Consider the following 72,089-nt stretch of genomic DNA (forward strand, 5'->3'; position numbering starts at 1 on the left):
TCTCCTTTGTTTACACGAGGCGAATCTGTGCAATGGCGGACCTAGCCAAAAATATTGCTGTTAATAAGTGTGCTAATAGGGCTTATAACAATGTCAGAATGCAAAACTACGCGGGTCACTGCTTATGACAAGATGTTGTTAGCCTTCCAGAACCGATAATTACCTTTTTTCCAGGCTTCTGATTGGCCAACATGGCTTTAAGGTTAGGGTTATATCGCCATCTGTTGGTTTGGCATGCTCTTGACAGCGCTTGTTTTTGCATTTTCATGTGAACATAGATTTTTTTTTAAACATACTTGCGTTGACACAATATTTTTATAAAAACACACATATACGTGTGGAGTAGTCCTAAGTATTGATTCCACACTTTATCAGTACAACTTCTCAGAACTGGTTTACTACAACTCTAATAAGCAGAACATTCTTGTTTGTCTTGCTGGAGGACGTTTTTCTGTGTGCGTGTGGAAAAAGATTGTGATCTGAATTGAAACTTAATCAACCCCAGATAACCTCTTTCTTTTTTTACATGAAAATAATTAGAATACCCTTTCTAAAGATCTAAAGCAAAACGTAAATGTGTAAATAAAATGTGTACATTTATGGTTGGTTAGTTAACAGTCTAAACCCAGATAGCAAGCAACCATCATATGCTGTGAGAAATCGTACTCGGTTACTAACGTAACCTCGGTTCTCTCTAGAAGAGGGAACGAGTACTTGCGTAAGAAAATCTTACGCTAGGGGAAAACCTCTTTTCCTCGAGATATTGAAGCCAAAAATTATCCTTAATTTTGCAATAATGTAAAACGCATTGCAGCAGCATGCAGACATGGGCGAGACAGCTCGCGCACCCATTGGCTGCTCTGCGGCAACTGCACCAGCCTATCGATAGAGGCTCCTCATGACGTCAGAACCAATGAGGGCGCTTCGCGCCCATTACGTCATGTCCCGCCGAAGTCGGGTGGGGCCAGGGCTATAAATACGGCCCAGAGAGGCTGGTTTGGTCAGTTTTTCATCGCTGAAGCGAATCAGAACATGACGCATGCACGGCAAGATACGCAAGTACTCGTTCCCTCTTCTAGAGAGAACCGAGGTTACGTTAGTAACCGAGTACGTTCTCTTACGAGAGGTCTCTCGTACTTGCGTAAGAAAATCTTACGCTAGGGGAACACAATGTAAAACGCCGTGCGTGCTTGAGACATAGCACTAAAGTCCCAGGGGCAGGTGCCCAGGGCTCATACAGTGCCTAATCACAAGGGACTCACAGGGAATCCGGGAAGAGGGGCTAGAATAGCATCATTCCTGTAATATAAAACTCTGATAAGAGCATATTATATCAAGTGTTCCACACAGCCAGGGCGAACTTGGCCTGGACTGATAAATAAGGGGGACTTACACACTGCCCACAGAAGTATATAGGCGATCAGTGATCGACGCTCTAGCAGTTTCAGCATCCCGAGTCGATAGCATCGGGCGGGCAGTACTGAAAAATTAAACCGAGAGCAACTTAGCTTGTAAAGCGGGAACCTCGAGGTTATAAAACCTTATAAATGTAGACGGGGAGGCCCAGCCTGCCGCCATACAGATATCTTGCAAGGCAATCCCACTGGACCAAGCCCACGACGAGGCCATGCCTCTTGTGGAGTGCGCTTTGACACCTATCGGGCATTGCAGGCCCCTGGATGTGTAAGCTAGCGCAATAGCATCCACTATCCATCTGGATAGACTCTGTTTTGACGCAGCTAGTCCCTTAGAACGTCAGCTGAACAAAACGAAGAGCTGCTCCGTCTGTCTGAAAACAGATGAGCGAGACACATATGCCCTTAACGCCCTGACCGGGCAAAGGAAGCCTGCGTCACCTTCCTCTTCAGATACCGGCAGGGCCGACAGGGAGATAACCTGTGCCCTAAACGGTGTATTGAGGGATTTTGGAACGTATCCGTGCTTTGGTTTGAGTATGACTCTCGAGTCATTAGGTCCAAACTCCATACACGTCGCGCTCACTGAGAGCGCTTGCAGATCCCCTATGCGCTTCACTGAAGCGAGAGCCAGAAGAAACACTGTTTTGAAAGACAAGAGTTTCAGGTCTATTGACTGTATTGGCTCAAATGGGGCACCTTTCATGGCTTCCAGAACCGTGGAGAGGTCCCAAACGGGAACTGAGGGAGGTCTGGGAGGGTTCAGCCTCTTAGCTCCTCTAAGGAAGCGAATTACCAGATCGTTACTTCCTAGTGACTGGCCGAGCGGTGGTTCAGCGAACGCTGCTATGGCCGCCACATAAACTTTGAGCGTGGATGGGGTTCTACCCTTATCCAGCAGCTCTTGTAAAAAAGAGAGGATCTCCGTCACCCCACAGCATGAGGGCGGAGTACCACTCGCTGCACACCAGCTAGTGAACACAGACCATTTTGAGGCATAGAGCCGCCTAGTGGATGGGGCTCTAGCCTGTGTGATCGTGTTTAACACTCCCGCTGGGAGGTTAACGGGTACCCGTTGATGGCCCACACGTGCAGGGACCAACGCTCCGGGTAAGGATGCAAGATCGAGCCGTTCGCCTGTGTGAGGAGATCCCTCCTCACCGGTATCGGCCACGGGGCGGTACTCGTCAGCTGCATCAGGACTGGAAACCAGGCTTGGTTTGTCCAGAATGGGGCGACGAGCAGCACTGGGCATCCGCTCTCCCTGATTCGCTCTAACACCTGGGGTAGGAGCGTGACAGGGGGAAACGCATAGAGCGGGCAGCGGGGCCAGACGTGAGCCAGCGCGTCCCTGCTCTTGGAGAAAAATTCTTGGCAATGAGCGTTCTCTTGAGACGCAAATAGGTCTATTTTCGCTCTGCCAAACGTCTTCCACAGCAGTTCGACTGTCTGCGGGTGCAAAGACCATTCTCCTGCCGGAATATTGTTTCTGGACAGTCTGTCTGGCCCCACATTCAGAAGGCCGGGCACATGCGCTGCCCTGAGCGAGCGCAGATTGTGCTGAGCCCAGATCAGGAGGCGTTCCGTCAGCCTGTGAAGGATTCTGGATCTGATACCTCCCTGGTGATTTATGTAAGCCACCACTGACATGTTGTCCGAACGGACCAAGATGTGGTGTCTTTTTATATGGGGACAAAAACGCCTCAGCGCGTTGTCGACTGCCATCATTTCCAGGCAGTTTATATGCAGAAGCTTTTCCCGTTCCGACCACTGGCCGAATAACGGTCTGCCCTCGAGCAGCGCTCCCCATCCCGAGGTTGAGGCGTCCGTAGACACCACCTTCACACTCGAGGAAGTCCCCAGGCTTACACCTAACCGGTACCAGTCGGTCACTGTCCAAGGTTTCAGAGCTGCAACGCATTTCTGATCGACCTTGAGGAGCGCGAGACCGGAGGTCCAAGCTCTGCGCGGCGCGCGCGCTTTCAGCCAGTACTGCAGCGGGCGCATGCGAAGCAGACCCAGCTGAAGCACTGAGGATGCTGAAGCCATGAGACCCAGCATCCTCTGAAACTTTTTGAGCGGGACCAAAGCGTTGTGGCGAAAAATCTCTGTCATGCGCTGAATACTTAGTCTGCGCTGCGGCGACAGCTGTGCTGTCATAGACAGCGAGTCCAAATCTGTGCCCAGAAAGGATATTTTCTGACTGGGAGACAGCGAACTCTTCGTCCAATTGACTGTGAGACCCAAATTCTCGAGGTGATCGAGTAATACGGTCCTGTGTTCTATGAGCTCCGACTGTGATCGAGCTAGAACCAGCCAATCGTCCAGATAATTCAGCACTCGTATGCCTCGCAGCCTGAGGGGTGCGAGCGCTGCATCCATGCACATCGTGAATACGCGAGGTGCCAGGGATAGGCCAAATGGCAGGACTGTGTACTGATATGCCTGACCCTCGAAGGCGAATCTCAAAAATCGCCTGTGACGTGACGCTACTTGTATTTGGAAATAAGCGTCTTTCAGATCTATCGACATGAACCAGTCCCCTTGGCAAATTTGCGAGAGGATTTTCTTGGTCGTGAGCATTCTGAACCGTCGTTTCAGAAGTGCTTTGTTTAGCCGTCTTAGATCTAGAATGGGTCTGAGACCCCCGTCTTTCTTGGGTACCAGAAAATATCTGCTGTACATGCCCCCTTCGCTCTGAGCTTGTGATAAGGGTTCTATAGCCCCTTTGCTCAGTAGCTTCGCTATTTCGGCTCGAAGTAGGTGTGCTACTTCCTTTTTCACCGTAGTTTCGATTTGCGCCGCTTTGCGTTGCGGGCGTCGACCGAACTGTAGCGAATAGCCTCTTTCTATAATGTTCAGCACCCACTCTGAGACCCCGGGGAGCTCTGCCCACGCTTTCGCGTGAGTGGCTAGGGGTGGAATGATATCTGGCGAATCTGTCTGCGAAATCCTTGACAGAAGATCCGAAGAGGCCAGCGGGGGAGACGGGGGCGTCGAGAAAAGCAGAGCGCTCCGAATCCGACATCTCCGAGAGCGTTAGCCAGAGGTGTCTCTCAGCAACGGTGAGAGACGCCATGTTCCGCCCCATGGCCTGCGCGGCGGATTTAGTGGCGCGAAGGGCGAGATCCGTCGCGCTCCTCAAATCCGTGAGATTCACAGCTTCCGGTCCTTCCTCGTCCAATTTGCGGAGAAGGTTGGCTTGGAAGATCTGGAGCACGGCCATTGAATGAAGCGCCGAGACAGCCTGTCCGGCGGCGGTGTAAGCGCGACCGTGCAGGGCTGAGGTAGTACGGCAGGCTTTAGATGGCAGTGCCGTCTTAGCGCGCCGTCCAGCAGAGGGCGGGCAAAGATGGGCGGCTACCGCTTCCTCGACGGGAGGAAGAGAGTGGTACCCTTTGTCCTTAGCACCGTCGACTACGGAGAATGCTGCGGACACGGGAGCACGCACTCTGGCTGAAAAGGGGGCGCTCCAAGACTTAGCTACCTCTTCGTGAAGCTCAGGAAGGAAGGGAGCTGGTCTTGAAGGATTTGAAGTACGTTCCCTTTGTAGAAAACAGCCGTCCAGGCGGTTGAGTGCAGGCTGTTGGGGCGTCGACCACTCAAGGCCGAGGCTCTCGACGGCCTGCTCGAGCAGACGCATCAGCTCCGCCTCGATGCTAGCTCTTTTCCCAGAGGGCCGGTGAGAGGGTGGTGCGAGGTCCGCGGAGCTCGACCAGTCCTCACTGCCCGACGCCAGGATAGAGCAACTGTCGTCCTCCACTCGTAAAACTTCCTCATAGTTCTCAATGGCGGACGCGGCGGCAGACGGCGGCCGCTGACCGGCGGTGAGAGACTCGGGTGAAGCAGGCGGCGAAGCTGGCGGGCGCACCGGCGAGCTTTCGCGGGATGGAGGAGGTTCAGGGACCCGCTGAGCGCGGCGCTTTTTACCGCGCGGCAGCTCGGCGGGCGAAGGCGCGGGCGCAGCTTCGCGGAAGAATGCTCGGCGAGTCCGCAGAGTCACCATAGGCATTAATTCGCAGTGAGGGCAGCCGCCCTCGTCGAGCGCGATAGCTGCGTGATCCTCACCCAGGCAGGAAACACAGATGACGTGGTGGTCCCCGTCGCTGAGTGGAGCTCGGCAAGAGCCGCAGGAAGAACGAGGCATCTTGAAAAAGACGCTCGTGCTCTTTTAGAAGGAGAATGTGCGTGTCGCAGCGGTGAACACACACACACAGCAATGAAAAGGATATAGTACGCCGGAAAGCGTCAGCAGAAACGGCGACTGAAGGCGGCGAGATGTCGACCAGCTGCTTCAGATGCACTAATCCCGCTGGGTGCTTGGCTCAGACGGCGTGGCTTCCTCTCGGGATCCAGCGATGCGAAGTCCGCTGAAGAGATGAAAAACTGACCAAACCAGCCTCTCTGGGCCGTATTTATAGCCCTGGCCCCACCCGACTTCGGCGGGACATGACGTAATGGGCGCGAAGCGCCCTCATTGGTTCTGACGTCATGAGGAGCCTCTATCGATAGGCTGGTGCAGTTGCCGCAGAGCAGCCAATGGGCGCGCGAGCTGTCTCGCCCATGTCTGCATGCTGCTGCAATGCGTTTTACATTATTGCAAAATTAAGGATAATTTTTGGCTTCAATATCTCGAGGAAAAGAGGTTTTCCCCTAGCGTAAGATTTTCTTACGCAAGTACGAGAGACCTCTCGTAAGAGAACCCACAATATATTTAAAATCAAAGTTCAGAATGTCTGGGATAAGATTAGTGGGATTATTCTACTTTATGATGCTGAAAACTATATCTCCTGATCATCTTTGTTTCTGGTATTCTTAACAACAAATATGTGTGTTATGTGTGTGTTACAAAGACCACAAATGTATACAAAAAGTCAAGCCAACTAAAGGAAACACTCAATTTTCACTTAATTTTTGAATAAAATATAAACATCTAAACCTCTGTTGATTGTCAAAAAGAACTTCTGCTAAGTTCATGAAAAAAAAAAAAAAAAAGTGATGTTGGTTCAATGCGCTTAACATTGAAACATTAATATTGATTCAACATCGTTTCGATGGTGGATTGCTATCTGGGAATCTAGATGCACAATGTGTTTGTAGTAAACTTTTGTGGGACTTTCTCTGGATATGTATTTCCTCATTGCACATATACATAGACATATAGTCATATAGGCCTATATGCAAATGTGCTGCTCTCCTTAAATACATAAAACTGAAAAATTGAACAGAAGCATTTTAATGATTTAAAGCAGTTTAAGAAATCTGCATTGTCAAATCTACATGAGCAATGTAAAATGCAGACAATGCAAATAAATAAATAAATAAATAAATACACCAACATCTGTTAGTACAACTTAAACTAAATATAAACTAAAGCACTTATTTATACATCTTACACTGTAAAATCCAACAGTGATTATAATTAACACTTTTAGTTAACTTCACTTAATGTCTTAACTTAATTGTAAAACTCTAGTAATCTGTACTATTCACATACTATGCTTTGTTTTCTCAGAAAACCCAAGTTAAGATTCATTGATTGGTTTGCATGCTTTTTTTAAGTTAGTCTAACTAATTATATTTTACAGATTTATTTCTGATGTGGTTTTATGACAAAGAATAATAGTGAATCTCACTGACAATGCATCTCACATTTACATTTCATTTAACAAAAATAATGAGAGAGTTTATAAGGAAATGGCATACCTGTATGTCGAGGCTCATTATGGCTATGTTTCTTTTTTGCAAGTATAAAAAAGTACTTGGGTGGAGTCAGTCACCTTAGAAAGGTAAAACGCTGCTTCTGTCTGTCCAGTCTGACAGGAAGTGCATGTACAAGTTCAAGCAGTTTCACAGTTCCTGTAAAAACGAGACATACATATGAATAAATGACAAAGACAACAGCAGAAGACCATAAATACTTTCAACAACAAAAAATAAATACAGAGTAAATTAGTAAAATCTGTTTCTAGTCAAGTCACCTTTATTTATATAGTGTGTTATACAATACAGATCATTTCAAAGCAGCTTTACGGAGATAACAGGAAAATAATCTGTACAGCAGATCTAGAAGAAAATAGTATAATTTTTCAGCTGAAGTCAGTTCAGTTTTGATTCAGTTCCAGTGTAAAGATCATCAATTAATTATTAAATTAGTTAATTTCATCTCTAAAGCAGCTCTGCAGAAAAACAGTGATATAATAGGGAGATATTGTCTTTTAAAGAAAGGGTTAAAGGTGTAAGAAAAAAAAAGACACACCCACGAAAATTATTTAAAGGGGTCATATGATTATTCCTGAAACGAACATTATTTTGTGTATTTAATGCAAGTTGTATTGCAGTATTTTACACATACCATACATTATTGTTGCTCCATGTGCCCTGTCTTTCTGAAACGCGTTGATTTTTACAAAGCTCATGGTTCTGAAAAGCGCGGTGCGCTCTGATTGGCCAGTGATCCAGTGCATTGTGATTGGCCCAAAAACCTTACGCTCGTCAAATGTCACGCCCGTTACCATATTTGGAACATCCGCTCTCAAAGCAATAATGACAGGTGATAATGTCGGTACTGCCTTATTAATTCAAGCCCCAATCAGATCCGGATAAAATATTTCTTAAAAGTTGTTCTGATCAAAAGAAAATGACTTTATTTAGACACACTGACATCAATAATCAGCCGGTGAATCTCAACAATGGTGACAATAATAAAGCATGTTGCAGTGCATTCTGGGTGCCACCAATCAAAACTCATTCATGGCTACCATCATGCATTGCGGTATGAATAAATGATGATCTGAATTGTCTTAGTATTTCCTTTCCCTAATTGAATATTTTGTTTGTCACCATTGTTGAGATTCATAATCTTAATCTTGATGTCTGTGTCCCTAAACGAAAGATTGTTTTATCAGAACAACTTTTAAGAAATCCTTTAGATTATTAAAAAAATTCTGCCAAACTAAAAAGTTACTGTCATCTGTGAAATGTACTAGTTCAAATAGTAATTTGAATAATTATATTATATTTGTGAATTGCATGCTACCCAAGACACTCTCTCTCTTGCCCCAGTTTCTCTAACCGGAAACCCCCACCACCATTTCTACTAGTGCTTAACCAAACCCTCTGAGCGTCCCATACGCTCGTATATTAACTTTAATTAAGTCATTTAAGTTTGTTAGTTTAATTATTTATTTTTTTAAAGTCGCTTTAATTAAAATATTGTATTTTCAGCAGCCAAATTCCTCGAACACGCCCACACACACCATCACATTACGATGTAGCCTAAGAAAGATCCATATTGCGTCTACATTATCTGCGATCCACTCTTAATCGCAATAACAACTGCCACATTACGGTGACAATTTTAAAATAAAGAAAGCATATGTCAAGATATGCTTACTCGACTCATTATTTGCAGTACATAACGTCTCATATGTAATAATCCAAACGTGGCGCTCCTTTTGTTCTCTTCTTGTTTGGGCAGCTTCAGTTTCCTCACGCATCGCGATTACAGAAACATAACAGCGAGTTAATAGTGAAGTAGTGCTAGTGCATCATCGTGACGTAGTATTTCTGACGCATGTGCATTAAACAAAAAGTTAATAAATGTCATGCATGGTTAAATGTTATTTCAGCCTTTTCATTTCTGTTCAAGTTTAAGTTGTTCTAACTCATGTGTTGTTAGACTCTGTAAGTTCACAAAACTTGACTCATTCACCTAAATAAAAGTCAATCATTTTACGGTGTAGTGTGTCTGATTAAAATTAAAAGTATTTTAACTGAATTTAAATGCAAATTAATTTTGTTTAGATTTGTTTAACTTTTGCTCGCAATTAAATGTGAAAATGTATGACAGCATAATGATACTGAAAGTATTCTGTACACAGATGTCGTCACATATTCTACGCCTGCTGTTTCCATTCATTCACCACCAGAGGTCGCCTGTTCACCATTTAAGACTTTTTCACTGCACACTAAGTTACAGGTTACCCTGGACTACATTTCCCATGTTCCATGGCTTAAATTATTTCCACACCTGTAGTCAATCACACTGACTACAAAACACAGGGTGCTTCTCAATTCTTATTTGTGCATCCTCGTTTCCTTTCCTCGCTTCCTTTCCTCGCGTCTCAGCTCCACCCCCTGTAGGATGCGAGGAAAGGCTGCAAGGAAAAGACGCGAAGACGGAGGGATCGAATGAAAGCTTTTTTTATACAATGGAATACTTGATCATTCGAGCGCCACTTCACAGCGTCATCAGCAGCGCTCAGAGGATCTGCCCTTATGTTGTTGAAGTTTGTTTATTTAAGAAATTCATAATAAATATTAATAAAGCAAGATACCCTGTTGAAATATGTGAGATGTGTGGTTTATATAAACTGCAAAGGTAAAGTATAAATCAAAATTATTGTGACCAATGTGAAGGGGGAGGAGAATTTATATGTGCGTCACGTTTTAGTCGATAAAACTCTTCCGCATAGGATACACCTGTGTATCCTCGCTCATGACTCCTCAGGAAGCCTCCTAACTCCTCGATCCTCGACTCCTTGCGGTGCAATTAGAGAATTGAGATGTCCTTCAAGATGGCTGTGCTCGATCGGTTTCCGGGTCATAGGATGGAGGACGGAGGAGAGAGGAGACGAGGAGGGATATTGAGAAGCACCCACTGATGCACAAGCTCACCGATTGCTGAGTATTGTTAGCTTATACTGCTGTCTAGCTGATAGCATCTTTATGGAGCCATATCCTAGTGTTCCTAGTCTTACTCTTGCTTGTTTGCCCTGTGTTTTGATCCTAGTCTGGTTTCCCATGTTCTGCCTTCTCTCTGCCTGCTCTGGACTCTTGCTCACCTTGGATTACCTCTTTAGTCTTGCCCTGTTTGGATATTGTTTGCCTGACACCTGGGGCCTCATTTATAAAACTTTGTGTAGGATTTGCCTCAGAAGTGGCGTACCGATGAAACATAGGACGTGCGTACGCACAGAAATATTCAGATTTATAAAACCGTGCACACGCACATCCTATGCAGTTTTCCCTTAATAAATCACACAGCTTTTGCGGCTTCATGTCACGCCCATAGTTGCCCATAAATAGTTTGTGAACTACGCATTGCGATGGCATCATGGCATTTTATTACCATCCATTTTATTGCATCCGACAAGCTACAGATGTGTTATGAGGATGAATTGCATAACATGCCAATATTATTGCAGAACATATTTCACTTTTCTTTTTGCAAATATGTGTTAATTTGCATTTCTGTTGTAATCTTCGTTTGATTTTATTTGTTAAACACTGCAGATCGATCAAACGGGTGTTTGTGTAGGCTGTTAATTGTAAGACTTGCTTTGTGAAGTCTTCATGTTATTTATGAGAGGCAGTATTGCCATTTCTTTTACACAACGGTCTACAGTTTCACACACTTTCACGTGTTTCTTCCATCTGCCGACGGTGTCGCCTTTTCTCATTTCACCCGTTTTTGTGCGTAAGCCTGGGTCAGAGTTTGCGTGAAGGACTGCACATTTTCCCGTCAAGTTTGCTTTTTATAAATACCAATTATTGCGTAGAGATCGGCGTACGCCTTCTTTTGTGCGTACGCAACGTTTATAAATGAGGCCCCAGGACTTTAGCCTGGTTAGCTGGTTTATCCTCTTGCCTTGTCCACTGGATTACGGTCTTTGTTTGTTTACCCTCGCCTGTCCCTGGAATGCTCATTGTCTTGTCCATATCATACCTGTTTGCCTTTGTTTGGGCCCCTGCCTGTTCTAAACACATCTCTTGTAAATAAAAGGCTTTGCATAAGGATCCACACGCCTCTTGTCTCCGTTCTACTGTAACAGATGTAAAGTACAATACATTACTACTACTACTACATTAAGTACTCCTCTCATAAAGAACATTTTATTTCAAATATTATGTAGAAAACTGACACTTGTAGTTGAGTTCATAGAGCAGGAGCTGGTGATAAAAATTTCAACCACAAGTTGTACTGGAGTATACTATTGCAGTTTAGAGGGAAAATAAATGTTTAAGTGCATTAATGCACACATATATATTTTAGACTAAACACATTTAAATACATTAACAAATTAATTTTGGACAACACACTTGAGTTGAAATTAAAATGTTCCATTAAAAGTCTTATTTTTTTATAGTATATTAAAGCTGCAGTAGGTAACTTTTGTAAAAATGTATTTTTTACATATTTGTTAAAACTGTCATTATGTCCTGACAGTAGAATATGAGACAGATGATCTGTGAAAAAATCAAGCTCCCCAGGCTCCTCCCAGTGGTCCTATTGCCATTTGCAGAAATGCACCGCTCCCGGTAAGAAACAACCAATCAGAGCCAGGAGGAGTGTCTTAGCAGTGTCAATCATGCTTGTGTACGCGCTGATCACACCCCTCTCTCGCACAGCGCTTACAGTCGTTCAAAATCAAGATTGCCGGTGTGCCGCAGCTGTGCTAATGAGGGACAAACAACCAAAACTGCCAATTTCTCGAGTGGCACCTGCTCATACAACAAAGACAGGTAAACGGAAAAAGACCGATGACGATAAACAAGCCCGTCGGAGCCCATTGACAAAACTCTAGCCGCATAACATACAGATAAAATGCCACACACTGTGCAAAGCAACAATTGAAACCTGCTTATTCATTGTCATGTTGCTGAAATAATGTACTAGCAAACCTTATTTAGCATTACACATCGCTAGAATAATTGCTTACATACTGTAACGTTACCATTATATTATCTTGCTAGCTATTTATAACTTATAGAAAGAGTGCAACGTTATGAAGTTACATTACATGTATTGCAAAATACGTAATGATTGGAGGACCAAGTTTTAAGTGAAAGTATGGGCAGGCCATAGTCAATATAAAGCATATTGTTGATGTTTCGTCCCTACCAGTGAATGTGCGATAACTGTTTATCCGTCATCGGTGGTCCTGTTTACTAGCCTGCACGTTCACGGCAGGCTCCATTGTGGTGGGGGAGGAGCTGTGGAGGGAGGGCTGTAGCGCAGCAGAGAGCGAGGGGGAGTGACCTGTTAGCTGTGCTTGTTAAAATTTTCAGGCTAAGTCAACGTTTTCTAAAAGTTCCCTACTGCAGCTTTAATCAATACATCAACATAAGTGTACTTATTTAAAACCCTATAAAATCATAATTATTTAAAATGTATGTTTAAGTAAAACTTAAGTAGACATTATTACATAGAGCATTTAAAAAAAGTGCACTAAAGTGTGTTTAGAAATATTGTCATGAAAGTGTAGTTTCTTTAAGTAAAACTTAATTATCAAGTCAAGTCACCTTTATTTACATAGCACAATACAGATTGTTTCAAAGCAGCTTTACAGAGATAACAGCAACAAAGTTTGTATCTGCTGTACAGCCGATCTGTAAGAAAATAATGTCATAGTCCAGCTTAATTAAATTCAGTGATGGTTAATTTTTGTTTAAAAAAAGTTATTAATTTAGTTAATTTATATATATATATATATATATATATATATATATATATATATATAAAAATTAACTAAATTAATATATATATATATATATATATATATATATATATATAGCTGCTCTGGAGAAAACCGTGATGTCATTGTCCAACTCAGTTCAGTTCTCATACAATGGTGTCAATGCAGGCAGATCAATTTTGTTGAATATAAAGTGTCTCCAACTAAGCAAGCCAAAAGCCAAGGCAACAGTGGCAAGGAACCAAAACTCCATCAGGTGACAGAATGGAGACGAAAACCTTTGGAGAAACCAAGCTCAGTCGCTCAGTTCTCCTCTGGCCAATGAACGCACAGTGTCAAGTCAAGTCAAGTTTATTTGTATAGCGCTTTTCACAATACAGATTGTATCAAAGCAGCTTCACAGTATTAAATTAAAATAATACAACAAAGTTTGTTTCAAGAGGAATTTATTGATTGATAAAATTAAATTAAATGAAGTGTATGATTATGCTTCAGGCAGCGTTACAGGTCAGAAGTCAGGTTGGATCATAACATACAGAATATTTTTCCAGTTCTATTTAATGTCCAATTATCAGACATATAAGCATAAAAATAATCTGTATCATTATTAAGAAAATTAATATCGGTCTATCTCTATTATTTATGCAAACATGCTAAATCTCAAGAGGTCAAATCCTAAAAACAACAATAAAAACTGCTCTTTTCTCACATTTCACATATTATGAGAGCATGTACAGCAAAACTGTTCTCTTCATCAAAGAACCCTGAGAATTACTGTTCATACAATCTCTAGGAAGCAAGGTAGAGGGAGAATGTGCAAGGAATGAAGGAGAATGTGAGAGAAAGGGAAAATAAGAGGAGGCTGGGTATGCTTCCGAAGTTGGAGTTAGATGTTGGCTTTTCAGTGGATGTTGGCTTTTCAGTGGATGTTGACTTTTCAGTGGATGTTGGCTTTTCAGTGGATGTTGGCTTTCCAGTGTTGAATTCAACAAATCCAGGTGGGTTGCTGCTCATGTAAGACTTGATCCAGTCCTGGTACTGAGAAACTCGGGAGTACACACTAGGATATTTGGGTTCAGCACATCCGATACCAAAACTCACAATGCCGGACTGAATCCACAGGGAGCCTTTCCTACTGGCCATTGGACCTCCAGAGTCTCCCTGTATTGACAAACATTCTGCATTTATATCTCTGACAATATACAGTGAACAACTGTTACAGACATAAGTATGCAATAGTTAAGACATGTTGAGACAAGTATGCAATAGTTGAGACATTTTGATAACTTAAGAACTAGTTTGACTTAAGGCAAGCTCACACAACACAAATTTTGCTTGAATTTTGCTGTCTGCAGACAGATTTCCAAATTCTGTGACAAAAAGCCAGGAACGACAAATTGTTGCTCATAACGGTCAGCGATGCTTGTTCAGTATGGGCAAGTCAGTGATGTGATCTGAGCCTGTCTCCAGCAGTCACAGACGCTGCCATATTGGGGCAGTTCTGGCCTAATGGTTAGAGCAGGGGTCGGCAACACATGCCAGCACTGGCACGCTAAGGGTTAATCACTGGCACTTGAGCAAAAGTGAGAGAGATGTATGTATTTCATTCAGATAAAATACCTTGTACTTGCATTCAGATCTGAATTTTGAGGTAATCATTCCTCGTAGTAACACAACTTTTTATATTAAGGTAGGAGTTAGCCTATACATATTATTAAAGTGTGAGAATTGAACTGCGCAACCCACATAGCAACATTGTTTCGGCCCAGATCCGGTCCACATCTGGCACATGTGGAATGATGATCTGGCCCACATGCAGCGTGGAATGACGGCACTTGGGCGGACAGCTCCTGTTGGCCAGATCTGGGCCACAAGCAGGCCATAGCAATGCCACATGTCAGCCAAGAGCAAAGAAATAAACCAGAACTAGACCTTATCTGAGCCACAAAGTCTGTGTATTTTAAATATGGGGTCATATCAGCCTTAAGCCCTATTCGCGCGGGATAAGTATTACCTGGTGACCAATAGTCATTTGTAATAATTGCGGTGGTTGCCTGTGATCTTAATCCCATGCGAATCAGCCCTGTCTGTAATTTGTAGAGTAAAAATTCCCCCGCAAATGACCTACCATATTTCGCCGAACATCGAGGTCCTGTGATAATATTAGTCCCATCTTTGTGATTTGGCAGGGTCATTTATATATTTTTTCAAGGTTTTTGTTTCCTGTGCGCCTTTTTGTCCATCTTTCGCAACGAATGGAGGCTGCGTTGGAGTGTTTTGATAGTATTTTGGGTGCTGGGTCATATCGCTATACACCATACAATACAACTATACAATTTGCAGAAAGAGAAAGCTGAAAACCATCAGAAGAGCGGAAACAAAAATAATGATTAGATGGAGATGAATGACATGTATAGCAGCATGCGGTAAGGAACAATATTCTGTTTATGATATATCATACAGCTAGACCTATAATAACGACAAGACATTTTCAAGCAATAGCCTATTGACATCATATCTGGGAGATAAGTCAGTGAATTTGAGTAAAATCTCTGGCATCGCGTGCGAATGCGCCACTCAAAATTCAGATGTGGGGGTGTAATTTCTAAATCACACGAGGTCCCCAGATAATACTATAGTGCGAATAGGGGTTTAGTAAGCCTGTTAACAAGCAGAATCAAAGAAGGAAATAAGAGAACAGAAAAAGAGACACAAGAACTACAACTGACTTCAGACACAGTCTTAGATGAAATCAACTGAAGATAAATGAAGACATTAAATCTGTGAAGATCTCAGCAGAGGAGGATTAAACAACTCCACAAACAGCATTACCAGCTTCACTTATTACTAACCAGACTGACTTTATTTCTGTCAGACGTCTACAGAAGTTCTTATTCAGAATTAACAGAGGTTTAACTCTAATGTGTTTCATTTGAAGTCACCATAACAGTGATTAGTGTTTCCATTAGTTGGGCTCTTAAAAGGATGGTTTGGAGTAAAATCAACCTAGGGTCCTTTGCACCATGACCTTGAGCCAAACGAATTATTATTATTATTATATAACCCTTTAACTCTTATTATAGCTTTTGTTGGCTGCTTTGTCATTCCTATTTTGCACCTGACGCACAGCAGACTTTTCCCTCCACAGACGCACGTCGGTAAACTAGGAAATGAACTTGCGTTCCCGGGTTGGTGCAGCGAAAAGAGGAGGCTTGTTCCGGCGCAAACGTTCCCTAGTGCTATTTTGCAGGTTTAGAAAACAATTGTGGCGAATTGCGCATGTTATTCATATGCTATTTTAAGGGCGCATGCTTGGCCATAATCAATGTAGATGCTTATCTCATCTACACACAGACGCAGCAGTTCTCATTTTTAGAACACCATACATTATTACAAGGAAAAATATTAACACACGAGGGAAATCATTGTTGTGTCCATGAAGATGTGAAAAAATAAATCTAGCTTACACATTTACCCAAATTATTATACGCCTGTTTAACCAAAGTGAACCGCTCCTAGCGTGCGCCTGGCAAACCCGCCGTTATAATAGCAATCCGCCATCGAACAAGTTCGCCTGCTCTTAAGGCGAGACACGGCAGGCAAAAACATCGTCTTTTTTTTACTGGTCAATTTTGAGATTTTTGGCTATTTGTCTTCAATAGCATGTCTTCTTTCAGACTGTGGTGAAAAATAGTCCGAAATACACATTTAGGTCTTTATTTTACTACACTTTGTCTGTTTGCGTCTGTAGATTTCTCATAAATTCGCCGATTCGCGATCTCTGTCTGCTCTCTGTCATCACATGCACCGCTGGATAGCTCTCTCTTCACTGTACAATGCTGTCGGATCCAAATATGGTAATTTCCTTTTTATCAGCAACCAATCGTGAAAGTAAAAGGGCTGAATGCGCAATCTCATTGGCTGATGATAAATCTTTAAAGCCCGTTTTCTCAAAATGACTTTTCTCTCACACTCCAAGTTCGAAATCACCACTTCAGTAGCACCTATATACACCAAACTTTCCAGTCTTGTACCTAGTTATATTATGAAGACATTTACAGAGGGATTTGTAAATATATTATTCATAGCCTGATATACATAACATTTTATTCCAAAAAACATGGCGAAAATCTTTTTTTTAAGGCTATTGACAGTATTTTCTGATTTACAGGATAACAAAAGTAGATATCCATAAATCTCTCTGTATTTTTCCCCCCCATCTAATATGTGAACACAATGAAAAAATAATTTTTAACCTGGCTTTATCCAATACTCAGATTTCGTTTTTTTAAATATATACAAATTAGCGCATATTTAATTAGATATAGCCTAATTTGCATATTTAAACATTAAATTACAGAAAACTTGCGTCGGGCGCAAGAGTCATTTATCCCGCCGGTATAATAGCAACTGCGCCCAAGACCCGCCCACAAAGTTACTTGCGTTTCGTGCTTGATACTTGCATTTCAGATCGTTAAAATAGGGCCCTATGTTTGTTACACACAATTGCAGCAGCAAAGAAAGCAAAAGTGAAATGAGATCAGGTGATGAAGTGTTTACAGTATCTGTTGAGGGTTTTCATAATTCGATTATGAAATCGCCTGATTCATTGATATTATTTAAAATCTAACAATTAATTATGTTGTTCCATTAATACATTAACATTATAAACCCTGTGTTACTGCAGCAATCATTTAGAATATTTTAACAAACATGAGCACAAATAGTTAATCTATGCTGACACACAAAGATATCAACAATCAGCGTATGAATCTCGACAATTCAAACAGAGTTTTTTTGAGCTGCCAGTCATTCGACCATTTTATCATTTAATTGTTTAATTATAGATTGTATTTGTAATTTTACATACATTTTTATGTAATTTAAGAAAACAGAAATTACTGTATGAAAAATACAGTACATTTTCTGTATAAAAAAATGTCATTGACATATTGTCATTAATGGCACAATACCTAAAATAACAGCTGATTTTTTTAATTTACAGATATTATTAGTAATTTTACAGAGATTTGAGTACAATTTAAAATGAAAGAAAATGAACGTCAAAAAATCAGTTATTTTCTGTAAAATTAGGATTTATTTTACAGTGTGGACAAAATGCATCTGGTTGTTGAAGCCACAAATGTAAATTTTACTCCTCCTAAAATGGTAAAAACTAAACATGCGAGAGCGTTTTATAACGGCTCCGGGTATATGACAGCGCTACTACCACACGCATCGCCGCAGAGGAGTAGATGAGCATCTCTTCAGCAAGCTGACGCGCAAACTGCCGCAAATGAAACAAAGTTCGACGTCTCATCCTAAAGCACACAGATGTCTTCATTAAAAGTAATAAATGACCTTACTAATGCTGATGCCTCTATCTCTCGCTCTCTCTCTCTCTCCAAATGCAGTCTTTGATCTTGATCTTGCTTTTTTTTTTTATGCGAACGCTATTAAATTTGCCTAAAGCGCAGAAATTGAAGATTAGATTTATGTTTGTTTTGTAGAGACACAGTTATAGTTGCCCATTGTAAATAGAACAGTTTTAACAAAACGGATAGCTATCTGATCATTTAAAACGCATGAATGACCAGGTGTTATTCAAAGTCTAATTTAAAACTAAAAACAAATGGAAATGTACGTGGGGGGAGTGAATGAACAGTGCCCATCTCATTACCCACAACTGAGGTGCCCTTGAGCAAGACATCTAACCCCCAATCACTCTCCGGGTGCAGCAGCAAAAACAGCTGCCTGCTGCTGGTGTGTGTGTTTTGTGTGTGTGTGCACTTGGATGGGTGAGAGGTAGAGCACAAATTCCAAATATGGGACACAGTAATTGGCTATACGTCATGTCACTCACTTTAACATTCACTTCATATTATCGCCACATGTTCTTGTAGTGTGAACGATGCAACAACAATAGTGTGAGCACCATGCTGGTTCATGTAGTCTCGTAGTGCTGTAGTGTGAGCTTGCCCTATATAGCAAGTGGGAATCAGTGTTACTTTTCGTAATCAAATAAGACCTATCTATATTTTTACATAACTGACTCTAAAAAGTTATGAACAGTCTTGCAGAAAAATATTAGACAACTAACTTTTAAGACTAGTCCAAGCAATTTATGCAACCGACCACAGGTGTAATATCAAAAAGCAGTCCTAATGTACGAGTTTGTGATCCGTGGAGTAAAGACTGGGATTCTTTGTGCAACTAGGTTGGCAGTGTAAAGTTGGCAGGTTAGTAGTGTTTTGTAAATTGATTTGGATTAAAAAGTGTTAAAATTAACGACTGCTATCTTACCTGACATGGACCCTTTCCTCCCTGATTTAACAATCCAGCACAAATCATGTTGTTTGTGATGTCTATGTTGATCCCTCCATAAGTATTATTACAGACACTGTTGTTCACAATTGGTATCATTACCTCCTGCAGTACATCAGGAATCTGGCCTGTGACACAGATCAGAGGACACATTTTATGGCTTTTAAAAAAAACATTTCAAGGTAAATTGTTGAGGTTTACACAATGTAAAACCTGATAAGTTACGGTAACTCAAACCATTTGAGGGAACCAATTGCCTTAAACCATTTAAGTTTTAAAACCAGTAAGTATGAGTACTACCTAAAAAGCAAGAACGTTCTCCAAATATTCAGTGTTGGTTCTGGGAACGTAAAAAATGTCCAGTTTTCTTGATGTTAGAGGAACGTGTTTTCATAAGTATGATGTTACTCAAACGTTCTTTCAACTTAATTTTGATGAACAATTCCACATTCTAGGAACGTTGATTCCTAACATTCCAAGAACATAAAAATGTCCAGTTTCCTGAATGTTAATAGAATGTTATTTAAAAGTTAGTGTGATGTTCCTGAAACATTCTTTCAATCATCTTTCAAAAGAGTAATAAGAACACAAACTACAACTTTCTTCAGCCACTAGATGAACTGAAGATAAGACGTCAAATCTCTCAAGATCTGATTAAACATTACCAGCTTCACTTATTACTAACCAAACTGACTTTATTTCTGTCACACGTCTACAGCAGTTCTTTTTGAGAATTAACAGAAGTTAAAATGTTAATGAATGATTGAAAATGTTTTGTTTAGGGTCACTATTATGGCGATCAGTGTTTGCTTTAGTTGGACTCTTGACCCTTGGCTTTAGTTAAGTTGGTGCTTTATCAGCAATTGCAGGTGTTTATGGAGAACATTTCTGCATTGATAAAGCAGATCAACATGTAACAGACAAAGGACTTCAAATAAAGTGATTTAAGCAACTGCTTTTACTGTAGTTTTACTCACTTTTGGAATTTGAATATTATTTGAGGAGAAAGTGATGTGATGTGATGATTCATTTGTAACACTGAAGAAATTTGTGTAAGATTGTCAGAAATTACTTAAAAGTTAAAAACGACACACTTAGACATCAACACTCATAATACAAACCTCAACAATGGTGACAATCAAACAATTATGAATCTACATAATTCATTCATGCCACAATGCATGCTGGGAGCCATGAATTTGTTTTGTATGCTGGCATGAAGAATGTCACCATTGTTTCATATGCCAAATGTTGATGTCTGTGAGTGTATAAATGACACAAAACATGTTTTAAAAAAAGTTAACACTCACATAAATCAACATTCATCATCTGTAACACAATAATGTTGTTACAAATGATCTCTTTCACATTTTGTTGAGTTTCATATTTTTCAAAAATGCTTAAATTCCTTAAGTCATCAATTACAAAAACAAAAACAAAAAAACAGTCCTTTGATCTGCTTTATCAATGCAGAAAAATTCTCTGTAAACACCTGCAATTGCTGATAAAGCAAAAGGCAAGGGTTAAGAGTCCAACTAAAGCAAATGCTGATCACCATAATGGTGACCTCAAACGAAACATTTTCAATCATTCATCAACATCTAAAGCTCTGTTAATTCTCAATAAGAACTGCTGTAGACGTCTGACAGAAATAAAGTCAGTCTGGTTAGTAATAAGTGAAGCTGGTAATGTTTAATCAGATCTTGAGAGAGTTAATATATTGTACCTTCAGTTCAGTTGGCTGAATAAAGTTGTAGTTTGTGTTCTTATTTCTCTTTCTTTCAGTGCTTGTTCACAGCAGGTGTTTGAATGATTGAAAGAATGTTTCAGGAACATCATACAAACCTTTAAATAACACTCTATTAACATTCAGGAAACTGGACATTTTTATGTTCTTGGAATGTTACTTATCAACATTTCTAAAATATTTAATTGTTAATCAAAATTAAGTTGAAAGAACGTTTGAGGAACATCTCGTTCCTCTAACATCAAGAAAACTGGAATTTTTTTACGTTCCCAGAACCAACACTGAATATTTGGAGAACGCTCTTATAACAAAAATCTGTTAGCTGGGCTGTAAGCTCATATACATTACTCAAATGAAAGATTTTAAGGTTATTCCACTCATTCAGTTTGAATTCAGGTAACAAATCTTATTAAGTCTTAACAACTTTATAGCTACTTAAATGGTTTGAGGAAACCGATTGCCTTAAATGGTTTAAGTTCATCAAACACAAAGTACCCTGTTAAACCTTGCTGTAAAAAAAGGCCAAATTCTGACAGTATCATACCATTTTCCATTAAAACAGTAATATACCATAGAAAACAATGCATTATATTTGTTGTTTTCGAAAAATAGCCTACAGGAATATACTGTGAATTAACAGCGCTCAAAGTCGACACTCGGAGGCTGTTTTCCAAATCACACCCTATACCCTCATTCACTATCCCCTACATTAGTTCTCTAATGTTGTCCACTTGAATGAAAAGAAGTGAGTGAATTGAGACACTGATGAACACTCGATAAGCAGAATCACTGAAGGACAGAGAAACAAGAAGAGAAAAAAGAGAAACACAAGAACTACAACTGAGTTCCAGCCACACTGAGTGTGAAAACAGTTTACAAACCAGTTTAACATTATTTAATTCACACATGTATAACAGTTCTTGTTGAGAATTAACATATATTTAGTTGTTGATGTTTTATTGAATATAATAAAGTTTGTAGTCACCATGACAGAGAACAGTATTTGCTTTAGTTGGTCTCTTGACTCTTGACTTTTTACCATTAGTTTTTCTCTGGCTGCTGTAACTGTGAGTTTATAAAACACGTGTTGTGGCAAGAAAAAGTGTCTTGTAACTAATTACTGTATCTCATCACTCCTGCGAACAGGAAGGGGGCCAGAGCAAATGTGTTACAATATCACCACTGGGAAACTACTTAGTAGATTGTCCTCACTCAATGGCTGGTTGTCTAAGTGGTGTCCGCAAAATAATATAGAATTCATAGACAATTGGAAAAGTTTTTGGGGCAGACCTGACCTGTTGAAAAGAGATGGTATTCATCCCTCCTGGGATGATGCTGCTCTTCTCTCTAGTAATATGGCACATAGTCTTAGAGCTCAAACATGAATTTTTCAAACATGAACATGACTCAGGTCAGGAAGCAGACAAACTGGCTAACTGACCGTCTGCCAGCTGTCTCACGTCACCAAGGTCAGATAAATCCCATCACATAGAGCCTCTTTCACCTAGATATCATCATATAGAGACTGTGTCTGTTCCCCGAATTAGGACATACAAAAAAAATCCAAACCCATCTAAGGGTAAAAATTCAATTGCTGTTCAACAAATAAAAAAAAACAGATATAATACAAATGAGCAAATGATAAAGCTTGGGTTGCTGAATATTAGATCCCTTATTGTTAATGATATGATTACAGACTATAATCTAGATGTGCTGTGTTTGACAGAAACCTGGCTAAAACCAGACAATTACATTACTTTAAATGAGTCCACCCCGCAAGATTACTGTTATAAACATGAACCTCATCTGAAAGGCAAAGGTGGAGGTGTTGCTGTAATTTATAGTAATATTTTCAGAATTACTAAGAAGTCTAGTTTCAAATATAATTCTTTTGAAGTGTTGGTGCTTAATATAGCAATATATAGTGTAAATGATGGATCACGTTTGAGATTTGTGCTGGCTACTGTATACAGGCCAACAGGGCACCATACAGACTTTATCAAAGAATTTGCTGATTTTCTATCAGAGTTAGTACTAGCTGCAGATAAAGTCCTAATTGTTGGTGATTTTAATATACATGTAGATAACGAAAAAGATGCATTTGGATTGGCATCTAAAGACATTCTTAACTCTATTGGAGTTAGACAACACATGTCAGGACCTACTCATTCTCGTAATCATACTCTAGATCTAATATTATCACACGGAATCAATGTTGATGCTGTTGAAATTCTGCAGCAGAGCGATGACATCTCAGATCATTATATAGTCTCGTGTAAACTTCATTTAGCCAAGGCTGCAAAGCCGACTCCGTGTTATAAATATGTTAGACCTATCACTTCTGCCACTAAAGATTGCTTTATCAATAATCTTCCTAATCAGTTTCATCATCTCAGCATCCCAGATAGCTTAGAAGAACTCGATATTGCGACAGAAACTTTTAACTCTCTCTTTTTTAGCACTTGGGACACAGTTGCTCCGTTGCGCTTAAAGAAGATTAAAGAAAATAGTCCAACGCCGTGGTACAACGAGCACACTCAGGCCCTTAAGAGAGCAGCCAAAAAAATGGAACGCAACTGGAAGAAAACAAAACTAGAGATATTTTGCATTTCATGGAAGGAGAGCTCGATTGCATACAGAGAGGCCTTAAAAGCTGCTAGATCTGCTTATTTTTCAAACCTATTAGAAGAAAATAAACAAAACCCTAGGTATTTATTTGAAACAGTGGCTAAACTAACGAAAAAGAAAGCTTCAAGCCCAGTAGTTTCCAAGCAGCACAGCAGTAATGGCTTTATGAACTTCTTCACTTATAAGATTGATAATATCAGGGAGAAAATTATAACCATGCAACCGTCTACTACAGTATCGCATCAGAGTGTGCATTGTAGCCTCCCTGAGGAACAATTCGATTCATTCATTGCTATAGAAGAGGAAGAATTTGCTAAACTCGTTAAATCATCTAAATCAACAACATTTATGTTAGACCCTATACCGACTAAGCTACTGAAAGAGATGCTTCCAGAAGTCATAGATCCTCTTCTTAATATCATTAATTCATCTTTGTCATTAGGATACGTACCAAAAACTTTTAAGCTGGCTGTGATTAATCCGCTTGTTAAAAAAAACGCAACTTGATCGTACAGAATTAGTCAATTACAGGCCGATCTGGAATCTACCTTTTCTGTCAAAGATACTAGAAAAGGCAGTATCCTCACAACTATGTTCCTTTTTAGAAAGGAATTATATCTGCGAGGATTTTCAGTCAGGATTTAGCCCCTATCATAGTACTGAGACTGCTCTCATTAGAGTTACAAATGATTTGCTCTTATCATCCAATCGTGGTTGTATCTCGCTATTAGTGTTACTCGATCTTAGTGCTGCATTTGATACTATTGACCACAACATTCTTTTAAATAGACTCGAAAAAATTATGTTGGCATTAGTGGAATTGCATTAGCATGGTTTAAATCATACTTATCTGGGCTGGGTTTCCCAATAACGTTGTCTCTTAGCGCGCTACGAAGACTCTTAAAGGACAAGTTCGGTATTTTACACTTAAAGCCCTGTTTTCAGATCGTTTCTGATGAAATACAATGGTTAAGATTGAAATTTGGACAAATGCTGCTGTTCCCGAGAATTTTCGGTTTCTGTGGTAGCACCCCCCCCACCTCCACAATGGTTGCATAGGTGCACTGGAATAATCCTTCCTAAAACGCATTAAACTTTCGTTTACTCACCGAGTGACGTGAAACTCACCGAGTGGTCAGGGGTGTTCACTGATATGCTCACACAAAAAATCGCTGCAAAAGATGCTTTCCAACAGGTTTTATCATAGTTTGTCATCCAATACAAGTCAATGGAGTTGGACAAAAACTACGATAAAACCTGTTGGAAAGCATCTTTTGCAGCGATTTTTGTGTGAGCATATCAGTGAACACCCCTGACCACTCGATGAGTTTCACGTCTTTGTAAACGAAAGTTTAATGCGTTTTAGGAAGGATTATTCCAGTGCACCTATGCAACCATTGTGGAGGTGGGGGGGGGTGCTACCACAGAAACCGAAAATTCTCGGGCCAGCAGCATTTGTCCAAATTTCAATCTTAACCATTGTATTTCATCAGAAACGATCTGAAAACAGGGCTTTAAGTGTAAAATACCGAACTTGTCCTTTAAGGTATAACTTAACTAAAGGTATACCATTTCTAGGCATGTTCCCCGAACCATACCTTAGGAAGCTGCTTAAGATATACCTTCTTACGTGCGACGTTACCCGGTGCTGTCCGTGGCGATGCTGCTGAATCTGCTGATATCGATGGCTCGAGAATCAATTATTCTCTCGTGCAGGGGCTGTTTATGTGAGAAAGCGGTGTTCTTTATAAAAGAAGCACTTCAGAAATAGTTGAAATTGCATTTATTAGGTCTCATGGGATATTATAAAAAAATTATCCAAACTATAATAGCCTATAATAGCCTACATATTTTTAAATTGTATCATATGTTGCTGCCATAATAACCATTTAATTTTTTTATGTGCTTTCTTCTCTTTCCCATTTTTGTTCGCTGAGGTGAGCTGCGTTCTTGGAAATACTTTCCAGCATTTCAAGTCAAGTCAAGTCATCCTCATTTATATAGCGCTTTTAACAATGTAGATTGTTTCAAAGCAGCTTTACAGAGAAAAACTTATAATTTATGGTAACAGAGATTGTTTTGGCTTTATAGCCGTTCTTTAATAAAGTTATTTTCCAGCTAAAGTTATTGTTCATTGATTCGCTTCCGTCGCAACGATCATTTGTTATTAAATTAGGGGCCGCTAAGGCTACACCATTCTCTCTACACAGACTTTAAACGCGAACCTGTGATAAACGCTGATGGCATTCACATGCGCATTAAGAATTGGTTCTATAGTTATGTGCGTTTGAATATACACTGTTGTATTACAAATGTATTAAATGTTTAATTTGGGTTTCAACATTAAAAGTTAAGACTTTGATTTTAGTAGGGTCAGTTTCTATCTAAAGACTCCGGCCAGTTCTGTTTTCTCTATTGTGTTTTAAATGAGTCAGATCACTTGATTCTCACCTTTCGGAGCCCAGACGTTGAATCGTTAGGTTGATTGACTTTCACCTTTTGTCTTTAATGGCTCTGGGATGGCTCTTGGAATTGGAGTTCCTGGCCAGTATCAGCATGTGAATAGTTATGCTGATTCAATGGGACTGGTAGTGCTCTCAGAGTAGGGTGTGTTCCCACTTCATTTGCATGCTTTATTCAGAGTTCCCGCCTCTATGTAATCCCTCCCCCTTGGAATGTATATAGCTACAATGTATAATGTTTTAGTTAGACTTTTGAAGAACTGCAGCCACGTCAACGCGAAGTCCTCAATAAAGAAATAACTTATTGAACGTGATCCCAAAAGTCTCCTGGTCTTCGATTCTGAGTTTACAACAACACTCACCTAAAGGATTATTAGGAACACCTGTTAAATTTCTCATTAATGCAATTATCTAATCAACCAATCACATGGCAGTTGCTTCAATGCATTTAGGGGTGTGGTCCTGGTCAAGACAATCTCCTGAACTCCAAACTGAATGTCAGAATGGGAAAGAAAGGTGATTTAAGCAATTTTGAGCGTGGCATGGTTGTTGGTGCCAGACGGGCCGGTCTGAGTATTTCACAATCTGCTCAGTTACTGGGATTTTCACGCACAACCATTTCTAGGGTTTACAAAGAATGGTGTGAAAAGGGAAAAACATCCAGTATGCGGCAGTCCTGTGGGCGAAAATGCCTTGTTGATGCTAGAGGTCAGAGGAGAATGGGCCGACTGATTCAAGCTGATAGAAGAGCAACTTTGACTGAAATAACCACTCGTTACAACCAAGGTATGCAGCAAAGCATTTGTGAAGCCACAACACGCACAACCTTGAGGCGGATGGGCTACAACAGCAGAAAACCCCACCGGGTACCACTCATCTCCACTACAAATAGGAAAAAGAGGCTACAATTTGCACGAGCTCACCAAAATTGGACAGTTGAAGACTGGAAAAATGTTGCCTGGTCTGATGAGTCTCGATTTCTGTTGAGACATTCAGATGGTAGAGTCAGAATTTGGCGTAAACAGAATGAGAACATGGATCCATCATGCCTTGTTACCACTGTGCAGGCTGGTGGTGGTGGTGTAATGGTGTGGGGGATGTTTTCTTGGCACACTTTAGGCCCCTTAGTGCCAATTGGGCATCGTTTAAATGCCACGGCCTACCTGAGCATTGTTTCTGACCATGTCCATCCCTTTATGACCACCATGTACCCATCCCCTGATGGCTACTTCCAACAGGACAATGCACCATGTCACAAAGCTCGAATCATTTCAAATTGGTTTCTTGAATATGACAATGAGTTCACTGTACTAAAATGGCCCCCACAGTCACCAGATCTCAACCCAATAGAGCATCTTTGGGATGTGGTGGAACGGGAGCTTCGTGCCCTGGATGTGCATCCCACAAATCTCCATCAACTGCAAGATGCTATCCTATCAATATGGGCCAACATTTCTAAAGAATGCTTTCAGCACCTTGTTGAATCAGTGCCACGTAGAATTAAGGCAATTCTGAAGGTGAAAGGGGGTCAAACACAGTATTAGTATGGTGTTCCTAATAATCCTTTAGGTGAGTGTATGTGCACAGGTTTGTAATTCCCTACAAACCAGCCTAAACAAAGTAATGGTGCCTTATAAAATTTTGATACAGAATTTTATTTAATTTTTTTACTTCGGGGTAGGTATGTGAAATAATTAATAAATTAAATTAAATAAATAATTTCAGTAATAAAAGTGTAGCCTACATCTTACGTACGGTGCTCGGCAGTAATCAAAAAGGATTTAAACAGTGGATTTTGAATCTCTTCTTGGAAACTCAGATGTGGATTCATATGGCAATTAAATTACCACACGACCTGTTTGTCAAAAAACAGTAGGTACTAATTTGGCCAGGGATTTTTACGTGGGTTGGGTGAGAAAAAACACTGATATTATGGATTCGGATGGCACTAAAATCACCGACTTACCCCTGTAAATGTTAAAAATACCGTACGAGCCCATGATAAACAATATTAGCATCCGAATAGGACTTAACTGACAGTAGCCTATGCTTTCACTGGCCTTTAAAAGCGCTCTTTAATTAAATTAATAATATTGTATAATACTATAATTAAAAATCTAACAACAATCAAGACAATTTTATTCTTTGCATGAAAACACTTGAATTAGCCTAACTGAATACTGTCTGGGTGTATTAAAACTTCAGAATTATATTCGTATAGACCTGCAACAGTGATAAGGTAAAGCTAAGAGTGGTCCAGACCAACCTTCCGAACGTATGACTTACAGAAGGTATACTTAACTAAGAACGTTTCGGGAAACACGTATTAACGATAAGGTACAGCTTAAGGTGTAACTTAAGAACGACGTAGCGTTAAGAAGGTTTCGGGAAACCCAGCCCAGACCGTTATCAGTTTGTAGCAGTAAATTAAGAGATGTCTTATCGATCACAAGTTCAGTATGGCGTACCACAAGACTCAGTACTAAGACTGTTGCTTTTCACTCTGTACATGCTTCCCTTGGGAGATATCATTAGGAAGCATGGCATTAGTTTTCACTGTTATGCTGATGATAGTCGGCTCTATATTTCTTCACGCCCTGACGAAGCTTACCAATTAAAAAAATTAATGGAATGCATAGCTGATATAAAAAATTGGATGACTAATAATTTCCTACTACTTAACTCTGAAAAAACAGAGATTCTAATTATTGGACAAAAAATGTCCTCACGTAATAACCTAGAATACTGTCTAACACTGATGCTGCTCTGTCAAGATACCAATCTGCTCTGTATCTCTTTGATACCAATCTTTCATTTGAAAGTCACGTGTCTAGTATCTGTAAAACCGTTTTTTTTCCATCTTAAAAATATATCTAAATTACGCCATATGCTCTCATTGAAAAACGTGGAACAATTAGTTAATGCGTTCATGACATCAAGGCTAGATTATTGTAATGCTCTACTGGGTGGTTGCCCTGCACGCTTAATAAACAAATTACAGCTGGTCCAAAACGCAGCAGCTCGAGTTCTTACCAGAACCAGGAAGTATGACGATATTAGCCCGGTTCTGTCAACACTGCACTGGCTCCCTATTAAACATTGTATACATTTTTAAATATTGCTGATTACTTACAAAGCACTAAATGGTTTAGCTCCGCAGTACTTGAGCGAGCTCTTAACGCATTATAGTCCTTCACATCTATTGCGATCTCAAAATTTCGGCCAGTTGATAAGACCTAGAATATCAAAATCGACTGCTGGCGGTAGATCCTTTTCCTATTTAGATTAGGTCAGCTGGAACCGGGAACAATTCCCATAAATCCTGATGTACTCGTTACATCATAAGAAGAATGGTGTCTACGCTAATATTTGTCTCTCTGTTTATCCCGAGGTTTACCACAGACCGCCGGATCCAGGCCGTATCCAGATCTGATGAAGGACCTGCGCCCGGACGCGACGACAACACAGTTCTGAAGTTTCACTAGTCTCTCCCCTGTGAAGGCCTCCCTCCCCTCCCTTTACCTCTCTACAGATAAAGCGTTGTCAGGATAATTCCGGTTCGCGTGGCTACGCGAAAGCGATAAAAATTCTGTATTATACATTTTAAGGCCAGACACCATTTTAACAGAAAACTCTTAAGTTCTTTCTGCGCAAACTTCAAAAACGCGAACCCGTGTGAACGCTGATAGCGTGCACATGCACATTACGAGTTCAGTCTATAGGTATGCGCGTTTGAATATATGTGCGCAGGCGTGTAGTCCTTCCCAACAAACCAACCCTCAACAAACTACTGGTGTCGTATTAGCAGGCCCTAAGTTAATAACTAATGATCGTTGCGACGGAAGTGAATCAATCAAAACTTACTTTAGCTGGACAATAACTTTATTCTAGAATTGCTGTAAAGCCAAAACAATCTCTGTTACTTTAATTTCCTATTATCAATGTAAAGCCGCTTTTGAACAATCTACATTGTTAAAAGCGCTATATAAATGAAGATGACTTGACAGGATTAAACTCTGAATGAGATTAGTGAAAGAACAAGCTATATGGTGATTTTGTAATCATATTCAATATAACAAACTGCATTCGCAAACCGTGTGTGCACACAAGTGTTGCTTGCAAAAACACAGTTCAAGCAGCAAGAGAAACAACTAATGTTGAAAAGTCAAGGGTCAGCATCCCAACTAAAGCAAACATGGATCTCCATCATGGTAACTTCAAACCAAACATTTTCAATTAAGTAACATACTGTAGATTACAGTAAAGAACTGTACAATTAACATTAAATTACTGGCAACAGTGTTGCTAGTATTTTACTGTAAAAAAGCCTGGTAAGGTCTAACAGTGTAATAAAGTTGAATAAGCAAAAACTAACATTAGTAAAAAGCAATGATGACAGACCAGGATTGTTTGTATTCGGTTAATTGCCTTGCTTGCTCACTCACCTCCAGACTGTAGCCTGCCCCATCCAGTGACCCAGCTCTCTGTACCTGCAGAAAATACACTACCAGCCGTCGCCAGACAGACAGGCTTAATGTAATCAGAGAAAGTCACAGAAGAGGAGAGCTGGACCAGTGCTATGTCATTGTCAAGATTTGGATAGACAAAGTTAGGATGGCTGATGATTCGACTCGCTGTCCTGGATATCTCATTAGGGTTTGAGCCAGATTGTCTCAGACGGCCAAAGTACATCACAATGTCAGATGCATTAAACCTGTAAATAAAGAAAGTCTGCTTTAATATTATCAATCTACAAATGTATCTTACACTGTAAAAAATAAAATCGTAAAAAAACGGTCAATGACTGTCAGCTACGGCTGCCAAACAAAAACCGTAAAAATAAAGTAAAATATCCTAATTTAAATGAGGTGCAAAAAACTTTTACAGAAATTTTCCTTAAATGTTTTACAGAAAAAAACTGTTATTTTACAGCTATTTCCTGAATTATTACGATCAAACACCTTCATTGTAAAAAAAATCCCATAAAATAACAGTCAAATGACTGTCAGCAACGGCTGCAATACAAAAACCGTAAAATGTCACATTTATTTTCAGATTTTTTTACTGAAAAACACGCAGTTAATTATATGCATGATTTGTTGTGACTATACGTCACTGCATCAGCAACTACACAGTTACTGTCTGTTAAATAAAGCAACATGCAGCATAACATCGTTGTTTCTCTGCTCATCCTGAACTGAAGCTCAGGCTCTACTCTTCAACACAATGGTGACACACAAAACACACCATACAGAAACACTTTAAACCCCAACAGAACATTAAACACTACCAGATCTCTCAGGATCTCAGCATCTTCACTTATTACAATCCAGACTTTATTTCTTTCATACTAACATTCTTATTGAGAATTAACAGAGGTTTAGAAGTTGAAGTTTTATTGAAAAGAATAAAGTTTGATGTCACCATGATGGAGATCAGTGTTTGCTTTAGTTGGCCTCTTGAACTTTTAGTGTTTAACTTTAATGTTTCTCTGGCTGCATTAACTGTGTGTCTCTGGTGCACATTTGTAATTGTAGCAATCCAAGAAAAACTCAGATCAGATGATGTTGGTCTCTTTTTAGTGATAATAGTCATCATGTAGTGTCCTGCTTTATTAATACCACTTAAAGTGTAATATCTGATTAAGTCGTTAAATATTAGTTGTTTATTTTGCATGACAAAACTGCTAAACCTGCAGTGCTGTGATACTCAGATTTTATGCTGTCATTATACAGAAAATGCTTTGACAGAATCACATAGACTCACTCAGACATCAAGAATCAGCGTATGAATCACAACAATGGTGACAATGAAAAAAAATCTGAATTACTATAAAGTCACAAAAAGGCTTTGTTGGTTGTCACCATTGTTGAGATTCATATGTTGATTCTTGATGTCTCTACTAAAAAAATGAACCAGCTCAAAACTTTTTCTGTACAATATATATCTTTTTCTTTTTACAGATTGTTATAATACTGATGCCATAATAATTCAAGGGTCATGTGAAAAATTACGACATTAATTATAGACTTTGTATAAAGCTAAATTCCATCTACATATTATGTAATCTAAGCTAATATATTCAGAGATTTGACTGACACATCAGTGAATCAGATCATCATATAATGACTATAACATCATCAATGAATGACCAAGATCATCTGATATTTTCTCCAGCATTTATTGCTATAACAATCGTGCATCAAACACACAGTTAAAGCAACCAAAGAAAAACAAAAGTTAAAAACTCAAGGATCATGAGCCCAACTAAAGCAGACACTGATCTCAATCATGGTGACATCAAATTTATTTTAAAGTTTTTTACACTTTATTTAAATTAGCATATTTTACTTTAATTTTAGGGTTTTTGTTTGGCAGCCGCAGCTGCCAGTCATTTGACCCTTTTTTTACGATTTTTTTACAATGAAGGTATTTGATCATAATAATGCAGGAAATACCTGTGAAATAACAGTGTTTTTTCATGTTTTTTAATTAGCATATTTTACTTTAATTTTAGGTTTTTTGTTTGGCAGCCGCAGCTGCCAGTCATTTGACCCTTTTTTAACGATTTTTTTTACAATGAAGGTATTTGATCGTGATTATTCAGGAAATACCTGTAAAATAACAGTGTTTTTCAGTTTATTTAATTTAGGATGTTTTACAGTTTTTTGGGGAGCTGACAGTCATTTGACCATTTTATCATTTAACTGTTTTGTTTCTGTTAACTTACAGATTATATTTGTAATTTTACATACATTTTTATGTAATTTAAGAAAACAGAAAAAATACTGTATGAAAAATACAATACATTTTCTGTATAAAAAATGTGAATTACTGTAATTTGTCATTAATGTCACAATACCTAAAATAACAGCTGAATTTTTATTTTACAGATATTATTTGTAATTTTACAGTGTTTTGAGTACAATTTAAAATGAAAGAAAATAATCGTCAAAAAATCACAGTTATTTTCTATAAAATTAGGATTTTTTTTTACAGTGTAAGTGTTAAACTTCATACCCCTCGAAGCAGTGAGCTGCAGATAAAACCCAGTCTTTAGTGATCAGAGTCCCGCCACAGTTATGGCCAAAGCCGATCACATGAATGCTGACTTGCCACGGCCAAGCCCCCGCCGCCGCATTCTCCCCTCCAACAATCCTGCTGTTGAGGGGGGCTCGACCACATACTGATGAGATAGAGCAAGATATGAGATTTCCTTGTTAAAATGCCTCACAGACATAGAAGAAACATTCTGTGTGGAACAAGAGTTTTTATGTTTATTATGACAACTTACCATCTAACTGGCCGAGGGAACCTGTGTGTTTAGACAAAGACAAAGTAAGTAGACAATCATGTGGGTAGAGCTGATAAACTGGGCTGCGTTTCCCGAAACCTTCTTAACGCTACGTCGTTCTTAAGTTACACCTTAAGCTGTACCTTATCGATAATACGTGCTTCCCGAAACGTTCTTAGTTAAGTATACCTTCTGTAAGTCATGCGTTCGGAAGGTTGGTCTGGACCACTCTTAGCTTTACCTTATCACTGTTGCAGGTCTATACGAATATAATTCTGAAGTTTTAATACACCCAGACAGTATTCAGTTAGGCTAATTCAAGTGTTTTCATGCAAAGAATAAAATTGTCTTGATTGTTGTTAGATTTTTAATTATATTATTATATATATATTATATTATTATTTTAATTAAAGAGCGCTTTTAAAGGCCAGTGAAAGCATAGGCTACTGTCAGTTAAGTCCTATTCGGTTGTTAAGTCGTGACGTAACCACTCTCCAATAATACTCTTTCCGGGTCCAAAGTCCAGGTCCTCTCTACCTACCTACCGCTTTCGCTAGTGTTTTGGTTATTATTGAGTGTTTTTACAATGCCGCAGTGCTGTGTCCCGTGTCCCGAGCTAACTCACTTCAACCTCGTAAATCTTCTTTTTCATTGATGCCTGGACTCTACCCTTAATTATGCCACCTGAGTGATGAGCTACACTAACCACTCTGTTGGTGTTAAAGGAATTTAAACCCTTTTTGACCGCCAAGGGTGCCTCACTAAGAAGGACGTGATCGTAAATAAATTTACAGGTTCCACCATTGTTATTTCTGGACGAGAGGAGCGCTTGGACCCGGAAAAGGCTAAACGTCACGCGTGACGTCAGACTTAACAATCGGATTCGGACGCTAATTGTTTCTCAAGGGCTCGTACGGTATTTTAAACATTTACATCCATACAACATCCATAATATCAGTGTTTTTTCGCACCCAACCCGCGTAAAAATCCCTGGCCAAATTCGTACCTACACTGTAAAAAAAAAATCGTACAAAAACGGTCAATGACTGTCAGCTGCGGCTGCCAAACAAAAACCGTAAAAATAAAGTAAAATATCCTAATTTAAATGAAGTGCAAAAAACTTTATCAGAATTTTTCCTTAAATGTTTTACAGAAAAACACTGTTATTTTACAACTATTTCCTGAATTATTACGATCAAACACCTTCATTGTAAAATAATCCCATAAAAAAAGTCAAATGACTGTCAGCAATGGCTGCCATACAAAAAACGTAAAATTAATGTAAAATATCCTAATTTTAAATAAGTGCAAAATATTTTTACAGAAATTTTCATTAATAAATTTTTAACAGAAACACGGTTATTTCACAGAGAATTAACAGAGGTTTAGAAGTTGAAGTTTTATTGAAAAGAATAAAGTTTGATGTCACCATGATGGAGATCAGTATTTGCTTTAGTTGGGCTCTTGACATTTTAGTTTTTAACATGAGTATTTCTCTGGAGCTTTAACTGTGTGTCTTTGATGCATATTAGTTATTGCAGGAATCCAAGAGAAACTCAGATCAGATGATGCTGGTCACTTTTTAGTGCTAATAGTCATCATGTTTTGTCGTGTTTCATTGATATGAATTATCTGATTAAGTCATTAAATATTAGTTGTTAACTTTGCATGACAAAAGTGCTACAGAAGAGCTTGCAGTGCTGTGATACTTAACTTTCCTGAAATCATTATACAGAAAATATTTTGACAGGATCATATAGACTCACTCAGACATCAATAATCAGCGTATGAATCGCAACAATGGTGACGCTGAAAAAAAATCTGAACCACTATAAAGTCACAAAAAGACTTTGTTGGTTGTCACCATTGTTGAGATTCATATGTTGATTCTTGATGTCTCTATACTACAAAAAAAAAAGAACTAGCTCAAAACTTTCTCTGTATATATATTTTTTTTTAATTTCCGATTGTTATAATACTGATGCCACAATATTTCAAAGGTCATGTTAAAAATTATGACATTAATTATAGAGTTTGTATAAAGCTAAATTTCATCTACATATTATGTAATCTAAGCTAATATATTCAGAGATTTGACTGTCAATTAAGTGAATCAGATCATCATATGATGATTATAACATCATCTGATATATTCTCCTGTATTTATTGCTAAAACAAAAGTGTATCAAATACACAGTTAAAGCAGCCAGAGAAAAATAAAAGTTAATAACTCAAGGGTCATGAGCCCAACTAAAGCAGACACTGATCTCAATCATGGTGACATCAAATTTATTTTAAAGTTTTTTACACTTTATTTAAATTAGCATATTTTACTTAAATTTTAGGGTTTTTGTTTGGCAGCCGTAGCTGCCAGTCATTTGACCCTTTTTTTACGATTTTCTTACAATGAAGGTATTTGATCATAATAATGCAGGAAATACCTGTGAAATAACAGTGTTTTTTCAGTTTATTTAAATTAGCATATTTTACTTTAATTTTAAGGTTTTTGATTGGCCGCCGCAGCTGCCAGTCATTTGACCCTTTTTTTTACGATTTTTTTTACAATGAAGGTATATGATCGTGATTATTCAGGATATACCTGTAAAATAACAGTGTTTTTCAGTTTATTTAATTTAGGATGTTTTACAGTTTTTTGGGGAGCTGACAGTCATTTGACCATTTTATCATTTAACTGTTTTGTTTCTGTTAAATTACAGATTATATTTGTAATTTTACATACATTTTTATGTAATTTAAGAAAACAGAAAAAATACTGTATGAAAAATACAATCAATTTTCTGTATAAAAAATGTGAATTACTGTAATTTGTCATTAATGTCACAATACCTAAAATAACAGCTGAATTTTTATTTTACAGATACTATTTGTAATTTTACAGTGTTTTGAGTACAATTTAAAATGAAAGAAAATAAGCGTCAAAAAATCACAGTTATTTTCTGTAAAATTAGGATTTTTTTTTACAGTGTACTGTTTTTTGACAAACAGGTCGTGTGGTAATTTAATTGCCGTCTGAATTCACATCTCTGCGTTTACAAGAAGAGATTCAAAATTCACTGTTTAAATCCTTTTTGATCACTGCCGAGCACCGTACGTGCGATGTACACTTTTATTACTGAAATGCTGGAAAGTATTTACAGGAACAATATTTCATCGCAGCTCCAACTCAGTGAACAAAAATGGGAAAGAGAAGAAAGCAAAAGGTGTTCTGGTCTGTGGGACCTGTTTTCATTTTTTTATCAAAAGAATAATGATACGATAATTTTTTTTTCAAACTCAGACTCATTAGCCTTGGCTTATTTTCTGTGAAGAATATATATCTGAACACATTTTCAATGACCACACACTGTACACCCCCCCTACGCATTTATATTACACACAGGATGTTCGGGTCCACTGCACCCGGGGCTAATAAAAGTGTGGAAATTGTAGGTCCTGTGTACCTTTACTCTGTCCTCCTCCTGTCAGGGCCTGCTGTTATTGTGTGTGTTTTCTTGTATATGGTTTATGAGGACACAAATGTGTATAATGGCATTGGTATTACAACGTAAACATGGTTTATGAGGACATCTGTGTCCTCATAAAAAAAAACGGCTTAAAAAAAACATACTAAATGGTGTTTTCTGTGATTAGTAGGTTTAGGGGATAGATTATAGATTATACAGTTTGTACATTAGAAAAACCATTATGCCTATGGAGAGTCCCCGTAAACCACATATCCAAGTGAGTGTGTGTGTGTGTGTGTGTGTGTGTGTGTGTGTGTGTGTGTGTGTGTGTGCGTGCGTGCGTGCGTGCGTGTGTGTGTGTGTGCAAGAGTGAGTTTTGTGTTTCTAAAATTGTTTGATTGTGTTGAATTAAAAACCCAAAAATGCAGCTGGCCCACCAGACCCACGAACACTGGCTGAATAACAAAAATATGAACACCACATAAGGGTTAAAGTCATCAAATGTATAAATGACATAATGGAATTTATGTAGTGACCAAAATATTAAACAAATCAAAACTATCTTTTAGCTTCTTCACAGTCACCCAACTGCATCCTGATTCTTGGCATCCGGGAATTTACATGAATTAAACCCATCCATTAAAATACATAAATTATGCATTCGTAAAGAAATGTATGTTTATCTACAGAACTAATTTCAAGCATTTAACCATAACTCTTCAGATCCAAAGGTTTTTACAATCATGAGAAACATAAATTGTCAAATGTGTTTACAAAGGTTTTCAGGAAATAAATTGCTTGTCAGTTTTTAAACAATAGAAAAATCATACAATTTACATGTAATTTTGTCATGTTATAGACTTTTTTTGTAAGATCTTACCTGCTATGTAGAGAAGTATGATACCGGCAACACTCAAAGCTGTGTAAAACTTCATGCTTCTGTGATCTGACTGCTGTTTCTTCGACTGTCAGCTTTGTAATGGAATGTAAAGCAAGTACCACTGCATTTATAAAGATTTATCTACCCCACCCCACTGCTGCGTTCATCTCTGACTCATATTGTTTCAGAAAAAAATCGTATTTTGAGTTTCTATAGGCTTCATTAGAGGATGTGTGTGGAATGTGTTCCCACCACTTTTTGCTAAAGTTGATTTCGTCCCAACCCATTTTTGAAAGCCATTGAAAAAATAGCTTGGAGAAATCATGTACAACACCATCTCCAATTCATTAGTCTTTATAATTTAATTCATACATGTATCACGAAATTCATACATACACACATACACTATTACATGTGTGATCAAAGTGTTGTAATGAAGTTCAAAGTAATGAAGTTACTACGTTTTCTGGGACCTGGTATAAATCAAATACAGCGGTCAATGTTTTTTCTTGCAATCTCTGTTCATGTGTTTTTGTATTCACTGCAATAAAATGACTTTGAATATAGATTTGGTATGGACTGTGGTTTTTTTGTTGCAATATATTTTTTAAAGATTTGTCATAGCAACATCTGCTTAATGAATGAGGAAGTAAAACTGTTTAAAGTTCACCTGTGTACACTTAATTGGGACACTGTGATAAAAGAACACTGACAAAGGCTTTGACCACACTAATACGTTTTCGTTTGAAAAGGTTTACAGAGGTTTAGATGCTGATGCTTTACTGAAAATAGTCAAGTTTTAATGACCATTATGGTGATTAGTGTTGTCTTTAGTTGACTCTTCAATATTAGTTTTTCTCTGGCTGATGTAACTGTGTGTTTATAAAGCACATTTGTAATGGTAAAAAAAGGCAATCTTTTGCCAAGATTGATCAGGAAGTTGACCAGGTGTTGTGACATTATTTTCATTATGGACTCATCTGATCCACTGATCTCATCCAGTGTATAATCTTTGTTTATAAGCGTGTTGTTGTGGTTTCAATGTTTTTGGGAAATCACTTCTCAGAGATCTTTGATGCCAGAAATATTAAACTTTATTTCACAAACAAAGCCGAACGCCTCCTCTGCAGAAAGACGCTCCAGCTCAGTGGCCAGCTTCTCACATATATACCTACATCCCTTCCAAAAATGGTAATACATTCTATAGATATTTTGAGAAATATTTTGTACCATGCGACTTTACTGAAATATAATTCTCTGTTGCATCAACATTCTGGCCGTTCAGGCTTCCAAAGTCAAACCCAAAGACACACACACAGAAAGGAAATAATAGTGTACAAATATATAGCTTAATTACTTATTTTCTAAATAATAAAATCTTCAACAGTGTTCAATGAATTTTATATTTATTGATTCTAGTATTTATGTGATTCAACAGCATGAGATCTGCAATGTTTTGGTAATCAGTTATTTTGAGGGATACTAAAATCTTATAGTGCATAAAACATTTTGAACTCCTGCATGACAACCATTGTTGAGATTCATGTGCTGAATTTTGATATCTGTGTGTGTCTAGGTCTATTTTGTTTTTTGTTTTGTTTTTTGTGCATGAAAAATCTTCATAATAACTTATTGCAGTTGGAACTCTTTCTGTTGTTTCACAGTGGTGGTAATGTAACACCTTTGATAAAGGCTTAAAGGGTTAGTTCACCCAAAAATTTAAATTATGTCAGTAATTACTCACCCTCATGTTGTTCCAACCCCGTAAGACCTTCGTTCATCTTCGGAACACAAATTAAGATATTTTTGATGAAATCTGACAGCTGGCTCACTCCTCCATAGGCTTCTATAGACATTATAACTTGCTGGCCCAGAAAATGCATTAAAGACATCGTTAATATAGTCCAAGTGACTACAGTGGCTTAATCTTAAGTTTATAAAGCGACGAGAATACTTTTTGTGCGCAAAAACAAAACAAAAATAACGACTTTATTCCACTATTCATTTCCTTCTCTCTGGGCCTCGAGTTTTTTCACGTAGTGTAATAGCGTAGCGCATCTGTGTTGCACGTCTGAGAAATGCTCATATAAGGAGTTCCACTCTCGTCTACGTCATTAGATCCACGATCGAAAAAAAAACAGCCGAAACTTGTACCAACCCGGAAGTAAGATTTTCAGCACAGAAATTCTCCGTTATTCGTCCATGAGAATCCATCTCTTTTACACTGTAAACAACTCTGAATACATGAAACACCATTGTACCCCCCCTTTAAAGAAGTCATTTGCCAGATTATTGTTGAAGTCAAATAAATTATGAAAGTGAAACAGAAAAAAGTTATATAAGTTTGAGTTTATTAAAATGTACAAATTTAAAAATATAATTATTTATATTTTATATATATATATATATATATATATATATATATATTACAAAATATATTTTACTCTGCAAGAAAATGAAAGCAAAAAAAAAAGTTGTGTTCCACATTTTAGGTTGATATCTCAAAAAATTAGCATTGTTACTTTATCTCACACGCACACTAGCACACACACGCCAGGTCTCTCGCTCCCTCACCCTTTCTGCCGTGTGCTCTACACAGTTTGGAGCTGCGCGCTCTTGCTCGCTCGCTCTAGATTCCGGGAGATTTTAGCAAATTTGCGGGCAACAGGGAGCCTCTATCAATATGTGGGAGACTCCCGGAACTTCCGGGAGACTTGGGATGTCTGCTATAGAGATATTAAAAACTAGAAACTACTATTTAGTTCCCTTAACCGCTTTTGAATTGGAACCGGTATTGTTCAATTCTATGACAGCTGTGTTGCGTTCAGTCCAAGATGGCGGAGCTGCAGCTCTGCGCATGGGTGCGTTTGTTGCTATGGAACGTTCTATTGAGTTTCGCCTCTTGGTACTTCTATATGAAGGACTAAAAATGACAGAAGGAAAAATAAATAAATAAATAAATAAAAGTAGAAATAAATTAATAAATGCAGAAATAATAGTGAAAATAAATACATTTTGGTAATATAAATGGCTATTTCTGTATTTTTACATGTATTTATTTATTTATTTATGCATTTCTATATGTATTTATTTATGTACTGTATATATACATTTATTTATATATTTATTTATTTCTACATTTATTTATTTCTGTATTTCCACATTTCTACATTTATTTATTTCTGTATTTCCACATTTCTACATTTATTTTTCCATGCGCCTGTATGCTAATTGACCTATGGCTAAGCCACGCCCCCTCCACTCACTCGGACAAAAAGTCAACATTCGGTAACAGGCGCTATGGCAGCTGTCACAGTAGGAGACATTTCACAGGAGGCAATTGATGATTTTTTGGAGACAGAAAGATTATATATCATCTCGAAGTCACCAAAAGGGCCTTAACTATGCATTGGAGGGTTATATTAATAATTTTATTGTTGAGAAGGTCGATAAGCTTCATCTCCAGATTTACAGTTCACATTGTAAACGTTATAGTTTGGTGCTATTTCGCTTCAAACGCTCGCTTTATACGTGCGTCCTATTCGCTTTGGACGCGCGAATGGATTCAAAATGTTCAAGCGTCGAACTAGACGTCGCGAATTTGACGCTCTATTCGCGTTTGGTGTGAACGCAGAATAATGAACAGGCTGCGATGTCAAGATTGCAATGCTGGAATGTGTGTGTGTGTGTGTCAAAGAGAGAGAGGCGCCTGCGCGATCGAACAGTGGAAACATAAAAACATACTCCATTTTGTTCATACAGGACATTCTTAAAACTGCAAAGTGTTTAGCCTACTTATATTTGTGTAAAACACAACATTGTGCTTTTGTCAAACTGTAAACTCTTGTCAAACTGTAACCTACAACTGTCACCCAACCAAAATCACACACACACGCTGTTTAAAAGCAAAAATGACAAGAAAAAACATATAAAAACGAAAGAAAACAGACTAACGGCAATGCATTTCAATGGACGTGGAAGCAGAGAATGTCCGAGTGTATTGGGTTAGCTATGCGCACTGTGATTGGTTCATCGCGTTTGGGGGCGTGGCTTAGCCATAGGTCAATTAGCATACAGGCGCAGGGAAAAATAAATGTAGAAATGTGGAAATACAGAAATAAAAAAATGTAGAAATGTGGAAATACAGAAATAAATAAATGTAGAAATGTGGAAATACATAAATAAATAAATGTAGAAATAAATACATAAATAAATAAATACATAAATATATAAATAAATGTATAAATACATAAATAAATACATGTAAAAATACAGAAATAGCCATTTATATTACCAAAATGTATTTATTTTCACTATTATTTCTGAATTTATTTAATTATTATTATTATTATTTTTTTTCATTTTTAGTCCTTCATACTTCTATACTCTTTGTTATAAACATGAACCTCGTCTGCAACGCAAAGGAGGAGGTGTCGCTGTAATTTATAGTCATATTTTCAGAATTACTAAGAAGTCTAGTTTTAAATATACTTCTTTTGAAGTGTTGGTGCTTAATGTAACAATATATAGTGTAAATGATAAATCATGTGAGATTATCAAGTCGTTACCGTAACTCACGCACACTCCAAAGGCATATCGCGCAACACTGATAAGTGAATATAGCAAGTTGGGAAGAGAGAAATATGAATTGTATTTTATTTTTATATGATGAACTTCCCAAAACTATTTTCCTATGAAGTAAAAGACTTTCAAAACTAGTCTAATACTAGTGACTAATGGACACTGGGGATGTGACAACCCTCTGACAAAATCACAGTATCTGCACGCAACAAATATGTTACCCAAATCTCTGGGAGAGTGACAAAAGAAAGTTGGCCAGACTCTCAAGTGTCCACCCGCAAAAAGAAGTGCCATGAATACTACTTCAAAGATACTCAAATGATCACCACTAATATTGTACCCCAGATGAATAATTCTGACAGGGGAACTCAACTCTCACTTTAGAAGCTTTTGACATTAGAAGGCTGAGCGAAGGGCTACGAAGTAGGGTTTTCTGGGTCATAATTTGAAACAGTCTAACGTTAATAGTGTTAATAGTAACAGTCTAGCATTAATAACATTAATAGGGACGCTTATCAGTGTTGCGCGATATGCCTTTGGAGAGTGCGTGAGTTACGGCAGCCTCAGATCGCAAATGGACGCTGGCAAGGCAAGACGCACTTGTTTTCTTCTCACTCTTCCCAGTTAATATTGTGTATAACGTGGAAAGAGGTTGGCGCAACGGATAATATTCTGATCAAATTGTCCCATATGTTTCCAGGGTCAATAAACGTAGTCGTTTTGAAGCCATCCTGCAGTCTACTGTGTGGAATTCCTTATATACAGAACTGGATCTGCGACACTTATAATAGTTAAACAGTCAAATGTCTTTAAAGATTCTACTGTTAACAGGTTTTCAGGCTGGAGGTATGCAGTGCCATAAGTGAAAACTGAAAATGACTACATTATGACCCTTAGAAACTGGAATTTTTACAGGAAGTGGATGCTGGTTTCTCTAGAGTCACATGACAGGTAAAACCAGATGTTAAGTCACAGCTTTGCGATCTGAGGCTGACGTAACTCATGCACTCCCCAAAGGCTTATCGGTATGCAAGGCAAGGCAAGTTTATTTATATAGCACATTTCATACACAATGGAAATTCAAAGTGCTTTACATAGGAGAAATTAAAATAATTAAAAGAAATAAGAATAATTAAAACAGTTTTGAAAAATAAAATAAAATAAAATACAGTACAGTACAAACAGTCGGACGAACAGCGGCACAGTGCTCATTCAGTAAATGCATAGTTAAACAGAAGTGTTTTGAGTCTGGATTTGAATGTGACCACTGTAGGAGCACATCTGATCTCTTCTGGAAGCCGGCTCAGGAGACCCAGCTGACAGATTACTGTGATATCTGTAAAACAGGATTCAAAGAAAGAGACAAGAGAGTCTGGTCTGATACAGCTCCTCTGCAGATATATTTATTTTATACACAATAAGTCAATTTTAGCACAACAGTTGCTTTTAAAGCATTAATTCACATTCTTTTGTCTGTCTCATCACATCACTTTTGTCACCAACATCAAAATAAATCACTTTCAGAATCAGAAGTCTCATTTCTTCACTTTACCATCTTTAGTTAACATTTAACTTATATATGTATTATATGTTATAAACAGTAATAGAAATATTCATTAACACAATGATATTTAATATGAATTTACTTCATATATACTGGGAAATACTGTTTTCCAAAAGGCACTTGCTTTTTAAAACAGTTGTGAAACACAATTCACTCTTTTACCTTTACAGGAATGGATTATAATGAATCATAGACTGTAAAAAAAGATGGACGACGCCCCTTCGCTCTCTTCCATTGGTGAGAACTGAAGCCGCCAGTGTCCCGATATGGCGCTGACATATTGGAACTTGAGTCTGCGCAGTAGCGATTTCGGGACCAGACCTGCGCAGTCGTGAGCAGGAAGTAAAGCCGCGAAATCAACGCTCCGCCCTCACTCTCGCAGAATGCACTCAGGGAGAGTGGATTCTGCACACTTTTTTAAAAATTGATTGCAGTACGACAAGAGGCTTGTTAAAATAAAGTAAATACAATCTCCTCAGTCCTCCGAAGATCCCGAAAAAATGTCCGTTGGTGCTTCAGTGACTACTTCGCTCAGAGAACCTGTCAATCACAGCTGTCAATCATGACGTTACACCACCGCATCACGTAACTAACTAAAAACCAACTTATTTTTGAAACAGACACTTGAACTTACATCAGCGTGATAAAAACGACAGCAAATGAAAGAAACCACCTTTGGAAAAAAGATATTTGAAGTGTAATTTAATTGTTTAGTTGGTCTCACGTCCCGTTGAATAACACGGGGAGGTGGGGCTTATGACCTATACTAGGACCAGTCACCGGGGGGCGATCGAGACGTTTTGGCTTCATTTTTCAGGGCTTGTGCGGCACGCTTGTAATGAATACAGGGAGATTCAGTAACTTTCTATGCTTCCCTCAGTGCCTGGTCACGTGACTGGCAAGTGCCGGCAAATGTGATCACAGAGTGAGCTTCAAAGATACACTTAACTCTACCTATTCACTCATTAACACGAGCAAACAAACTTTTTATGATCAAACAACTATTAATACAATACTAGTTCGATTATAATGACCACTGGAGCATAACTTAACTTGTGAATCCTCATGTGTTCGCTCAGATTTGTTTTTTGTGTGAATCTCTTCCCACACTGATCACACGTGTGTGGCTTCTCTCCAGTGTGGATCCTCTCATGTGTTTTCAGATTTGATGACCGACTGAATCTCGTGTCACAGTGTGAACACTTGTAAGGTTTTTCTCCAGTGTGGATCCTCTCATGCCGTTTTAAACTGTTCGCTGAAGTAAAAGTCTTCTCACACTCAAAGCACATGTACTCTCTCACACCAGTGTGTATTTTCTGATGTGTATGTAAATTACCCCGCAGTGAAAAACTCTTTCCACACACAGAACATGAATGTGGCTTCTTCTTCGTATGAACTGTCAGGTGTCTCTTCAGCTCTGATGCACTAACAAATGTTTTGCCGCATTGATCACATGTGAACGGCTTCTCTCCGGTGTGGATCCTCATGTGACGCTCAAGATTTGGTTTAAATTTTAAACTGTTTCCACACTGAACACACATATGTGGCTTTTCTCCAGTGTGGATTCTCATGTGTTTCTTAAGGGATCCTGATTGACTGAAACACTTCCCACACTGATCACATGTGTATGGTTTCTCTCCAGTGTGGATCCTCTTGTGTTTGTTAAGATTTTTTTTTATTGTGAAACTCTTCCCACATTGATCACATGTGAACGGCTTCTCTCCAGTATGAACTCTCATGTGAACAACAAGATTTTGTTTTGATGTGAAACCATTTCCACACTGAACACACGTATGTGGCTTCTCTCCAGTGTGGATTCTCATATGAACATCAAGACGCTGTTTGGTTGTGAAACTCTTTCCACACTGGTCACATGTGAACAGCTCTCTGGTGTGGATTCTCAGGTGACACTTAAGACTTTGTTTGCGTGTGAAACTCTTTCCACACTGAGTGCAGGTTGTTGATTTCTTGGCTCTTTTCTTTAAAAAAATATTTTTAGTCTTTGAGCAACTCAAAGGTTTTTCTCCAGGTTGGACATGATGTTCCTCCTCCACTTCACTCTGTTCTTCACTCTCCTCACTCTCTTCCATCAGGTCTGACATAAAAAAATATAAAAAAAAGTTAATTGCATTTTCAGTACATCAAAACAATTTAAAGAGAGACATTTTTTTTTTTTACTTCCGGTAGAATCAATAACAACAGAGGCTGCGTTATCATCTTACATTTCAATTGTGCAACATTATCTTAATGAGGTCATCGTCAGCAATGCCGGTGTAAATCAGTAGTGAGATCTAAATGAAGAGCTGCTCAGACCTACTGCCATGACATTTTTAATGGTCTATGTTTTATTGTTGCAGAATATTAATTATAATCTCCCATCTCTGTCTACAATAGGATAGAGTGGGGGAAAACGTCCCCCTTAAAGGGATGGTTAGGAGTAAAATCAACCTAGGATCCTTTGCACCATGACCTCGAGCAAGTTTATTTAAATAACACTTGCCTGATAGCTTGTGCTACCGCTAACCCGGGCTTCAAGGTCACTTCCGTGATGTGAGAAAAGCCCACGCCACATAAATTAGTTAAACTATACGTTTTAAAGGTTTTAACTACACAATTAATTTCGGCACCATATTACAAGCCACTAGCCAGACGATAAACAAACACAGACCAGAAGTTAACTTTGGGCCAGGCGCATAACTGTGGCAACGCACGAGCCTTCGATGAAATCATCTATGAGTTCATTGAAACTTTGCATTGGTCTACCAGTCATTATTATAAAAACATTGTAGGCACAAATCCCATGTTTTAGTAGAGAAAACTATTAAATGTTTTTGATTTAATGACAATTAAATAATGTAATATTAACATTAAAGGGCACCTATTGTGCCCCTTTTCACAAGACGTAAAATAATGTCCCCAGAGTGTGTATGTGAAATTTTAGCTCAAATAATACCCAAACAGATGTTGGGTAAAAATACCCAACAGAAAAATTTTTTACAGCATGTTTTATTTGTCACTTTTTGGGGCTCAGAAAAACATGCTATTTTAGTGTGTATCCCTTTAAATGCAAATGAGCTGCTGCTGCCTGCACAGAGAGGCGGAGCCTCACGAGCTCATGCTCAGAGTCAGGATCTTATAACAAAACACATACTCTACACATACTGTCTTATAGGAGACATACTCTCCGGCATTGAAACAACGTTAAACTGTGTACAGCTCACTCAGGGCGGGTCTATGCTAAAACTGCAGTGTCCGTCAACAGTCGTGGGAGGAGCTTGAGCAAATATATGTCACTTTGCCCCGAATCTGAGAACGACTTCTTCTCTGAGACAGTGCTTATGATTTCTGGAAATAAAAAAAAAAAAAAAAGCACTGGGTGTATTTCTATCATTATAGGGTGGTTGTGTACACACACTGCCAACACACATTTATATTCAAAACACCATGTAAAAGTGAATTTTGCATAATAGGTGCCCTTTAACAATTATGCAGCATTGCCATAAATTTGGCACCAGCTTTAAGATTGATATTTAATTAATTTTACTAAAAACGTTGTAATTATTAGTGGGCGGTCGCACAGCGTTTCATTCCATTGATTTCTGGTGCCAGGAAAGTTCGACCTGCAAATTCTTATCAAGTTAACCCTCTGAGGTCTGAGCTGTTTTCTGGGCCATGGAGGTGTTCTGACATGCTCTGACATTTGTGTTTTTTTCTGTTACTAGTGACATTTTCATGGCTAAAGTCTGATTACACTGTATTCAGCACAAACTCTGCTACAATAATATATCAGCAGCATGTATGTAAAAGTTTGTAGTTTTGAGATAATGACATTTATGCGTGGTTTGTGAAAATACAAAAAAAAATTCTCACTGAAATAAGGCCATGAAACCCATACTGATTATTTCTTCACAAGACTTTTGAAAATTGTATGACATAGCCTAGAATATTTGCTCCAAAACTATGTGAAAATCACCCTGACTGCTCATTCAGATAAGACAATATATTGATTTAAAATTTCTAAGACGTGTTTTGTGTGACAAAGCCATATGCGAAAAGGCGTGATCATCTCATGAATATGTAAGGTTTTAACACCTGAGAAAGACAAAGACACTCCCCTAACTGCCCTATTAGGAGCGATCAGGCCCTGTCATTCAGAGCAACCTTGCACAAAGAATGAGGAGATTTAAAAAAGAATGGCTTTTAGATTGTTTGGATTTATTTACAGCACAACACAATCCAAAAATACAAATGACAAAAGAGCACATTGAAAACAATGATCCAAAGACAGAGACCTTTGTGCCATTCCTAAAAACATTGTACATACCTTTAATTTCCAAGGTGTTTGATTTTCACTTTACCATGTTCATGTACAGAGACTCATGTGAATGTTGAAGTCAGCAGGACTCAGTTGCATCTGGTCCCTGAAAGAAAAAAAAAAAGAAAAAACTGTGAACATAATGATATCAAGAGAAACTATAGGGCTGCACGATTTTGGGAATAGATTTTAGATTGTTCTGGTTAAAATTTCTTTTTAAAATTCACAGAATACACACACACACACACACACGTTTCCAACAATATATAATGAACACCAGGTTTGTTGTGCCTTGTAGGCATAGGCTACGCAGTGCTGCATAAAATAATAATAACAATAAATTAAATCTTCCAAAAGATTTCAAGAACAATTACGCTAGAGAAAAATATATTGATTATCATATGTTACTTCAAATGTTTCCATTCGTTATGATGATATGAAATGAGATAATAGTAAAAACATAAAGCCTAATGTTTGGTGCATTTTTCCTTTCAAACGCAATCGCGCTCAAAAATATGATACATTCAAACGCGATCGCGCTCCAAAATATGATACATTAAAACCCACAGCGCGCTCCAAAATATGATACTCAAACCCACAGCGCGCTCCAAAATATGATACTCAAACCCACAGCGCGCTCCAAAATATGATACTCAAACCCACAGCGCGCTCAAAAATATGATACATTCAAACGCCATCGCGCTCCAAAATATTAAACATTATGGTTATACATATCTATGTTTGAGCAGATATCCACAAACAGTATTTATCAGGAAACACGGGTCTAAATAGTATAATATTCACCATATACAGTATCTAGCAACAGTTCAACTGCAATGTGAAGTTTATGCAACAATACCATAAACTAATAAGTAAGAATTTCTTACCTTACATCTTTCTTGTCTTCAAATCGCGTTCTTCTTCTTCTGGGGGTAAATTCTCAACGAATTCAAATTCTCAACAAACTCGACGAAAAGCAGAGACTTGTGAAGTGTTTTGGTGTTTTGTGTTTGAGGTAACGAGGGCGTTCGCGTTCCATGTGGAGATTTGCATGTGAATCACTTTTGCGCGAGTGGGCGTGTCGAATTAAAAAGTAATTAGCAAGCGTTTGAGATACTGGACATCCTGTTGGTTTTATACAAATTACTTAAACAGAGAATATTTGTTTTCAGTTTGAATCCGATCATTTAAAAGTACACACTTAAATGTGTATAAAGGTGTATGGCTCATAAATGTGTGAGAAGTATTCGCTGAGTTTTGTTTCAGTTTATAGACGTGCTCAAGAAAAAAAAGTTCACCGCGACGGAGAGGCAGAACGCACACCCTGTTTATTTTCTTTATTTTACAAAAGCACAATGTTTTGATTTGATTGTAAGTGGACACATACAAAAGTAGAAATATCACAGATAATTTTTTTATATTTCTTTTTTCTGTATAACCATAAATGACAGAGTAATTTAAGTTTATGTTGCTGCTATGTGAAAAAAATCCAGCAAAACGCGTCGGTGCGTTTCTCGACCTCAGAGGGTTAAGGAGTGTGACCAATTGAAGTTAATTCACATATTGAGTGTAGAATATATTTACCATAATATCGTAACTGTTGTTTTAACGATGTGTGAGCAGACATTATTGAGGACGTCACTCACTTTGCCAAAACAAAAAAAATACATCTTGAGAGTCCAAACGATGTCTTGATTTAGTTCTTGGGGTGTACTAAAATTAGTTTTCATGCTCGTTTGCTGAAAAAATACATATTTTACATTCTTACAGCTCCTCTCTCCCCAAACTATCTCTAACACGCAGTTTATTTCTGTATTCGATGAAGCCCCTCTTTCTGAAACATGAAATGTGCTGTGATTGGTCAGCTGGCCCACTGTGTTGTGATTAGCACCGCTTATGGCATGTTCAGGAAATGTCCTACCCCTGCGATATTTGTCTAAATTTGCTCTAATCGATCACAGAATCATGGATAATTTCTAAAAATAAAAAGCTCCAGTAAACACTACATCAATACTGTAATGTCAGTTAGGCTAGAAGAGGCAAAGCTTTGCAGTTTGTTTACAACATAGCAACTACATAAAACTTATAACTGGAACAGTTAATAGAAAACACAAAAACAGATAATAAGACATACTTACTGTACAAGTTGTGATCGATAAACAACAGATTGTCCTGCATTTTACTAACATCCTTCATGAAATGTGCAGCGCACAGACAAACGTTGAGGTTATGAAGAAAAGAACAGCGATATAGCGACAATCACTTCTGGGGAATAAATTAACTCAAATGAACTATATTCATGAGTTTATGAATATGATTTGTTTATCGTCTACACAGATTAAATTACCCAAAGAGGGAATATTTGATCAATTGTCAGGGCAATTTTACCAGAATTAATTTCAGTTATCTAAACAACCTGTTCGTCCCGCGAACTGTATGCAAGACTTCCTTATTAAAACTACATAAAACTCACCCTGTCAGGGCTCCAGACTAACTTTTTGCCTTGGTTGCACTGGTGCGCCTAACTTTTTTATTTAGGTGCACCAGCACAACATTTGGGTGCACCGAAAATTTTTCTCGGCTCGCGTCACCTTTAACGCCACAATTTCAAGGTCACCTTTTTATCACGCTCTATATACATTCATATTATGTAAATGATTTTAAACAAGAATAAGGTGTAGGTAAATAAAAAAAAATTTTTTTTTTTTAAAGTGCTTCACTGAGCTTCCAAACTAACTATTTTGAGTCTCTAGCTCAGGCGTGGTATAGGCTCTACCTCCGTCTCTGAGTCGGATGCCATCTCCGACGAAAGACCAGGGCTTGGCATCTCCCCAGAGACTGGGGAGAATGGTGGCTGAAGTAGCTTCATGTCTGGGCTGTTGTCGGAGCATTGACCGGGGAGTAAAGGGTTTTAACGGTATTCCTACTCTTACCGATACTGCTTATCGATCCGGTACTTTAACTGTATTCTTATCGGTTCTTTTTGTTTTTATATATATATATATATATATATATATATATATATATATTAGTCTAAAAAGAAATCTAATAAAGTAATCAAATGTAAAATAACACTGCATAATTTTTCATAAATAGATTAATGCTTAATAAAGCTGAAGTTATTCTTTCAAGAGCTTTGTAGTGATTTTTCTCTTGTTGTTTGATTCGCAGTAATGGCGCAATCGTCCGCATGTTTACTAGACTGCGGCCCCTTTAAGACCGAGTGCAGATCTGCTACTGATCTGATGCACCATATTCTCCCAACTATTTCCATAACTACGTCCATTTAAGACATAAACTGAGCCGTCATTTTGACATACTTTTGTGTACATTTGATCGTTTAGACACGCACATTAAACCCAAAGTAGGCTATAATTTGCTTGTCTCGGTTTCGGTTTCGGAGCGCGTGCCGCCTTGCGAACAACATCTCTTGCGCAGATTTTGTGCTTTTAATAGCTCTTTTAATTATTTAACGCGTCTCGCAAGTTAGCAACAGTAGCTAGACTGCATTTTACAACAATCACCGATCGTGCTGATTCTGTCGTTAGGTTTGAGTTTTAAGGAGAAATGACAGTGTAATGCTGCGAAGGGAAGAAGTTGCGCTAGATAGAATGCGGCTATAGTTTTTAATGGTTTTACCTCAGTATATTATTTTTTATAATCTTTGGAAGCCGAAATCTAAAATAAAATCAGACTAATATCACAGACCTTAAGTGTAACCAGGCTACGTTTGAATGTTTAATTCTGTCCTCCGTCATCACTCATTAAGCGTGAGAGAAGAGTGTGAGTTCCCATGAGTGTGTGAGTTCCGTCAAAGGAGAACAAACGTACTCGGTTACTAACGTAACCTCGGTTCTCTCTAGAAGAGGGAACGAGTACTTGCGTAAGATATCTTACGCTAGGGGAAAACCTCTTTTCCTCGAGATATTGAAGCCAAAAATTATCCTTAATTTTGCAATAATGTAAAACGCATTGCAGCAGCATGCAGACATGGGCGAGACAGCTCGCGCGCCCATTGGCTGCTCTGCGGCAACTGCACCAGCCTATCGATAGAGGCTCCTCATGACGTCAGAACCAATGAGGGCGCTTCGCGCCCATTACGTCATGTCCCGCCGAAATCGGGTGGGGCCAGGGCTATAAATACGGCCCAGAGAGGCTGGTTTGGTCAGTTTTTCATCGCTGAAGCGAATCAGAACATGACGCATGCACGGCAAGATACGCAAGTACTCGTTCCCTCTTCTAGAGAGAACCGAGGTTACGTTAGTAACCGAGTACGTTCTCTTACGAGAGGTCTCTCGTACTTGCGTAAGATATCTTACGCTAGGGGAACACAATGTAAAACGCCGTGCGTGCTTGAGACATAACACTAAAGTCCCAAGGGCAGGTGCCCGGGGCTCATACAGTGCCTAATCACAAGGGACTCACAGAGAATCCGGGAAGAGGGGCTAGAATAGCATCATTCCTGTAATATTGAGCTCTGATAAGAGCATGTTATATCAAGTGTTCCACACAGCCAGGGCGAACTCAGCCTGGACTGGTAAATATGGGGGACTTACGTACTGCCCACAGAAGTATATAGGCGATCAGTGATCGACGCTCTAGCAGTTTCAGCATCCCGAGCCAATAGCATCGGGCGGGCAATACTGAAAAATTAAACCGAGAGCAACCTAGCTTGCAAAGCGGGAACCTCGAGGTTATAAAACCTTATAAATGTAGACGGGGAGGCCCAGCCTGCCGCCATACAAATATCTTGCAAGGCAATCCCACTGGACCAAGCCCACGACGAGGCCATGCCTCTTGTGGAGTGCGCTTTGACACCTATCGGGCATTGCAGGCCCTTGGATGTGTAAGCTAGCGCTATAGCATCAACTATCCATCTGGATAGACTCTGTTTTGACGCAGCTAGTCCCTTAGAACGTCAGCTGAACAAAACAGAGAGCTGCTCCGTCTGTCTGAAAACAGATGAGCGAGACACATAGGCTCTTAACGCCCTGACCGGGCAAAGGAAGCCTGCGTCCCCTTCCTCCTCAGATACCGGCAGGGCCGACAGGGAGATAACCTGTGCCCTAAACGGTGTGTTGAGGGATTTAGGAACATATCCGTGCTTTGGTTTGAGTATGACTCTCGAGTCATTCGGCCCAAACTCCATACACGTCGTGCTCACTGAGAGCGCTTGCAAATCCCCTATGCGCTTCACTGAAGCGAGAGCCAGAAGAAACACTGTTTTGAAAGACAAGGGTTTCAGGTCTATTGACTGTATTGGCTCGAATGGGGCACCTTTCATGGCTTCCAGAACCGTGGAAAGGTCCCAAACGGGAACTGAGGGTGGTCTGGGAGGGTTCAGCCTCTTAGCTCCTCTAAGGAAGCGAATGACCAGATCGTTCCTTCCTAATGACTGGCCAAGCGGTGGTTCAGCGAACGCTGCTATGGCCGCCACATAAACTTTGAGCGTGGATGGGGTTCTGTCCTTATCCAGAAGCTCTTGTAAAAAGGAGAGAACCTCCGGCACCCCACAGCGTGAGGGTGAAGTGCCACTCGCTGTACACCAGCTAGTGAACACAGACCATTTTGAGGAATAGAGCCGCCTCGTAGATGGAGCTCTAGCCTGCGTGATCGTGTTTAACACTCCCGCTGGGAGGTTAACGGGTACCCGTTGATGGCCCACACATGTAGGGACCAAAGCTCCGGGCGAGGATGCCAGATCGAGCCGTTCGCCTACGAGAGGAGATCCCTCCTCACCGGTATCGGCCACGGGGCGGGACTCGTCAGCTGCATCAGGACTGGAAACCAGACTTGGTTTGTCCAAAATGGGGCGACGAGTAGCACTGGGCATCTGCTCTCCCTGATTCGCTCTAACACCTGGGGTAGGAGCGTGACAGGGGGAAACGCATAGAGCGGGCAGCGGGGCCAGCGTGAGCCAGCGCATCCCTGCTCTTGGAGAAGAATTCCTGACAATGAGCGTTCTCTTGAGACGCAAATAGGTCTATTTCCGCTCTGCCAAATGTCCTTCATAGCATTTTGACTGTCTGTGGATGAAAAGACCATTCTCCTGTCGGCAGATTGTTTCTGGACAGTCTGTCTGGTCCCACATTCAGATGGCCGGGCACATGCGCTGCCCTGAGCGAGCGCAGGTTGTGCTGAGCCCAGACCAGGAGGCGTTCCGTCAGCCTGTGAAGGATTCTGGATCTGATACCTCCTTGGTGATTTATATAAGCCACCACTGACATGTTGTCCGAACGGACCAAGATGTGGTGTCTTTTTATCTGGGGACAAAAAACGCCTCAGCGCGTTGTCGACTGCCATCATTTCCATGCAGAAGCTTTTCCCGTTCCGACCACTGGCCGAATAATGGTCTGCCCTCGAGCAGCGCTCCCCATCCCGAGGTTGAGGCGACCGTAGACACCAACTTCACACTCTAGGAAGTCCCCAGGCTTACACCTGACCGGTACCAGTCGGTCACTGTCCAAGGTTTCAGAGCTGCGACGCATTTCTGATCGACCTTGAGGCGCGCGAGACCGGAGGTCCAAGCTCTGCGCGGCGCGCGCTTTCAACCAATACTGCAGCGGGCGCATGCGAAGCAGACCCAGCTGAAGCACTGAGGATGCTGAAGCCATGAGACCCAGCATCCTTTGAATCTTTTTGAGCGGGACTAAAGTGCCGTGGCGAAAAATCTCTGTCATGCGCTGAATACTTAGTCTGCGCTGCGGCGACAGCTGTGCTGTCATAGACAGCGAGTCCAGATCTGTGCCCAGAAAATATATTTTCTGACTGGGAGACAGTGAACTCTTTGCCCAATTGACTGTGAGACCTAAATTCTCGAGGTGATCGAGTAATATGTTCCTGTGTTCTATGAGCTCCGACTGTGATCAAGCTAGAACCAGCCAATCGTCCAAATAATTCAGCACTCGTATGCCTCGGAGCCTGAGGGGTGCGAGCGCTGCATCCATGCACATCGTGAATACGCGAGGTGCCAGGGATAGGCCGAATGGCAGGACTGTGAACTGATATGCCTGGCCCTCGAAGGCGAATCTCAAAAATCGCCTGTGACGTGACGCTATTTGTATTTGAAAATAAGCGTCTTTCAGATCTATTGACATGAACCAGTCCCCTTGGCAAATTTGCGAGAGGATTTTCCTGGTCGTGAGCATTCTGAACCGTCGTTTCAGAAGTGCTTTGTTTAGTCGTCTTAGATCTAAAAATGGGTCTGAGACCCCCGTCTTTTTTTTTTTTTTTTTTGGTACCAGAAGATATCTGCTGTACATGCCCCCTTCGCTCTGAGCTTGTGATAGGGGTTCTATAGCCCCTTTGCTCAGTAACTTCGCTATTTCGGCCCGAAGTAGGTGTGCTACTTCCTTTTTCACCGTAGTATCGATTCGCGCCGCTTTGCGTTGCGGGCGTCGACCGAACTGTAGCGAATAGCCTCTTTCTATAATGTCTAGCACCCACTTCGAAACCCCGGGTAGCCTTGCCCATGCGTTTGCACGAATGGCTAGGGGTTGAATGCGAAGCGCGCTCTGGTCGCTCAGCGACAGAGGGGCTTCAGTGTGCTGCAACATAAGCTTATGACATTTGAGGCAGGGGGCGCGCTGATAACAGCGGGCAGATTGCCCGCGCTCGACTCCTCTGCGGTGGTCAATCGAGAGGGGGAGGGCTGGGCGAGTCCCGTAAGACCTGTTATGTCTATGTGTGAATGTGGGCGTGGGATAGCGGGCACATTTACAACACTGAGGGCATTGTCTGCCTGAGCAGAGCGAATGCATGTTGGTTTCGTTTTACAGAAACCTTGAGACATGCAGAACGTAGTGTTTGTGGGCACTGGGCAGTGGGCACATTTACCACATTTAATGCGCAATCGATCTGGGTCGATTTCATGTGCGCGAGCCCTGTGTGACGGGCTGTGTTTCTGTGTAGGAATGAGCACTGGGCATTTTGTCTACACTCATAACACCATCGGCCGTGGTCGGAACACCAGAAAATACACTCTATGGGATTTATCTGGGTAGCCGTAAAGCGCCGTTTGTGTGCAGGCAAGCGGGCTGTGTCGCCGACTTGTTTACTGCAGAATACACTGGAACAGTCGCATTTACTGGAACTGAACGAGCGAGAAGTTGCCATAGAAACAGAGAGCGTCAACACGCTGGCGTTTGTTTGCAGGTGTGCGTGTATTACAATAGACTCGTCCACTGCAATATTGACATTTTCCAGAGAAATGTGTGAGAATGGAGGTAGTGACGCACGGAAACCATAGAAACGGTGCTTGGGTGCAGGCGAGCGGGTTGTACAACGCGCTCGTTGGCTGCAAAAATACACATCTGCAGTCGCCTTTTCAGGGAACTGACAGAGCGAGCATTGACGGCAAAAATTTTTTTTTTTTTTTGCCGGTAGACCCGGGGATCGAACACGGGTCTCTCGCGTGAAAATCGGAGAATCTGCCACTGGGCCACAGGGGAAGACACAAAGGCTTTTATATAGCGCGAATATTATCAGAGAAACCTGTGTTTCTGTGTAGGAATGAGCACTGGGCAGGCAGTGGGCATTTTGTCTACACTCATAACACCATCGGCCGTGGCCGGAACACCAGAAAATACACCCATAGAAACGGTGTTTGGGTGCAGGCGAGCGGGTTGTACAACGCGCTCGTTGGCTGCAAAATGCACATCTGCAGTCGCCTTTCAGGGAACTGACAGAGCGAAGCATTGGAGGCATAATTAATCTGCCGTTAGACCGAGATTCGAACTCCGGTCTCTCGTGTGAAAAATCTAAGATTCCGCCACTGAGCCACAGGGGGGGAACACAAAGGCTTTCAGATGCACGAGCATATAATAGCGTCAACATGTTTTCTTCGGCGTTTGACGCGTGAATGGGGCGCAGAGGCAGGGTAGCTTTCTTGTACGTAAAGAAAAACTAACCCCGACCGTCCGCTTCCAGCCTCCCCTGTGAACGGCGCATTTTGCGCGGCTCGAACAGAGGGAGAGAGAAAGCTAGCCCCGTGACCGTCCGCTCCTGACATCCCCTGTGAACGGCGCGGTTTGCGCGGCTCGAACAGAGGGAGAGCAGGTATCATCCTCCAAGCAGGCAAGGCAAGCGGGCGCACCGGCGAGCTTTGCGGGTTGGGGGGGAAAGGGGGCGTCTTGAAAAAGACGCCCGGCTCTTTTAGTGCAATGAGAGTGTGTGTCGCGGCGGCGAACACACACACATACACAAAACACAGTAGAAGAGAAAAGGATATGTACGCCGGAAAGCGTCAGCAGAAACGGCGACTGAAGGCGGCGAGATGTCGACCAGCAGCTTCAGATGCACTAATCCCGCTGGGTGCTTGACTCAGACGGCGCGGCTTCCTCTCAGGATCCAGCGATGCGAAGGCCCGCTGAAGAGATGAAAAACTGACCAAACCAGCCTCTCTGGGCCGTATTTATAGCCCTGGCCCCACCCGATTTCGGCGGGACATGACGTAATGGGCGCGAAGCGCCCTCATTGGTTCTGACGTCATGAGGAGCCTCTATCGATAGGCTGGTGCAGTTGCCGCAGAGCAGCCAATGGGCGCGCGAGCTGTCTCGCCCATGTCTGCATGCTGCTGCAATGCGTTTTACATTATTGCAAAATTAAGGATAATTTTTGGCTTCAATATCTCGAGGAAAAGAGGTTTTCCCCTAGCGTAAGATATCTTACGCAAGTACGAGAGACCTCTCGTAAGAGAACACTTAGTTCGTGGAGAGGCAGCGGATGCGAGGACGTTAGGTGCACCGGTGCGACCAAATTGGTCGCACTCTAGAGCCCTGCCTGTTTATAAACTTAAAAGGAAGATTAAAATGTTCTGGCCATGAAAATTAATCTTTCCTTTTGTTTATACAATTTAGGCTACTGAAATAGTAACAGAAAGTAAAGCTTCGATCGTATATTTTCAGTGACTTCGATTTGATGAGCAATACAACAGATTCCATTCTAGCAGATTATTGGGTTTAATAAACAAACTAAGGAATAAATAATTACACACGGGATAAATGTATTTACAGCTTACAATAAATCAACATTACAAAACTACTCACGGATGAGAGAGAGAGAGAGAGAGAGAGAGAGAGAGAGAGAGAGAGAGAGAGAGAGAGAGAGAGAGAGAGTAAAATAATAAGCCAAAGTGTAAGAGAGAGAGAGTAAGGGAGATAGATCACAGAATGTTCACAGTATGGCAAAATCACAGAGAAAGTAACCCTTTTTAGAGACACCAAGGAATCGCATCACCCTAAATAGGGGCAGACAATCTTAAACGCATTTAAAAACTCCATAAGCATATTGCATATCGTCGCTGTCGGGCGGAATCCTCGTATCTCCAAAACCATTATCTTTCAGGAAATTTAAAAAACTGCATTTTTTTTGAGTTATTAAACATTGTATCGTTAAAGTTGGTATACCTTATATTGCTATCATATACTGTTGTATACCAACATTAACACAACATTTCCCTAAAATTATGTTTAATCGGAGATACGAGATTTATGACTTGGGAGCGGGGAGATACGAGGTTACGCTGTCATTGATAAGAATGGAACGGACACAGACGTCGCTGCTGTCAGCAGTGTTTATCACAGTCTGCGGTCGCGTTCAGCCTTTTGATAAGAGATAAGGCTTTAAGAGCTATTCAAATCTAATGATTGTGGTTACATACATCTTCCTAAACTCCATTTTAAACGTTTAAGAGATATGAGTGATGCAGTGCCAAAATATTAGGCTGTCTAAAATAGGTGGAAATTAATCTGCACGCAAACAAAATCGGCGGTCGCGTTGAGCCTTTTGACAAGAGAAAAGGCTTCAATAGTTAACCAAAGCTAACGACTGTGGTTACATACATCTTCCTAAACTCCATTTTAAAGGTTTAAGAGCTATAAGTGAAGCAGAACAAAAAATGATGAGCTGACTAACGTTGTCTAATAGGTGGAAATTTGCCTAATCTGCACGCTAACTTACCTCCGTGGCTCACGGGCTTCCTTCTGCACCGAGGCATTACATCTATCGATTTTGAACAAAACAAGCCTACTCAAATGTATCTAACCTAACTATTTTCACTCGTTATTGTCTAAAAAACAGACAGAGTTATGCAAAAATAGGCTTAACTTACTGGCGCCAGTAGACAGACCCTTTTTCTCCCATAAATAAAACCTGCTACTTGGGGACGGGGTATTTTACATGCACAGTGCCAACTTCGAGTCAGTAAAATAATAATAAAAACAATAATTTAAAGCTGGTATCCAAAACATTTAATTCAATTCAAGTATTATATTAGATAGGGGAGAGCGGGGCACAACCTAACGCTTTTTGACTTTCTCAGTTTGTGTAAATCTATTTATGGTTCAGAGTATTTATTTTTTCCCACATTAATTTCCCACATGTCTAGTACAATTATGTGGTTTTGTTTTATTAATACAGTATATACTTTTTTCTTGACACACCCCGAAAGAATGGAAGTGAAATGTGACAACATGCCCCATAGGTGGGGTACATTGTAACATGTGTGGGGCACATTGTAACATAACATATGACAGCTTAAAATGTTATCTGATCTAATAAAAAATGTATACAAAACAAACTAAAATATTTTCTAAATAAAATACAATTAAAAAACTTTTTCATATAAAATAGTGGCAATTTTTAATAATTAAATATAATTTTTTTTTTGAGTTTTGACTACGAACACATGAAAACACAGCTATACAACATAGTTCAAAACAAATAAATAATTAGTCATTTCTGAACATTGACTCTCAGTCTTTATTCACCTTTTTCTCACGTTTTCCCAATAAAATTAATAAAAGTATAGAATATAATAGCATATTTCTAATAGGGGCACATTGTAACGCACTGTGACAACATGCCCCGCCTGCACAACTGGGATTTAAACCCTGCTAGTGTCTTCTGCTAGTTAGCGAAGCATTAAATAACTATCTCAACTGTTAAATAACATCTTAGACATTAAAATAATATCAGATTTGTCTTATTTTAAATAAACACAAAAAATAGAGATGAAACATTAACTTAAGTAAGAAATTTACTTTTCCTATGGTTTAATAAATGTTTATGGATATCTTCCAAAAAAAAGATTTTTTTTTTTCTATATAGTGTTGATATGGCAACTAGTAAATACACAAAGTTTCGTCATCCAAGCACAGTAGCGGTTTTAGGCACGGGCGAACCGGGCAATCGCCCGGGGCGGCATTTTTGGGGGGGCGGCACCGCCGGCACGAGCAGAAAAAAAAAAAAAATCTGCGCCGCGAAGCGGTTTTCTATTATCTATCATTTCGTTGTGTGGGGAATTGCCAAATTTGCGCCCCCTGCTGCTGCAGGCGCCCCTGCTTGCTGAGAAGATGCCGTGCACAGAAGCTGTTTGTTTGAGAAGGGGAAAGGGGAGGGGGCGCGGAGGCGCGGGCGCGGATGACAGTTCACCTCTGGGTCTCTCCCAAATGGAACGGACGGGGGGGGGGGGGGGGATCCATATAGTTATCGAAGTTATCAGTCACACCTCGACTTTCTTCCAGATAACGCACATTTCATTCATAATATTATAAATACGGGCCTCTATATTTCCTGCACATTTTTGTTTTTCTGAATGGTCTGAATGGCTAATAAAAATAGATAATACAAAACGATTACTTGGTCACCACCACCAAGGTGAATTGGTTTAGTCTTGACTTCTGGTCGTGACTCGTGAGCGTGAGTGACAGTTATGGGGGGATCAGGGGATCTGTTGATTGTCGATGTCGAGGGCCAAATAAGAGGGTCTCGAAAGGGGTCTCGCCCAGGGTGTAATTCAATGTAGAACCGCCACTGTCCAAGCATGTGCGGAAGTGTTTAAAACAAGCGTGTTACAACTAGCCCCGCGTTAGGTTGTGCCCCGCGCTCCCCTACATTTTAAAACTTCAATGCACAAGTATAATAAGACTAATAATAAGCCTAGTAATACGTAGACATTTAAAATACATCAATAACTGATATCATAGTTTAACACAGATAAAATCAGAGTTAAGGCTTGCTTTACGTGTTGCTCGACGAGGGTTTCTTAATCGTTGCGAGTTTCAATCCTGAGGAGACAAAATGCAGCGAGGCTCCCGCCGTGGAGTGAAGAGGAGGTGGAGTTACGAGGATTCTCAGACAGTTGAAGTGTCCAGTGGAGTTACGAGATTTGCTCTCAAGCTATTTTCAACACTTTAGATTGGTTAATAATTTGGAAAAATAACAGAACCATGTGGGGACTGACCAATAGCATCGATTTGTGGAAAAATGTGAAATTGACCAAATTTGGACATACGAGGTTTCCGCCCGACAGCGACGATATACAGTCTCTTGTGTTGCTGTGTCAAGAAGGCGCGTGTGTTGGTCACTCGGAGTTTGGCGTGTTCCCTCGTTGGGACATTCTAAAACGCTTAACGTGGCTTACTGTACTAAGACAGTGATTATAAATGACCAAACTCAGTATACATCATAATTATATACCATACTATGTATAAAAATCAGATGAGCCCAGAAATTGAACGCAACACGTTTAATTACATGTTAAGCATTTTTCTCCCTTAGAAAACCGTTATAAGAAAACGCTTACTGTACTAAGACAGTGATATTAAATGACCAAACTCAGTACACATCATATTTATATACCATACTATGTATAAAAAATCAGATGAGCCCAGAAATTGAACGCAACGCGTTTAATTACACGTTAAGCATTTTTCTCCCATAGAAAACCATTATAAGAAAACGCTTAATGTGGCTTACTGTACTAAGACAGTGATATTAAATGACCAAACTCAGTACACAGCATATTTATATACCATACTATGTATAAAAAATCAGATGAGCCCAGAAATTGAATGAATTGAATTTTTATACATAGTATGGTATATAAATATGTTGTGTACTGAGTTTGGTCATTTAATATCACTGTCTTAGTACAGTAAGCCACGTTAAGCGTTTTTCACGTTAAGCGTTTTAGAATGTCCCCTCTCGTTGCTTCCGGGGCGAGCCGACTCGCGGTAAGTTTAAAGGTTCTACTTAAAGTTAAAGTTGCCGGTCGTTCACTTCACTGAACGTAGGAAATGTCCGAAGACGAAAATAAAGACAAAGATTAAAGAAAAGAAAAGAAAGAACGGCGAAAACGATAGTACCGGCTACTATGACATGGGGAAAATCAAATCCATGTTTATACATTTCTTAAAGGTGCAGTGTGTGATTTTTAGCGGCATCTAGTGGTGAGAATTGCGAATTGCAACTGGTCAATAACTCACGGCCTTTCCTGCAAACTCGAATGAGAAGCTACGGTGGCCGACGTAGGATCGGAAGATGTCGTCGTCTGAGTCAGCAGAGAGTAGCAAGTCAAGCAATGAGGTTTCTCTATATTATATTTTATATTAAATTATATTTACTTAATTATTCAGTAAAACCACATGTTATTGCGATTGTTATTTTTACTTGTTTATCATTGTGTTAGTCTTTTATTCACTGACTTTACCATAGCTTGTTTCCATGCTAGTTAGTATAAGATAAGAGCATCAAAGCAGCTAACTTAGGTAAGGGGAAATAGCTAACGTTACGATGTCCGAGGCGTCGTTCAGACAGCATGTTTTTCTCCACGTTTGCCGCGTCAGGGACAACCTGAGTATTCTGCTGCGTCTTTTTCTGCTGCTTCTCATTCAAGTTAGTGACGAAACACGCTCTGTTCGCTGTCGGCTACGGTAGAAACATGACGTCACAGTATGTCGACCTTCATAGAAGGGGGTGGCCGCGGTTATGTAGATATAAATGACTCATTCTAAGGTAATAAAAACATAACAGTTCATTAAGTGAGGTCTTTATACACCACTGAAAACATAGTTATGGATCTTATATTGCATTTCTGTCAATAGATCCTCAGAAATATCACACATTGCACCTTTAAGTGGTTATACATATAGAAAATATAAGATTGCAGGGTTTATTTATCTTTCTTTAAAATTCCAGTTGGGGTCGTAAACTTTTATGACCTAGCAAGAGGTAGGGTTACAGGATGTGATCCAGTTAGGGGAATCATTCTTTTAGAAATACACTTAAGATTCGAAGTTACACACCAGTCTCAAATTACACCTAGAATAAAACAAAACTAATCAGACATGCCTGCATACAGGAAGGTCAGATACAATTCTGAGTTACATACAATGGACGTTTGTGTGTGTATGTGTGTGTGTGTGTGTGTGTGTGGCACTCCAGAGGTCTTCTGGGCCACCTGGATTTCTCTCTTGCAGAGAGAGAGAGGGTTTTGACTGATAAGAAAAGTCTTTGAAGCTGTCTCTTGGAGTTCTGAGATGGTTCCGTTAAATTTCGCTAGGCAACAAATGTGTCATAAGTGCAGACCCAACGGCACCAAAGCTGTGAGTTACATTGGGTAGGTCACAGGTTAAAAGCTCTCCTGAGAGAAAGCATATGTTATCAAGATTTAGTCCAGAATGAAAGAATGTGTTTAGAAGGAATGTGCTTAGAAAACACTGACAAAAACATTTGTTAATTCAGAACAAACGAACGAATGATTCATAGCCCAGTCGTTACAGCGACAACACTCTTAATCGTCTCTAGCGCAGATAAACGAGGCCTTGTCCTCTTTTTTAGCGTATTCCGTGGGCAGAGATTATTTACATGAGAAACATTATGACTTTAAAGAAAAAGCGTTGTAGTCCAAACGAACAGTTTCTTGGAAAGTGAATTCTGTTAATAAATCTAAGTGAATAAAATCTCCCTTTGCATTGGAAAAAGCATAACAGCACCCTCAGTTTTTACAGAAAATGTAGCGTGTTGGTCATAATCATCAAGTTATTTTGAGAAGAATCTATGTATAATTTCTCTAGTTTATGAGAAAAACAACTTTATCAGTAATTATCAATGAAATTTTCTTAAATTATGTTTAATTTGCAACACTGTCAGCCATTCTTCCAGAAAATTCACTTGATTTCTTGACAATTAATTACAATTAATTTACTTGATATATTTAGTTGTTTATAGTTTCTTACACTTACATACATTCAAACAGATAAAAAAACTCAATGTTATAAACTATATTGAGAAATCTCTGACATTAAGTAAATAAAACTCTCACAGCTCCTGAGATGATCTAAATGTGATGAAGTGTTTGAATGTTTCTAACATGAATGTTCTTCAGCATCATGAATGAATGAAGAATAAACACCAACCTCTTTGTTCTTCAGGATCTTCAGTGTGTTTCATTCTGCAGGGTTCTGGATCACTCATGTTCTCACTGTCCTCTTTAATAAACTCAGTCTTTGCAGATTTCAGCTCTTCCTTATGCTCTGATGCTCATCTTCCCTTTGTAGGATGATGGGAATATTCCAGTATTTATGGGTGAATTGCAGTGGGAGGAGCTTCACAGATGATGTGACATACATGGGAGGGGCTTCAATTATGGTACATTTTAGGCCACATCCACACGAAGCCAGAGCTTTCCCTATCCGAATTTTTTTTTCCCCGTTCAAAAAAAAAATTCCGTAAACACGGCGTCGTCTCAAGAAATATCTGCGTACACACGAAACCACTGAAACCGACTCAAAACGATGTAGTATACATGCCAGACCAGTATGTGGCGCTGTAATTCTGCCACAGACATACACTAAAAACGGAGAAGAAGACTTGGAGCTCGCGCATAAACCTTGCGCGCTGTATACAACAATAATATTAGGCACAGTAGCTTCTTTTTTTCTTTTTTCTTTTTTAATCAAGAACTTTGTTGAACAATATGAAAAACCATAAATGTAGTTGCTGTGACTTAACGGTGTCTGACTAGTTGACGCTTGGTGTGATGATGACATCATCGTTTCACAAAATATACGGATTGGCCGTACACACGAAAACGCAAGGGCGGCGTTTTCAGATTTATCCACCTTGGGACCCGGTTTAAAAAAATAGCGGTTTCAGTCTCCGAAAACGCCGGATCCGTGTGGACGAAACGCCAATACGATAAAACATTTATACGTATACAGCGAAACGCGTCTCCATGTGGACGGGCCCTTAGTGTGAGGAGCTGATCTGCCAAAATCTAAAATAAATCAGTTACTGAGTTTATTTTAATAGGGTCAAAGACCTGATGTCAAGTTTTAGTGTTTGTATCTCATTTAAATTTTAAATCAAATAGTTTTTTTTATAAACATAGAAAACCTATTAAATGCAAGTTAAGTGTCTATTGTACAGTTTTTCACAATTGCTAAGTTCTAAAAGAACCACATTCTCGATAGCCTAAACCAATTTGTTGAATAAATCACTCTTTCTGCAAAACCTTAAACAAGTTCAGGCCGTTAGACGCTGTTTGCAAATATCCTGCACTCTATTTACAAACCTCTAAAAACATTCTCACTCGCTACAACACATTTGACACTGTGATGCATTTGTGTCGTAGCAATTGTGAAAAACTGTAATGTTTCAAATAGCTTTTGTGAAAACAAAATGTCAAATGTCAAAATATGGGTGAAATAATGTTTTATCCTCATTCAACTTAGATATATTTTTATGTAAAAATGAAACAACGCTGAAATATATAAAAGAATAAGTGATCATACAAAATTGTATTATATTTTAAATTATTAAAAACTTATTGCGGTATTACCTACTGGTTTGAATTAAAGTATAAAGATTTAAATTTACAATGAATAAGTATTTTGGGGCTACACTATTTTGTGGTTTAACTAAGATCCTTAAAACCAGTCCTGAAATTTTTTTTAGCAATATTTGTCTTTGACCCATGTACTGTTTTACACATAAGCATTTATATCAATCTGTCTGTCTAATGTAAAGCAACTGATGCTAATTCACAATTCTTTATTTTGTAATTCTTACATTATTCTCTTTCTTCATTAAAATAACGGTAGATATCTAGAAAAGTGCTAAAAAACTGCAAGGAAAACATATGAAAACATAAAGACAGAAATAAATGTACATATTCATAATCATCTAATCCCCTCAGTCTGCTGACTCAAACGAGCTTTAAGTGTCAATTTACAGGAGATCTGAAGACATCAGCATAATAAATGAGGTGAAAACAGGAACTATTGTCATGAAATAAAGAGTGTTTTCAGCAGATCTGTTAATATTGATGAGCCTCAGACTATCAACACTCATTCAACAAGCCATTCAGGATCATCAGCAGATCATCTCACTTTATTCTGAGTGTTTGCTGTTAGAAACACATTATTTGAGTCAGGATACATGATAAAAGTCTGCAAAACTTCTCTATTGAAAGAAAATACTGTAATTTCTCACAATACCAGATAAAACCTCAATAATACAAAATAAAAATAAAAAAAAATAAAAAAACTATTCACACTCATTTTCATAAACCACTGCAGATAAGTAACTATGAATTGAAACATGGTTTGGTTTTATGAAAACTCATTGTCATAAAGTAATCAGATCTTTAACATGTAACAGTTTTTATGTGCAGAAACTGACAATGATCAGTGGCAATTATGTTTACAGTGGCAAACTGTATTTTTATTTATCTGTATTAACATGTATAGATTTATGTATTAAAATAGGGAAATATGTATAATTAATACAGCTTTCAGCATCAACTGTGGCAGAATTAATATTGCAATTATTTAGTCTGTTTGTTCAAAATAAAGTAAAGTAAAAACAGTGTGATGCAATTTATGTGAACGTAAAACTATCTTGAACAAAGATTATTAGGGATGAGTATGTTTATTATCTTGAGTGAACTAGACAGGAACGCATTCATTTGACAAAAATTACAATTGCTCTGAATTACAATTTTTCCCATTCATTTCAATGGGTGCCGATTTTTGTCCACTAAAACCAGATTAAGGATTTTTTTTTTTTTTTTTTTTTTTTTTAACCCACTTAACATTGTAGAATCGAGTCAATTTTTGTGTGTGTGTTTAGGTGGCAAATTTAGGAAATGTAGCCAAGTCTTGTACCGCTCAGATTAAGGAAAGTATATTTAAAAAATAAATAAAAATGATTTTGCCCACATTTGTCCAGAATACGGTTTGAGGTTAATAATAGGTTCTCAAGCATTACTGAATTACAATCGTTGATCATCACCATGTTTGATATTTGTATGTTGAGATTTATGTTCTTCTCATTGCAACTTATGCAATTTATTTGCCCGGGTGAAACTGTGTCTCTAGTTTAAAGAGTCAAATGTTAGTAGTTAACTTTAAAAAATCAAACTTGGAGATGAAAAACAAGGATTGTTTATTAATTCAATTAATTGTTTAATTGTTTAACTGCCTAATGTCTGACTAGTTTAAGCCTCAGAGTTTGAAAAAGTAGTTTTTTTCGGAAAATTCTAAATGGTGGAAAACTTTTCATGACGGAAAATGACGTCATAGGGTGCAATCGAATCGGCTTGAGCTAGGGAATCCGAGGGAAAAAAATGTTGAATTTTGTTTCTAGCCCTTATGGTTCAAAAGTTATTAGCATAAACATGAGTGAAACTTTGGACAGTTGGTGGCGCTAGAGGGATGAGTTGGAGACACAGTTCAGACTGCCCTCTATTAGTGTGCCAAATTTCATAACTTTCCCAGTCGGAAAAATGAAGAATAATAATAATAGGAACGGGAACGAAAACAAATGTGCCTCCGCACCGTCGGTGCTTGGCCCCTAATAATAATAAAAATAACTTGGAATTAGCAAATACGACGTACATCTGATTGAGCAATAAAACATCTGAAAACAATACATTCTATACTTTAAAACCTGCATGTAATTGCAAATTATCTAACAAACAACGTAAACTGTACATTACTGTGACGGAGAGTAAATGTAGAATAAGTAAAAACACTGCAATGCACAATATATCCGCTGTACGAAGCTTGAGCGGAATTATGAGGTCATGATTTTCGTTTTAGCAAGCGCGGTGAGGGGAAACAGGGGAACCGAATTCTCCGGAACACCGGCTCTTAGATCCGGCTCATTCGCGAACGACCCATCACTATTTCTCAGTCTGCATTCTATTCGACTGAGAGAGGTAGGCTAAGTGTTAACATCAGTGCGATAAGCTTGAAATATACTGGTTGTAACTTTAGCTTTAGTGCACATGGTAACTTGTACGTGTATTGGCTCATAACATTCCCTGGAATGTTAATGTTAAAGTTTAGAGAACCCCCCCACACAAAAACGTTTTTATGTTATTTTGTTCATTTAGTTCGTATGTATTCTAAATTTATGATGGGGTTAATGCAGTAAGTGCGTTTAAATCAATGTTGGTGCAAATCATAGACAGTATATAAACTGGACACAGCGAGCCCATTGGATTCAACGGAGACAAGTGAAGTCAATTAGAAGCACTAACTTCCTGATGGTCGAGCGTACTGCGCAGACTCAAACTGAGCTTGACGACGTAGATGTGACGTGAGCAACCCGTCTATCTACTAGTAGCTGTACCAAGAGAAATCTGAATCATTCTTCTCTTAATCTGGTGTCCTGCTTCAGACCTAATTTAAATTTATGCAGGAAACAGAAATCCGATCAGTTGTCCAGATACAGAGGCTACTTAATGTGAACAAATGTAAACGCGCCATGCCTGACTGATATATAAATATGTATATATGTATGTAAATCTCTCTCTTTTTTTAAATATTAATATTTGTTGTTTTTCAGACCAGCTGCTATAGAAGAAAAACTGAAATCTGAGTGCTATGGTTTAATCTCATATCACCTCTGTTATAGAGATTTTTGAATCAGGCTTATTGAAAGGCGATTCGGTCAGTCTTGGTAGGAAAATGTTAGCAACATGTCCATTTCAAGTGTCTAATTTGTGCTCATTCATGTAAAAACCTGTTTATTTAATTGATTTTTGGGAAAGCTGCAAGTCATTTGTCCTGGCTTACAATATTTTACACAACTTCTAATTTTCTTAAATCTTTTTAACAGAGGTGAAGTGTATGCGTTTCTGTACATCACTTTTTTTTGCTCTCAAAGTCAAAGGGGGCTGACTAAAACATTAATGCTAAAAAGAAGGATTAGCATTTGTTGTACATTATAATTATTATTCTTGTTGGCTGGGTATACTTTTTCAGTCAAACAGTTAAATTGCCCTTTTTTGCTGTGATACAGTGACATACCATGTAGACTTCACAGTTGTTCAAGAGATATTTTATTAACTCCTTTTCTGAATTACATTAACATTTCATATTGAATGTCTACTGTTAAAATATGAACTAAGAATTCCATTTTTACCAGGCGAAAAAGACTTACAATTAAATGTATTAAATATGTACTTAAGTATGTTTTTAGTACAAAACAAATGTACTTTAATGCATTTATAAAACATTTAACAGTACGTCTTTTTCACCTTGTATGTACAACAGAGGGAAATGGCAAAACATCATACTGTGTTGTAATAAAAAACGTCTAGGTTACGACCTCTGTTCCCTGAGAACAGGGAATGAGACACTGCATCGATGACGCTATGGGGAACACCCTCCATGTGAACCGGTGTTTGAAAAGCTGTAGAATCACGGCAATATAATTTGACTGGCGACAGCCTATGACACGACTAGTGCGACTCAGAAGTATTAAAGAGGCGCCTAGAGAACACCGTTCCCCAATAGCATCATCGAAGCAGTGCAAGTTCCCTTTTGAAAGGGAACAGTTGCTTTTTTAGCAGAGGATAATTTTGCTTTAATTTAAAAATAAACTCCTCTTTTTCCCCTTTCACAGACACTGTGATCAAACAATTTCCAACATGTCTGAGGTGCGAGCACTGATTCAAAGGAAATGCAACGAGGCAAACTCAAAGACCAGTCACTCCAATTCACTTGAAGGATGAATATGGTTTGAGTTGTAACAGTACTGTAACTGTTTGCAGCTATTAATGACTGCACTTTATTGACTGTAGTTAGGTTTATTGACTCAAGTTAGTTTTTTTGTTGTTGTCTATAATACCTCTGCAGATCACTGTATTTTATGTTAATGTATTTTTTTTTTTTTTTTTACAGTTTACATATGCTGCTGTACTGATGTACTCTGGGTGTAGTACGTTAAAGTTGACTAGCTTTCAAAGTGTGTGTGTTTTATACAAATATTTTTTACTGTGTTTTACGGAATGATAATTAGGGGTTCAAGCATGAAATGCTGAAACCCTATTGTAATTGTAAGGATTCGTAAAACGCAACGTGCAGGACAAACCGTAAGGCCTAGAGACGTGAAACCTGGCCAGATGGTAGGCCTCAATTTGGGGACAACCTATCAGAGTATGACCCCAATTGGCCCATAGGTGGCGCTACAGCAACCAAAAGTACTAAATCGCTCATAACTCTTATACCGTTTGTCCCAGGATCAAGTGTCTTATATCGTTGGAATCCTTGGCTCAAGGCGGACAAAATGGCTATCTCCGATTTGCTCGCCCTTCAGGCGCCAATTTCGAGTAAATTGCATTTTTTTGAAAAACCTATTTTTGCAAACTTCTCCTAGGTTTTTGGCCCGATCGGAACCAAACCACTGCAAGAATATTCTCTGGAGTCTGACAATCAATAATCATCCAAAAAATTCAAAATTTCAATTAACGGTTGATAAGGGGAACCAAAATATTTGATGGCACCAGGGCCACTTTTACTAAAACGGTTATAAATTGTGAACGGAAAGAGATTTTTTTGCTAAACTTGGCATACATCTTCCTGAGCTCAGTCTGAGATCACTTGAAAAAAATCACAAAAATTGGCCACTAGGTGGCGCTATAAAACGGTTATAACTTGTGAACGGAAAGAGATATTTTCGCAAAACTTGGGACACATGTTCATGAGCTCATTCTGAGGTCACGTGAAAAAAATCACGGCAATTGGCCACTTGGTGGCGTTATAAAATGGTTATAACTTGTGAGCGGAAAGAGATATTTTCGCTAAACTTGGGACACATGTTCATAAGCTCAATCTGAGTTGACATGAAAAAAATCGTGAGAATTGGCCACTTGGTGGCGCTATAACAGTGAAAAAATCATGAAAATAGCTATAAGCGCACCCAACCGTTAGTCTACTGAAAATTGGCACGCAGTGTCTTTGTCCAGGGTGCCATGATATGGCGCTTTTCCACTGCATGGTACGGTACGGTTCGGTTCGGTACGGCACGCTTTGGCGCTTTTCCACTGCATGGTACGGTACGGCTCGGTTCAGTACGGCTCACTTATGACGTATTTCCACTGCATGGTACGGTACGGTACGGCTCGCTTCGGCTCGCTTTAAATGGTACCACCTCTGTTGAGGTTCCAAGCGTACCGTACCGATACTAAAATGTGACGTGAAAACACTGCAGATCACTGATTGGTCAGACAGAATCATCACTACCAGCGTCATTGTATTTACAACACGAGACACTAAACCCGCTAGATTTAAATAGCCAGTAGACAACAGCCAACGCTGTAGCGCCTGTTTTAAAAGTATTTGATTCAAAAAAAGAGTATAAACTTAAAAAAATAAATGGCTGAATCGTGGTCAGTGGACGAGGTGCAGACGTTCCTCTTGTTGGTTGCCGAGGAGCGGATGGGGAAACCCGGAATGAAAAATTCGCATTTAATATGATGATGTCATGGCAGTAGAGACGGCAACTATAACGATCAGTCACACCCACTTTGAAGTGGTACTAACTGCAGTGGAAAAGCAACCGAGCTAAAGCGAACCGAACCGTGCCGTACCGAGCCGAGTCGTACCACGCAGTGGAAAAGCGAAGCGAAGCGAGCCGAACCGTTCCGAACCGAGCCGTACCATGCAGTGGAAAAGCGCCAATAGTCTATGAGAACATTGGTGTATCTCAAAAAACTCAGTATACGTCATTGGCACAATGCCTTGAAGGAGCCTTAGAAGTTTCAAGCCCGTGTTTTTTTCACAGGAGTGACCTCCTAAGACTCCTGAATCCTTGCCGAGTCCAACAATACCAAACATGCCAGGTTTCGCCTTATGGTTTT

The 72,089-nt window shown here is 39.3% G+C and overlaps 2 protein-coding genes across 2 annotated transcripts; both read right to left on the bottom strand.

The window, feature by feature from the left end:
- Window positions 1-13,840: 13,840 nt before the first annotated feature.
- Window positions 13,841-37,860, bottom strand: LOC309509088 (trypsin-1-like; the record flags this gene model as incomplete). Its single annotated transcript, XM_082183626.1, has 6 exons — window positions 37,695-37,860; window positions 33,351-33,371; window positions 33,077-33,242; window positions 30,502-30,770; window positions 19,199-19,347; window positions 13,841-14,056 (listed from the first exon to the last, which is right to left on the bottom strand). Coding segments are annotated over exons 1-6 (876 nt in total), but the record flags the coding sequence as incomplete, so codon positions are not given.
- A 16,720-nt stretch (window positions 37,861-54,580) lies between these two features.
- On the bottom strand, window positions 54,581-56,570 carry LOC309501901 (uncharacterized protein). Its single transcript, XM_082174156.1, has 2 exons — window positions 56,437-56,570; window positions 54,581-56,149 (listed from the first exon to the last, which is right to left on the bottom strand). Exon 2 carries the CDS (start codon window positions 55,625-55,627, stop codon window positions 54,626-54,628), a length of 1,002 nt encoding a protein of 333 aa, XP_082030282.1. The 5' UTR covers window positions 55,628-56,149; window positions 56,437-56,570; the 3' UTR covers window positions 54,581-54,625.
- Between the last annotated feature and the right edge of the window lie 15,519 nt (window positions 56,571-72,089).

This window comes from Leuciscus leuciscus (genome assembly GCF_965113295.1).
Source record: "Leuciscus leuciscus genome assembly, chromosome: 1".
Classification (NCBI taxonomy): domain Eukaryota; kingdom Metazoa; phylum Chordata; class Actinopteri; order Cypriniformes; family Leuciscidae; genus Leuciscus; species Leuciscus leuciscus.

Coding starts and splice junctions, on each gene's coding strand:
- LOC309501901 (XM_082174156.1), bottom strand. CDS start 55,627: ATGGGCAAGGCTACCCGGGGTTTCGAAGTGGGTGCTAGACATTATAGA.